Raw genomic sequence first — 72,089 nt, forward strand, 5'->3', positions numbered from 1 at the left:
ATATTTATATATAATAAATATATATATTTATTTATATATAATAAATATATATATTTATTTATATAATAAATAACTATATTTATTAGTTATATAAATAAATATATTTATTATACAATATATATTATTTATATATATTTATTTAAAGTGGCTCAAGTGATTCTCATGTGCAGGCCAGTTTAAAAACCCAGGAGCTATCTGCCTAATGGAGGAGTCAGAGATGAAAGGCAGGTGAGCATCAGAATGATCTCTCTTTAGTGAATGGCTAGGATGTCCAGTCTGCCAAAATCACCATATTGAATTTGGACATCAACATGAAAACGTATGCTGTGTACAAGAGACTGCACAGTGAGGCTGCCAAGGGATATTAATGAATTCAGTTCCTAAATTCTATTACTGTGCTGGGGAAAACAAAAACAAAAACCAAAAAAAAAAAAACAAAAACCTTCTTTACTATAAAAACAGAGTGTTGGCTTTTCAGTGCCTGAATAGCAAAAGTGGGAACTCTTCATGGCCCAGAATGTCTTTGACAGTATAAGAAGTGGGGAGAAGAAAGCTTTCCCACAGAGAACTGTGTCTGGGGCTGGATTAAAATGAGCACTCAGTCACAATTTATTTGTTGTAGGAAAGGGATTTGTAACCAAACCCATGCACATAAACTCTAATTATTTCCTCAGGATAAATTCATACAAGTAGAAGTGCTGTTAACTCACATGATCTCTGCACACGATTATCAAGATCTTTTAGTTGGGAATTCACTTGTTTTTTTGAGTAGAGGTTTTAAATTTTTTTTCTATTGGATTTTAGATGTACCCCAAGTAAAAAACAGCTGAGTCTCTTAACATTCTAAAGAATAATACTTCTAGCTACTTTAAGAAATCTGCTGATGGTAATCCTCTTCTCTGACAATATAGTTAGGCTTAATTCATCATCTCTATGCAACTGTTCCTCAGGGACATGGTTCCAGGAACCCCCAAGATACCAAAATCCGTGGATGCTCAAGTCCCCCATAGAAAATGGCATAGTATTTGCATACTATGCACATCCTTCTATCTACTTCAAGTAATCTCTAGGTTACCTATACTACTTAATAAAATGCTATGTAAATAGTTATTATATTGTACTTTTATTTGCATTAATTTTTTATTGTTTTCTTTCCTAAATATTTTTGATCTATGGTTGGACGAATCTGTGGATGTGGAGTGTGCAGATGCTGAGGGCTGACTGTATTTGGCCTTGCATGTAAATCTCTATTATGGCACTTACCATGCTAGTGTGTTTGTTTTCCTACTTGGCCACACCCGTAAGCCACCTCCTCCCCACCCCCAAGTGTTTTAAAAGACTATGAGCTCTTAAAGCAGTAGTGCCTAGAGAATTTCTGCAAAGTGCAGATTCTCCTGACCTGTTCTCTGAGATTCAGGAGGACTACGGTGGGACTGGGGCATCTGCAGCAGGCTTTCCCAAGTGATTCTGGGTGGTCAGTACACAGACTTCCCTACAAGAAACTAACAAGTGGAGACTGTCTTAGTCACCATTGCATAACTACCGCTAGATAAATGTGTGTTGAATCAATTGATTGAATGATCAGGAAAACATCTGGGGATTTCTCTGAGGAAATCATCACATACAGACCTAAAGCCAGTTAGATCAGACAGTACTTTCAGTATGTGCTGTAAGAATTACTCAACAGGTCCAAAACTGAAGGGGATTCAAGAGAATACTTGACTGTTAGGGATCTTGAGAAAACAAAACAGTCAAGCAGATGATTAGGCAATTTACAAATGCAAATCTTAGATAATCAGAATAGTTTGTGATCTTGCTTAAGCATTTTAGAACTTGTCCTATTCACACTTTTATCTGTTTCATTTTCTACTAGGCCTTTTAACCCTCACCTTTCCTAAACAGAAGCACTCTGGTGCCTTGTCAGAGGCAGAGAAAAAAGTGAGTTTCAAGAGGGAGGAAACTATAACTGAGAGATATTTTTAAAACTTGGAAATGGTCTGCAAGCTGCATGTTCCATCACCTTATGAAAATATGAATTTTAAGTTTACATTTATCAAAGCATGTTCATGACAGGCTCTAAACCAACCTACCTTTGAGGTTACCTTTAATTCATTAATTCACGTTTGTTAACTTCCCTACCTTGTTGCTTGACATATTCCCTAGGAGCATTTTCTAATCTTCTCTCGCCAACATCATATTTGAAGTAAATAAATTACACCCAAATCTTATCTTGTTCTAGAATCCCACGAGTGCAGAACTCCTTCTCAGGGAAATAGGAAATCTTCCTTTGGGTAAGTTCCAGGAGTTGGTTCATTATAACAACATCAAGACAGTATTTTTAATAATAAATTTTATAGGTTTAAAAACAGCAGTACTTCAGTTGCCTAGAGAATAATAGTTTCATTTTATTTATTTATTTATTTATTTATTTACTTATTTATTTAGACAGGGTCTTGCTCTGCTGCCCAGGCTGGATTGCAGTAATGAGACTGCTTATTTATTTATTTATTTATTGAGGCAAGGTCTTGCTCTGTTGCCCAGGCTAGATTGCAGTAATGTGGCCATGGCTCACCGCCACCTCCTTGGCTCATGTGATCCTCCTGCCTCAATTGCCTAGTAGCTGGGACTGTAGGTGCATGCCACCCTGCCTGGCAAATTTCTTTTTAAAAATTTTTGGTAGCCAGGCGCGGTGGCTCACGTCTGTAATCCCAGCACCCTGGGAGGCTGAGGTGGGCGGATCACGGGGTCAGGAGATCAAGACCATCCTGGCTAACACGGTGAAACCCCATCTCTACTAAAAAATACAAAAAATTCACTGGGTGTGGTGGCAGGCACCTGTAGTCCCAGATACTCAGGAGGCTGAGGCAGGAGAATGGCGTGACCCCGGGAGGCAGAGCTTGCAGTGAGCAGAGATCATGCCACTGCACTCCAGCCTGGGCAACAGAGCAAGACTCCGTCCCTGCAAAAAAAAAAAATTTGGTACAGATGGGGTCCCACTGTTTTCCAGGCTGGTCATAAACTCCTAGCCTCAAGCAATCCTCCTTCCTTGGCCTCCCAAAGCACTGGGATTATAGGTGTGAGCCACTGCATCCAGCCTCTTTCACTTTAGATATATGAGATTCATGCACATACGCAATTTTGAGTTAAAGAATAAATTACTCTTACATATACACTCATAGAAAATGTTATAGCTTGGACTTAGCTCTCTTAGATAAGGAGTTGTCAGTCTGCCATTTATGCAAGTTGGCTGTATTTCCCATATACAGCATGGGGAATACTGTCTTTTAGTACAGCAAAGCTACTAAAGCCTTTGTTTTCAAATCTCAGGTTTTTCATTCTGCTCTGAGTCATGTTATTCACAGTTTCCTTATGTGGTAACCAAAAATGATTATCTTTCCACAAGAAGGATGTTAGGAAATTAACTAACAATTATGAAAACAGAAAGCAATAGAATATTGGTATTTACATTTGATAGCACTTACTGTTAATGAAAATGAAAACCGGAGGCCTTGGGTCACTTGAAATTCAAGTAAGAAGGAATGGCTTTTATATTAATAAACTGTTCATTGTAAGTACTCTACTGATAACTGATCAGTCATGCTAAAGGGAAATCCAGCAGATAAGAATGACAGAAATTATCAATAAAAGGAATTGGAAATTAAAATATTTCCATTCTATAAGCATATTTAAAGATAATTTGGCCAGGCACAGTGGCTCATGCCTGTAGTCTAGCACTTTGGGAGGTCTAGGCAGGTGGATTGCTTGAAGCCAGGAGTTTGAGACCAGCCTGGCCAACATGGTGAAACCCTGTCTCTATTAAAAATACAAAAATCAGCTGAGCGCAGTGGCCCACACATGTAATCCAAGCTACTCAGGTGGCTGACGCAGGAGAATCACTTGAACCTGGAAGCAGAAGTTGCAGTCAAGATTACGCCACTGCACTCCAGCCTAGGGGACAGAGTGAGATCCTGTCTCAAAAAAAAGAAATTAAAAAAATAAAGATAATTAAATAGCTTATTAAATAGCTTAGAGTCACATATAAAAAGTATACACACACATACGCCATATATACATATATATTGCATGTACATGTGTCTTTTGTAGTTTTGAAGAGTGCTCAGGGAGGAGCCACATCTTATTCATCTATGTGTACTTATAATATTTAGTCCAGTTACTAGAATGTAGTAGATACGCAGTGAATAAGTTATGAAAAAAAGTGAACATGTGCAATTAGAATGAACTAAATAAGCAAAAAATACTATAATTACTTGGAATATTGAAGAGCTATTTGTTTAAAAGACAATATTAACATGGAAAGCTGTTTATGATATAATGTTAGGTAAAATAATATAGAAAAATACCTTGAATAAATAAGACAGATTATAACTATATCAAAGTGTTAAAATGAGATTTAGACAGGGTCCTGTTCTGTTGCCCAGGCTGGAGTGCAATAGTGTGACCATAGCTCACCGCAGCCTTGACCTCTTGGGCTCAAGCAATCCTCCTGCCTCAGCTTCCGAGTAGCAGGGACTAGAGATGCATGCCACCGTGCCCAGCTAATTAAAATTTTTTTTCCGTAGAGATAGGGGTCTCACCATGCTGGCCAGGCTGCTCTTAAACTCCTGCTCTCAACTGATCCTCCTGCCTTAGCCTCCCGAAGTGCTGGGATTACAGGCATGAGCCACTGCGTGGCCAAAATGAGACTTTAAAATGTTCAACTATGGGCATCGTTATTTCTTCTACTTCCTGTTTTTAATTAACATGTTTCTTAATCTTACAATGATTTGGTATATTTACAGAATTATCAGGAAATGTTATAGGAGTTGTATTGCTTTGTGACAGCTCTTGTATTTCTGACATACCAACTCACATTACTATCTAACTGGTAGAGCCTAGAAGACTAGTTAGGAGACATGATAGTTTATTAGCTAAGAATGTGTTCATATATACATAACAGATAACAGTTTAATAAAATTGGGATTTACTTTCTAAACATATTAAGTCTAGAGGCAGCCAGTCTAGGATGGCTGCAGCAGTTTCAAGATGTCATGAGTAACCCAGGTTCCATCTTTCTGCCCCAGCATCCTTAGCTTGTTGCTTCCATCTTTGTATTTTCCACATCATATTCACCTTCATTTTTGTCATGAAACTCCATCTCCATCCTGTTATTACTCTAGAAGAAAGAAAAAAAGGAAGAAATTCAAGGGGTGACTCTATTAGGAAAGGAAACGCTTTTCCAGAAATCTCAAGCATGTGTCTAGAAGTGTATCCCATGGCCATCCATAACCCCATGGGCTCTAGGGAAATGAATTTTTCAGCTAGGCACACTGTCATCCCTCCTTCAAAAAAAGATGGGCCACGTCCGAGGTAGAGATTGTAGAGGATACCTTTTCTGGAGCAGTAGAACTTCAACAGTCTGAGGGGCCTAAATCCAAGATTTTGAGTCCAGAATTTGGTGCCACTTTTCCCTTCGAGGCAATTAACATTCAGAAAGCAGTAATGGAGAGAGGCTGAGAAACTAGCCAGAGTTTTCAACTGCCTCAAGGGGAGTGGGTGTGGGATTGGGTGGGTAAAAATATTGAGTTCAGGACCTAAGGAGGAAAGATTTTAAGTTGGAACTGGGCTATACCCTGGAAGTAACTTTTAATTATTCTCTTGATTGGATTAAGGTGGTCTGTCCCTAGTCTAAATGACTACCAATATGTCACACCTCCCAATATTCACAATCTTGTGTAGTTCCTCCCCACACTGACGCTGAGCTTGGCCATGAGACTTGCTTTGGCCAGTGACACATTAGTAAGCATGATAAAAGTAAAGGCTTGCACATTGAGGCTTGTCTTTTTGGAATGTCCCCTCTTGCAATCCTAAGATTATGATGCTGTGAGGAAGCCTAAATTAGCCATATGGAGAAGCCATGTAGAGAAAAACCAAGGTATGTAGCTAACAGCCTTCTTTCTGTTCCAGCATCCTTAGCTCGTGGCTTCCATGTCCATATTTTCCACATCATGTTCACTTCATTTTTGTCATGAAACTCCATCTCCATCCTTAAGTCCCAAGACTTATGACCCTAGTTAAGCCATTCCAGCCAGGCCCCAGTATGCCCACGCTAATTGAAGCCCCAGACATCATGGAGCAGAAATGAGCCACCTGTACTATGCCCTGACTGAATTCCTGTGCCAGAGAATTCAGAATCATGAGTAAATAAAAGAGCCATTGTTTTAAGTCATTATATTTTGGGGGTGGTTTGAACACAGCAATAAATAACTGAAATACTACTAAAAGCATAAAGAATGTATAACAACCTAATTGTTACAAGGGAGTGGAATTAATAATCTACAAGAAGGCACAAAAGGACAGAAAAGAAACAGAACAAATGAGAAAAATAGAAAGCCAACAGTAATATGGTAAACTCAAATATTAGCTTCTAGGCAATTCTATGTATGAGTAGACACTGACCAAGATCTTGTCTCAATAAGATTTTAAATGTAAAGATTTTCATCTTTTACCTATTGTCCTCTGAATTCCGCCCATATCATTCTCACCTTAGTTTAATGGCCCTGCCTTGATGCAATTTGAAATAAGCTGCTAAGGAGATAACACCCTTAATCTATTCATTGCTGGTGCGCTTACCCAGTCTGGTTTAGAACCGTTTAACAAAGGCTTAGAATCATAATGTCTATGATTATTACCTCTTAGCTCCTAGTTTTACTGACTTCCATGTCTGGAATTACCAGCACTTCTTTTTCGTACATATGGATTATATGAACTAAATGTATTGTTTCTTCCCTCACTACTGAAAATCTATTCAATATATGGAGTTACAATTCAAAGTATTTTACAACCCAGAAAATATGGCCATTCCGTATGTGGTGTGTATTTCAGAGGTGCTCTGCAAGCTCCATGAGGACAGGCGTGAAGTTCAGGCTACATGCCTGGTACGTAATAGACGCTCTGACAGACATTTGCTGAATGAATAAGTTAGTCACTACGGCGTTTGTGGGCTTTAAAACACAAGTAAATGCGCTTCTATCGCCAAAACCTCACAGCTTCCCTTCTGCAAGGTGGCGTACAAGGCCCACGAAATAGTCGGCCGCCGCAGGTGCGCAGCCTGTCCAGCCTGTCCGGCTCGGGGCAGGCGACCTCGTCTGGTGGCAGTGGGGGAGGCAGCCGTTTGCTTCCTCACAGGGTGTGCCGGAATCAGAGGCTGGAGGCGTCTGGGGAGTAGGCAAATAAACAAAGCCAACCGCACCGAAACGGGTCGTTCCGTTTCACATCCTCCCTCGGGTGTCTGGGTCTTCTCGGAACAAAGTGACCCTCCATCTGTCCGCAGGCAGGTGGAGCCCGTCCCACGCGGCACGCGCCTTCCTTCCTCACAGCCGCGTGTAGACGCGGACCCTCAGGGACACTGCGGACGCGAGAAAGGACACGCCCCCTCGCGGGAGCATAAGTCCACCGCACAGAACTCGCGCGCCTCCCCTCGAACGAACGCGCACGCGCGCGCAGGGGGCGGGTCTTCTTCCCGACACCCACTGAGCGCCCGGCCTCCTCACCCCACCCCACCGAACTCCGGCCGCCCAGGCTCCGCCTCCGCGACGGGCCGTCGGGAGGAGGCGACCGGAAGCCACTTAAAGCAGAGATCGAGGTGACAGGCGAGCTGGCTGGACTCGGAGCGCGGTCGAGGCTTTCTGCGTTCGCGGCGGCGGAATGGCCCGTGCGCGGCTCGCCGCGTCGCGGCTCTGTGGTCCCTAGACGTCGGCTCCCGCCCTCGGCGCTGATCTCCGGCGCGGGCACTGCTTTCCACTCGGCTCCTGTCGTCCGTTCTCTCAGGCTCCCGTTCAGGTAAAGGGCTCCGGGAGGGCACTGAGGGGCTGAAGAACCCTAGCGGGGAGTGCGAGCGCCGGCCTCGCGGCTCCGGCCCCGGCCCCGGCCCCGCGCCGGCAGTGTGCGGGGCTCTCGCGGATCGGGGTGATTGATTTTGAGACTGCCCTTTGTACCGAATTCACTCGGGTCCCGTCAGCATGAAGATGGAATTGGTTTACACTTCTTAGGCACTTAGAGCCTGTGGCAGGTGTATACATCAGACCGAGGCGCCGAAGGATTTAGTTGGGGTCGCAGGCGCCTGCCCCTTCCCCGTTCGTCAGGGTGGGGGCGCGTCTATGCGGCCTCCCCCGCGGGCCGACCCCGGGTGCTCTGAGGCGCCTAGGAGCCCTTCCCAGACCCCGGGGGGGAGGGCACGGCAGCTACGGGAGCCTTCCGGCTACCCCGCGTTTCGGGCTGCAGCCCAGAAGTTTGGAAGATGTTTTCACATTAACTTTGAGAGCGCACAAGTCTTCGTCTTCCTCCCCGCCGCCGCGGGAAGCGCTCGCCGCCTTTCCCCCGCGCTTCGCGGCTCAGTTCTGCGAGCCCCCAAGACCCGTTGGACGCTCCTCGGGAGGTGAGCTGAGGGGGTAAAGAAGAATTAGAGAGAGAAGGCGCCGCGAGTAGTCTCTGGGATGCAGGGAGGCCGGGGCGGGTCGTTGGTCCGAAGGAGGCTGGACAGGAGTTGGGGGGCGCCCAGGCGCCTGCTGAGGGGAAGGCGGGGGCGGGGACGCCCGGGAACACCCGGAATTGCAGAGCCGGGCGGCGCCTCAGCTGCACTGCGCGGAGTTGGCGCGGCCCGGGACCAGGAGCTGAGCAAACCGCCGCGGCCAACAGGAGGCGTCACTCGGACCCGGGCTCGGCGCCGGGGTGTCGCGCGGCGGCGGGCGGGCAGGCTTTGGAGCGGCAGTTTTTTCGGAAAGTGCTTTTGGCCGGGAGTGCCGCAGAACCCCAGCGTCACGAGGTGAGGGGTGTCGCGGTGTGTCGCCTGCCGCTGGAGACCGGAGGATGTGTTCTTCTCATCTTTATTTTTCTGTTATGAAAACTAATTGAGGAGCTAGGTTCTAGTGGCTTTCCCCCTCCAGCCACTTCTCCAGTTCTCTGCTTCTTCCTCCCAGTTTTGTTTCCGAGTTTGATGAAAGGGCAATAATAGGAAAAGTTGCGCGCGCGCGCTTGCGTGTGTACGCGCAGACACACATATAAATAAAATCGATTTAGTGTCTATTTTACCTTGATTGGGTTTGATAGGAGTGGTTAGAGAGTGTGCGCGTGGGGAAAGCACAGGCCGGTTTGGTATGGTGGAGAGGGAATACCACAATCTGTGCCAATTGTGCCTTGAGGCAATAACACCAAATGATGAATAATAACGCCTGGCTTGGCTCCTTTCCAGTTGATTTATGTCTCATGTCAGATCCCTCCTTCTTCGTGAAGCTTTCCCTAACAATGCCAGCTTACAGTGAACTCTCCTTTTTCTGCCTTTTCCTTTTGTACTTATCATGTAAATTTAATACTTCGTTATAAACTGCTTTGTATTTTACTTTTCTGAATTTGATGGACTTCTTACACATAGATTTATGACTCTCCAATTAAATTTTTAATATTCACTTTTGGGGACACTCAGTTTTACCTTTTGTTGTTGACCCACAAACAACAAAGAACTAAGCATTTAATATGTGCTTTTCTTAACTAATTCAGCCAACAAAATATATATGGAACACCAGCTGTGTGCATTGTGGTAGCTAGGCACTTTATTGGGCACCTAGGATGCATATTTGATTAAGTCATGGGACCTTGCGTCACAGATCTCTTTCAGTTTATTGGACAAGAGAGAAGAGGATTAATTGCTCATCACCATTCCTTTCTCACCTGGCACAATCTCAGTAAATGTTTTCAAATTTCAGTTTTTTTCAAGGGGTCTGATTCTTGGAAGAAAGGACTTTTTCGTCTCTTTCAGTAGTTGATTAGGAATCTGAAATTTGGTGTGTGTTTTATATTTTTTTTTTATTTTTCTATAGTATGCCTTCATTTGCTCTTTAAAAATGTATGTATGTAACTTTTCTGAAGGCAAGAACTAGGAGGCTTTTTCTGTGTTACCAAGTTGTGCTTGTCTTCTGACACATCGTGCAGTGGTTGTTGCTAATGGGGCTTCTGTTACTAAACACACCCTTGTATTCCATCAGAAGCGGTAATGTTTTTGGGGGTTGTAAAAGTAGACTCTTAACATTCTTGGATAGTATATTAGAGCTTTCTGAATATAGAAATGCTTAACAGACTCCTGGCTTTCTCCCATAGAACATTTCAATTGAGAGCCCCTGTTACTTGTGTATGTTCTTATACCCTTAAATTGACTCACTGTTTTAAGTTTGAAGTTTATCTTTCATTTGATGAACTTTTAAAGAAACTTTTTGTCAACTCATGAGATAGGTGATACATAAACAACTATAAAGAGAACCGCAAAGCTGAGTGGAAATGTGGTTTCCCTGCTGTCATCATCTAGATACAGTTATTTCTACCTCCCATTTCCCACCCCACTCTAACCTTATAGTAGAAATTCTTAACCTAGCAGAATTGCAAACTCTTATGTATTCAGTCCACAAATGCATGCCAATGGCCTGTTGAAAGACTCTTCTACTTTTACCTGCTGTGTGCTTTTGAATAGCCTTGGGTGCTTTGGAGCCTTAATTTCTCGATAAAATTTAAAATTGACTTGTAAAAACTAAATATAGTATAAGAGGAATGGTTTCAGGGAATCAGTCAGGACAAAAACAAAACATTTTAATGAATGAATGAAATCCAGTTGCTGTCAGTTTGTAAATGATCATCTTCCTTCCTTTCCTCGTAGGATTTTTAGACTCTGAGGAGCAGTTGGAGCTAATCCACATTATGGAAATGGAAACCACCGAACCTGAGCCAGACTGTGTAGTGCAGCCTCCCTCTCCTCCTGATGACTTTTCATGCCAAATGAGACTCTCTGAGAAGATCACTCCATTGAAGACTTGTTTTAAGAAAAAGGATCAGAAAAGATTGGGAACTGGAACCCTGAGGTCTTTGAGGCCAATATTAAACACTCTTCTAGAATCTGGCTCACTTGATGGGGTTTTTAGATCTAGGAACCAGAGTACAGATGAGAACAGCTTACATGAACCTATGATGAAGAAAGCCATGGAAATCAATTCATCATGCCCACCAGCAGAAAATAATATGTCTGTTCTGATTCCTGATAGGACAAATGTTGGGGACCAGATACCGGAAGCCCATCCTTCCACTGAAGCTCCAGAACGAGTGGTTCCAATCCAAGATCACAGCTTTCCATCAGAAACCCTCAGTGGGACGGTGGCAGATTCCACACCAGCTCACTTCCAGACTGATCTTTTGCACCCAGTTTCAAGTGATGTTCCTACTAGTCCTGACTGCTTAGACAAAGTCATAGATTATGTTCCAGGCATTTTCCAAGAAAACAGTTTTACAATCCAATACATTCTGGACACCAGTGATAAGCTGAGTACTGAGCTCTTTCAGGACAAAAGTGAAGAGGCTTCCCTTGACCTCGTGTTTGAGCTGGTGAACCAGTTGCAGTACCACACTCACCAAGAGAACGGAATTGAAATTTGCATGGACTTTCTGCAAGGCACTTGTATTTATGGCAGGGATTGTTTGAAGCACCACACTGTCTTGCCATATCATTGGCAGATCAAAAGGACAACTACTCAAAAGTGGCAGAGTGTATTCAATGATTCTCAGGAGCACTTGGAAAGATTTTACTGTAACCCAGAAAATGATAGAATGAGAATGAAGTATGGGTATGTATTTATAACAACTTGTAGAACTGTTGTTAAATGCTATAGAGAAGGTAAAGAAGCTAAAAGCTTAGTAGGGTGGTTTCTTTCAGTAGTAACAGGTTTTCTTTTTTTCCACTATTATTCTTTTGACTGTGCTGTCCTGATTTTTCATGGTGGGTGAATGCAGGCTATTAACTCAACCGGACAATGAAAGTTTTACGATTTGAACAATTCATATGTCAGTTCAACGTGCGTGTGACTGAGAAGTTGCACATACATTAAATATTGTGAATCAAATACTGTTTTAATCACCCAAGGAAAGCTGGCTTTTGAAAGAAAGTCTGGCGAATCTTACTATAACATAAATAATGAATCTCCTAATTTATCTAATTTTAAAGCTCTGCACATTGAGCAGCTGTTATTTTTTAAAGAAAAATAGTATTGTCGAGAGATGTTTGTGACCCTCTTCATTTTGAATGGTATAAACATCTTTTCTGTGAATGATTCAGAAGTTCCTCCCATACTTCTGGATCTTTTATTAGTTTCCTTGGAACTTTTCACCATTAAGTTTATATTATAGATAAAATAAATTTTTCCAGAATTTAGGGTATTTTTTTTTTAACCTGGAAGAGTCCTTTAACAATCAGTGAAGGGATGAATTTATGGTAAGGTATGTTTAATACTCAAACAATTATCCTTGAGTTTTGGTACACAAGATGTGTGTATACACATAACTCAGTTCTTTTAGTATGGATGTCTAAGCAGCATTCACTGGCAGGCAACTGGTATTTCCACATCTGAATTCTTCTTTAAACTTTAAAATGAAGAAAATGATAGTTGCCTCATGTAAAGTTGCTAGTGCAAAAATGGCTATATAATAAGCATTAATGTTTACATCTGTAAGTTATTTCTCCTGTAGCATAGAAGGAGCTAAAGTGTGTGGTGTTAATAGCTATTTGTGTATGACCAAGAGTAAGGATTAAAATTAAAAGGGAGAGAAGAACACTTCTGTCCATGCTCCCTGATTGGGGAGGCCATGAAGGCAACCTAACAGCTTCATACTAATGAATGGCCTGGTATAGTACTGAGATGACCCATATTGGAGGGGAAAATACACTGAATATACCATCCCAGAAGTCCAAGAGAAAACAATTCCTTGAGTCATCTTTGTTCACAGATATGTTGATTTACACTACCTATGTGTCTAGAGAGTCAGCAAATGGTTGCAGTAAACCATTTCCAAGTTGTCTGATTCTGGTAGTCTTCATGTCAACCTTCTGAATTCTGACTGGTGCCCACAGAGCTTGTTCGCATTACAGAAACATGGTTTTTTTTGTTTGTTTGTTTTTTGTTTTTTCATTTATCTCGTTCCCATTCAGTAATGGGTAAATGGTTGTCTTTTAATAATTTTAATATTTCAGTTATATAGTACATAAATCCATGTGTCTTTTTAGCAACTTAATTATCATGAGACTAGAACTTTGCATCTTGTGTTTCAAAAGGGAAGTGCTGAACAAGAAGAGAAACAGTATAAAGCCCAAATTCAAAAGTATTACATAGAAGACCCTATGAGATAAAAGTAAGGTCATATCAAGAGTGTAGTTTTCCTGACTATAAATGTATTATCTTGATAATATATTACACTCAAGATTCCACCTTGCTTCAGTAGTGAAAATCTTATAATACAGCTAAGTACTTTTAACTTATTTTTTTAAGCCGGCATTGGAAGAGAAAAATGTTTTTCCATTTTATCTTAAAAATCTTTTTAATAAGGTATTTTCCAAAATCTCTGTTGCCCATGAGCTAGCAATTCTAATTGCTATGTCAAGGGTAATTAATTTTATATACTCTCAAAGCCACTCTAATCCTTCTATCTCCAGATTGCAAAACTTTGCAGAACAGCGGCTCCCACTTCACCTTCATGAAGCAAATTTCCAGTCTGCTGAGTACTTCAGCATCTTGGTACATTAAGTTTCTATCTGTTTGAATTGATCAGGAAGAAACTAGCAGGATTATTGGCCAACACATGACAGTCTGTTACCATGAGAACAAGGCAAGATAATCATTTTGATCCCAGAAAATCCAGGAATTCTTAGGTCAGGAGCATATGGCTGTTTTTTATCCTTTGGTAAGATTGTTTTGCTTAAGAATAGACATAGATATAGGCCCATAAGCCTGCATTGTTGTATTATGAGGTAGTTGCAGTGGGTGCTTGATTTCCAAATCAGTTTTAATGAAGTAAACTAATGTTTATCTGACACTTGGGAGAAGAAAAGTGTGAGTGAAGTATTATAATTACCATTGCTCCTACTACATTGTTAGTGGTAATAAGTGGTCCTGTCCTAGGAAAATAGCAAAAAGTATTAACTGTTAAATTACTAGTAAAGTGAAGTTCTCTGAAGATTACAGGAAGAAATGTTGTAATATAGTAGATAGCTAAGTGTCAAAAATTAGGCTTTTGGGAAGTTGACTTGTGGTCATTGCAACCTGGTTTTCCTTGTATTCCAAAGCGATGTTGTGTTTCCTGGCAACAAGATGCAGATAACGGCATGTTGAGCCTTGCTGAGAGATTCACAAACAAGCTGGAGCAGCCCAGGTTCACATGGTTACCACATTATTTGGCTAAAGCTATTAATCTCTGTGGTCAGGCCTGTAAAGCTGGTCTATCTGTGCAGATTGCGCATAACCAGGAAGTGTGTGTTCAGCTGTGTATATGTCGAAGTTGGAACCAGCAGTCTTTGGATTCAGAAATAATGAATGGCAGTTGTTTATCCCACTGTTTTCAGTAGTTTATATGGCTTGGTAAATCATTATCATATTCTGTATCCATAACATCTTCATTGTGTGATATACTTGGGGAAAGTTCATAGTTCTGGGTCTCTAGCAGAGATGAAAGTTCATAGTTTCAAACTGTACAGATAAAATCTTTTATTTAGCTTTGCAAATGTATTGGATTTAATACCTAAATCTAAATTATATGTATAGTGTTCATTTTGTTCTCAGGAATGAAATTGGAAAGGAAGTTGAACTAGATAAATTCACAGGACCTTTCCAACTTTTTAGTCAAGATGCTTAGATACTAAAAGCACATTAAAAAAGGATTTCAATAATACATGCTTATTTGTTCCTTGTAATGAAATTATGATGTAATCCCACTTTGCTTTCTCATTTTGCTTTTGTACATCTACAAACGTTCATTGCCAACATCAACTGCATACTAGTGTGTATGTACTTCCCAGATATAGATGCTGAGGCTTCTTTTTTGCACACGAGATGAGCCTTGGAGAATTTCCAAATTCCAAATATACAGTTGAGAAACAACATTGAGTGTTGTGTTTTCGATTAAGAAAACAGAGTCTGGAACAGTGTAGGCACTCATCCTTAGTAGACGATGACATTGGATGGCAGAATTAAGCAGTTTTAAAAGAGCCTTGCACACTGTGGAGTACTGTTGTGGATAATTGAAATTATGGAGGTTGTGCAAATCTCTCTTTAGCAAACAAGATCACCACTAGTTTCATATTACATTCATTTTAAATTGAGCCAGAACAATTTTCTATTTATTTCCACCTGTCAAGAAGGGACACACTGCAAACCTTATTTTGGAGGCTACCTGCAGGTGCACATGTGACCAATGATTATTTCTAATTCTGAATTTATTGAAAGAGAGTGGAGGTGAAGAGGAAGAGGAAAGTTGCAAACCCTGAATCCATTATTAATTTTTTTCAGAGGACAGGGTTTTTTTCTTTTGGGATTAATGCTCACTGATAAAAGAGGGAGCTTTAGTTGCTTTAAGGCTTAAGGCTAGAGTGTTGTCATAGTTTTAGTTGCTGAGTGATTTTGATTGCTAATTGCCCTTAGAAGTCTATTTTTAAACTCTGTCCAAGGGACAATACCATTAGATGACTTCACAGAAACTCTATATAAAAGAGAAATGTATATTAATGATCATAAAAAGCATATACTGTTACAGTCCCTATATGACTTGCATAGTGAATTAGCTAAACTAGAGCAAGCTCCTGACTGAACTCTACTGGAGTAGTTAAATTAGCCAAGTTAGCTCTGGCGTGCACAGCTGTGATGATGTATGAACTAACTCATTATGTGTTATTGATAACACTGGAGAGAGGAGAACAGCTGAAACTTACTATGCCTTGTGACTTTTTGGTAGTTCTTGAATATACACAGCTGGATGAGTTTAAATTTATTTTAAAAATTTCTGCCTAAGAGAAAGACAGCTCCATAAGCAAGAACTGTGTTTGAAGTGACTTTCAAAATGTGTGCCTTGTGCTTTAGGATAAAGCAATCCAATGAATTATTTTTTGTACTTCTTTATGCTACTATTTACATATGAAATAAAACTAATTGGCTTCTGTCTATACTAACCCAGAGAAGTTACTGGATCTGTGTAGAGCTGTCATGGCAATCAATAGCAATCATTTATTTATTCCCTTTTTGGTTTTTCATCAATAAGCAGATTAGACTTTTTGAAGCAGCTGCCACCTGGCTTCAGGTTGGGGTCATTCTTTTCCTGATGTATTTATGGTAATGAAAATGAACCTTGTCAAAATGATTTATAACTTTTAAATCAGACAGTTGGAGGAAATAGCTTGTAAGGTTATGTGGCATTCCCTAAAAATAATTGCATGATACATTATATATTTTATCATTGAGTTGAATCCAAAGCTCTTACTTTTTATTGTAAGTAAGAAAAAAAAGGAATACAAGTTGAATATCCCTTATCCAAAATTCTTGGAGACCAGAAGTGTTTCAGATTTTGGATTTTGGAATATTTGCATAGTACCCCAGTTAAGCATCTGAAATCCGAAATGCTCCAGTGAGCATTTGGGTATCATCTTGGTGCTCAGAAAGTTTTGGGTTTGAAGCACTTCCGATTTTCAGATTTGGGGTGCTCAATTTATAGTAGTAACTCCATTCAGCATTTAAAATTTCATTCTGCACATAGTGGGCATGCAAAAAAAAAAATGCTGACTTTTGACTGATAACTCTGTTGTGTCCCTGTAAATCTATTTCCTATTATACTAGAATTATCCTATTATACTAGAATTTCTAGATCATAGATTTACAATCTACCATAAAGTAAAGATAAACTTCATAAGTTCTTCTGTGTATTTCTAATCATGGTCAGTGATCCTTAGTTTTATTCTGGGTTTGGGTGCTATTCCTAAAGGATAAAGCAGTATGTAGTCTATGCAAACCTTGACTACTCAAGGAATGCTACAAAAATACAGCCATTTGAGATTATGACTTTTTTCCCATGGTCTCTTTTATTTTTATCTCCTGATTTGAGACCACCAGATTCTGCATCCTTTGTCTGATGGTGATGATTCTGGATTGCATTTAAATTAGGACCTTAAGTCCTCTTAACCTTAGCCAACAACCTTTAATAATTATCAGTCTCCAATTTGTGAGTTGCAATTGTCTTTTTGTGGAAGGAAAACTTAGTACATGTGTATATCATTTTTTGCAAAGGAAAAAACATATTTCAAATTGCAAGATAATTATTTTGGCACAACTTGTATGGCTAGTTCAAATTGGACACTGTAAAAGTTTTGAAAGAAACTCACTTTGTAAAAGTAGGAGAGTTTCTCTTTTATAATAAGATTGGGGTCTTAAGGTAAAGTGAGTTCGAGAGATTTTGTATCTTTGAAAAAGACCACAGTGCTGAAGGTTAAGCCATTTTCCCTTTGATTCTGGGTTTGAAATAGGTGATAGCCTGAGATCTTGATTTTACCGCTACTTTGCAACACCTTAAACAGAAACTGTACAAGGAATAAAATACTTCTGAAGTTCACCATTTCTAGGAGCAAACAAGCCACATTTTAGATGTGAAGGAATTCCTTTTTTTTGAGACCAAGTTTCAGGCTGGAGTGCAGTGGCATAATCTCGGCTCCTGCAACCTCCGCCTCCTGGGTTCAAGCAATTCTCCTGCCTCAGCCTTCCTGAGTAGCTGAGATTACAGGCATGCGCCACCATGCCCAGCTAATTTTGTATTTTAGTAGAGACAGGGTTTCTCTATGTTGGTCAGGCTCGTCTCGAACTCCCGACCTCAGATGATCCACCTGCCTCGGCCTCACAAAGTGCTAGGATTACAGGCGTGAGCCACTGCGCCCAGTGATGTGAAGGAATTTCTTTAACAAAACTAAATAGGGCTTATTTTTATATTTATAGATTGTTTATGACAGTGCTTTCTAGGGACTGAGAATTATACCGTATACAGACTCACCCCAATTTAAAATTTCTTCCTTCAAACGTTAAACCTAATCCACCTCAATCCCTGACACAGTAACTGAAAGCTTCAAATTTTTGAGATTAATTCACTTGTTAATAGTGAATTTGAAATTACAAGTGGTAGGTTCTGAAATACATTTTGAAATTTTTGAAAATTAAGGATTTTATGTACAATAAATTCTGTTTGTAAAGATTTATATTCAGTCTGTGAAGAGGACAGTATTGCAGACTTGAGCTAAATATAATCAATTCTGTGATTAGGAACTCAAATTTTAGAAGTTGATGACGTTAGTAAACTTCTAATTGTCATTTGTGAAACTTCCAATTTTCCTTGCTGACTTAGCTAGTTACTGTTACTAAGGCAAGCATTGAAGAGAGTTAACTAAGCATTCCTATTTGCCGTTTCCACACAACAAAATGTGTCTGTCTCCTGGATCTTTCTCTGCTCTATGCTGTTTACTTACTGGTAACACCCACTTGACAAGTAAAGAACCTTTGCATGGTCATCACAATGAAAGGATAAGTTCTTACAAGAGTGAGAATGCTAGAGCAACTATTCCTTTTCACCTTCTACAGAAACCAGTGACTTTCGAGTATGTGTACCACAAAAAGTTGTGTAAGGAGTGTATTGAGAATCTCCCATGACTAAGTTGTCTGAGGAAGAGTTCAGTAAATTTGTATTCTTCATGCAAATTGAAGTCCTCTGTTTTGGTGCTATTGCCTCTGAGTATAAGGAAGGATTTGTGAGTAATCTTATGTTGAAACATAGTACTTCTGGTAATGATTAGAAAATATGTTTAGACCACACTTACAAGAATTTCTCTTTATTACATTAGCTTTTCTTTTTGAATTAATTGAAGAATTCTTAAATTGTCCCACTTATACGACATAGCCAAAGAGTTTGGATGATCATCTTTGGTCTAAATTTTCACTAGCACTTGAACAGTCAGTGAAGAATGGCAAGGGTGAGGACCAAAGGGTGAACTTTGCTTGCAGTAGTGCATGTGCTTTCAGAATCTTGCATGCACCCTGTGATCTTCACAGTTCCTGCAGCTGATCAAGGTGTAGAGAGGGCAAATGGCACAAAATACTCTAAATAATTTCCTGCTGTGGTTGGTCTTTGGTTTCTGAGTGTCACCTGGCTTAGCTCTTTCATTACCAGGCATTTAGAGAGTAAAAATTAGCACAGGATAAACACTGGGTTTGCCTTCTAAGGTTTAATTACTCATCCTAATAAAAGAAAGACATCCTTGAATCTGTGCAGAGTATGTGAAACAGAGTCAGGGTAAAGTATGTGAAACAGAAGGAACTTTGCTTGCTTGCTTTCTGACATTTGGATTATCCAAATGCTGGCAGACATCAGAAGCATTATGTAAAGTGTTCTACAAATTTGTTACTCAGAAATAATTTCGACTCTCTTAACTAATTGATAAAATTGAATCTATCATAGAAACTTGGCTTTGTAGAATCCAACTCCCTCAGAAAAAGTTACCAATTTAAGACGATGTTTGAAAGGTTTTGTTATAGCTTATAAAACCTAGACAATAAAAAGACTCTCTGTCTTTTCTCTAGGAAGTCTTTTTCTCTAGCAATTTGTTTAAAGAACTATCAGAGTGATGAATTCTCTATATATAGGTTGCTTGTATGCATTCAAATCTCTAGTCTGCTGAAAGCTGTTTACTCTTCTCTGGGTTCTTAGCATCAAATACGTAATAAGTCACCAATGAGTATATTTCTGATTCTTTCATTGATCAGTTAGTTCATCTGGACTAATTGGGGAAAAAGCCAAAGCTAAATAATAGAAAATTCTGAGTAAAAACCTTTTTATGGGTATCATTTGTAATTTAAAAGTCAAAGCAGAAATAAATTAAGCTAATAGTTTATATCTTACTAGGCATTAGAAAATATTTTTATGATAACTATAACTAGTAGTTATGTGTAAATGAGTGCTGAATTGAGGTATTTGAAAGCAACTTATTTTTAAGTAATTTTATCATTTACATATAGTATTATATTTATGTAGAAAAAATTATAAAAACGTTTATTTTATCCCTTTTTAAGGGATGTCAAAGTCTATATTCAAAAAATTGAATTAACCACTATTTGTGCCTTGAATACATGGGAGGCATTTTTTATTGTTTACTTTGAGATAAGATAGAAACCTCTCAGTTTTAAAAATATTTTTCTTAACAGAGGGGATATCTACTCTTTATAAAAATCAGTGATTGCATAATTTAAGGTAGTATAAGGCATGCTACCAATTTATAAAAACTAACCTGTGCCTTCTATCCCAGCTGTTCTTACAGAAATTAAGTTTCACTTTCTCATCAGGCTATGGTTGAGAAGTATGTCTCATTTATAGTGCCTTCTGTGATCTTAGGACATGTGACTAAACTTGAATAAAAGTTAAGGCTGTATGACATTTCTGGTACCTTCATGATGCAAAATTTAATCCCACACTACCATAAATAGATGGCAGTGAGATCTTCTGATCTCATAAGTGTAATTTTTATTTATGAAAGATTTTAGACTTATCCACATTTTATTGGAAAGTGTTTTTGTGTTCTTTGCTTTGATCTGTAGTTGTGTAATAGAAAACAAACAACAAAAAAGCCAGCATAACAATATTTTAGTAGGTTCTTTTCCTTAAGTAGATACTGTAATTTGCTTTTAGTGGTTGCATTGGGGCCGGTGGACTTCATTGTATGGTATTATTTATTAGGGGTTTAGCAAACATCTAGATGTATTCAAATGGCTATGTCTTAGTATCAGTGTGTTTTGAGAATAAACTGTGTTATGTTTGTTTAGCTCCCCACATGCTTTTGGAGAATATACAATTAAAAAGCTTAAAAACAGATAATCTTTTTCATTTAGGAAACTTACCTGCCTCTCTTCATTTCACTGGGTTCACTTCTAGAATGACTTTTAAGACTACAGATGTCTAACGATTTATGAATCAGACATGAGGTTTGGCACACAGATAAATGTGATTTCAGACAGCATCCTTCTCACTAACTTGCTGCCTTCTTGGAATAAGAATTTCCAAGATGTCTCAGGAGGTACCAAGGGAGCAGCAACAAGGCCTAATGATCACTTCTTCAAGAATTTATCCCAAGAAATGCATTGTATCTTAAGTTGGGGAACACTTTTACCTACTCAAAAATCTTTTGAGGTATTCAGATAAATCCATGATCTGAGTTTTATGTTAATAGTTTTACAGTGTCATAGTGTGGTAATTAAGTGTAGAATTTTAACCTCTGAGGCTGGGCGCAGTGGCTCACGCCTGTAATCTTAGCTTTTTGGAAGGCTGAGGCAGAAGAATTGCTTGAGACCAGCCCAGGCAACATGGCGAAACCTTGTCTCTACAGAAAAATACAAAAATTAGCTGAGTGTGGTGGATCATGCCTATAGTCACAGCTACTGGGGATGCTGAGGTGGGAGGGTAGTTTAAGCAAGGGAGTTTGAGGTGGCAGTGAGCCTAGTTGGCACTATTGTACTCCAGCCTGGGTGACAGAAGACCCTATCTCAAAAAAAAAAAAAAAAAAAAAAAAACTGAAAGAAAAATAAATTTAATCTCTGGTGAGTATTAAAAGATGTTGCTTTGGATGTAAGCATTTATGAATAAGTTTTATTGCCGCCCCCCCCCGCAATAAGTAGCCCTGTGCTACTTATTTGAGGCAGTGTTAGCAAAAATCTTAAGTAGCAACAGAATAAACAATAGTTTTGCTTCTAAAGAAGAAAGTTACGAATACATAGTTTTCTGAAGTTTAATAACTACACTGTTTTCACAAAATGTGTTGGTATTGTGTATGCCATGGCTTTGATTCTCATCACCTTGTAACACATTTGAAGGGATATAAGCTGCCAGATATTCCAGCATTGCTAAATGAGTCCTGGAAATATCAAAGCCAGGTATCAAAAGCCAGCTATATTTTGTTCGCCAGTGAAATTTCTTTAGCAGCGGCAAACATATCCCATCTGCTGTGCCTGTCTCAAGCCAGTAGCGGAACCTCAAGTACTCTCCACATTGCATTTAATCTTTATCTTTCTATCATTATGACCCTCCGTGTTGGGAGATATTTTCACTTTACATCATAATAATAAAATAAAAGGACACTACTAATTGTGTATGGTGAGTCTAGCTGATTAGGGTGTGTGTTAATTAGTTTGAGGTCACAGGCTTATCCTTGGAGAAACCAGTTAGCTCTTACAGGCAGGAAGCCAAGGTTCTGAAGTCTAACCGATCTGGTTAAAACTGTACAGAGTAGGATTCAGAAAACTTTGTATTTAATCAACCTATGCCAAAGTCTGAGTTCTATGTTTTATTTCTATCACCTTCCCACTTAAACCTGCTGTACGTCTGGTAATTTGTCTTGTTAATAGCACCATTATCCAACCACCCAGACCAGAAACATGGGACACATCCTAGACTCTTTTCACTCTCTTCTGCCCCACGTGTAATTATCCTTCATGCAGTTAAATTCTAACTCTTAAATACTTCAGCTCATTCCTACATTGCCTCCTTAGTCCTCTTTCATCATATGTCTCTTGTGCAGTTCTAATAACTATACATGGCTGTTCATAGAATAATATTGATAAATATCCTAATATTTAGCAGTTGAATGGTTTTTCTCTACCTGTCCACTGCCAAAAATAAATAAGTAAATCATTCTTCTATACCACTACAACTGGAGTGACCTTTATAAAGGCAAGTCTGGACTTTGTTGTAAATTCACTGGTGTTTCCTACTGCCCATAGAATCAAGACCTAACTTCTTAACACAGTAAACAAAGCTCTTCATTATCTGGCCCAAGCCAACTTATCCAGTCCAGTTTTATCCCTTATCTCTCATAGATACATATACCCTAACCTCCCACATGAACTGGGTGTGCCTCTTGCACACTATTCTTGTGTGCCTTGTTTGGTTAGCTTCTACACATGGAGTCACTCCGCATGTGGTGTCCTGCCTCCCATTGTTTGCCTGGTAGCTGGACCTGGCTCACATTTTATCCACTCTGGAACAACTCCCTTGACCACCTTTCTTGACACCTTTTCCAGCAGAGGTAAGCCATCTGCTTCTGACCACCTTTGTGCCACACTTCACACTATGCTGCAAGGTTTCCTTTTCCCACTAGATTGGTGCTCTGTGTCATTTTGCCTTTTTCATTTTCTTATGGCCAAAGCAGAGCCCAGTACCAAATTAATGTGTCTACTTTAAATTACTTTGCTTTTTTTTTGGTCTCATTTTCTTCTTGGTTACAAACACTTTATAAACAGAGAAACTGCCTAAAATGGTTACACTCTTTACTGAGCTCCCAAATGTATAAACCCAAGAGCTATTTATCTGAGAAAGAAGTCGTGTTCTTACTATTTTCTGTTTCATTTAGCATCTTTTTCTTTTTTAGTTTTGGTTTGCATTCCAACTGTTTATTATTCATGTCATAGGTCCTTTTTACTTTCTTTTCAGGATCTTAAATACTAAGATATTAGTATACTTATTAAAGAAATATGTGCGGCATACTTTCTGACTTAATGTGGGTGTTGGTGCTCTATGCATTGGTAATGTATGTCGGAAAATGTTGGCTTAATTGGTATGTGCAGATATTTGTTGAATAAGAGGAGAACCATTGTTATAAAGCATCTAAATTATGAGAATGGGCGTCCTTTTCAGCATTTTAAATTAGTGTTGTATATGGATTCTTATAGTGGGATGTGTGGTGGTGAGATGTGGAAAAACAGAATTGTTAATATTTCAGCGGTTCAAGTTCATTCTTCCCTTAATAGCAAAAATCAGCAGTCTGTTCACAAGGTTTTGTTTTCTTCTGGTTCATGATAGGGCTGTATCTTAGATAAAACAATACTGATGGATTTAGCCATCTGATACAAATAGCAAGATATAAATCCTACTGTACAGTGGCTATTACCCATACTCTTTTTTGGCTGTCCCTCAGTAGAGATGCCTTTAGACCAGATGGGGTTTTCATCCACAAGGATTATTGCACCTTGCTTTTACAGAGACACCCCCAATCTCTAGCACTGTCTCTCTTGCTCAGTTTCCAACATCCTGTATTTACTGCTTTGACTCTAACTTCATCTGCTCAATACTGTAAATTCCTAACCTTATATCTTAAGGCTCTGACACCCTGGACTTAAACGTCCACAGTTTGTTGCCTGAAGTCTCTCACATTGCTTGTTTTACCCCCTTATAGGAATTTACAGGTTCCCATTTCCTCATCTCTCAGATACCCCTGTTTAGAAGGTCTCCTTTTCCAACTAGTACCAATCCTGTCTCCACCCGTCTTTCAAGAAGCAAAGTGCTTGGAGACCTCTTTTTCCTTGTTCTTACAGCTCTTTACTTACAGTGATATTTCCTGTTATTTAAACTGCTTCTAAGATTCTTCTTCTTGCAGAAAGCTATCTTGGATTGATAAAGTAAAACCTCTTAATTTTCCTGACCTTTATCCATTACTGGATGCCAATAACCACCTCCTCTCCCATATTGCTGCATGTTTATTCTTTGTCTCTTATTTCCTGAATGTACTTGCCACTGGTGAATTTAGATAGGCAGATGTACTGCTTCTTTGGCTTACATTTTGTTAGTTATTCCTTTCTTAACGCCCCTGGAAGACAGGGACTACATCTGTTTAATTCTTCGTGTATTGCCCAGTAGAGCCCACCATCACGATTATCATACATAGATGACTCATAATTGCTTTCTGATAATAGGAAGCAATAGTTTGATAAAGAAGAATGTGGTGGCTGTTGAACATTTGGCACCCATATTGCACACATTTATGCTGATGCAGATTGTGGAGAAAAAAACCTCTTGGCTTTAGATTTTTAAAGCATTCCCTGTTTAAGGGAGAGCAGGTGGTAAAATTAATCTTACAAAAAGATAATTTAATGTTTTTCAAATTTATGATTTTTGTCTCTGTCAAGTTTAGAAAAAGCATATTGAAAATCAAATAGAGCTAAAACAGTACTTTGATACATCAATCCAAAGAACAGTTGATTGTAGTAAATTAGGATTTGTCGTAGAAACTTCATAATGCCCAAAGGACTGACATGCACAGAGAATGTAGCAAAAGCTGCAGTTGTAGATGTCTTTCTCATGCAAATCATTATCTATGAAGTCTCAGTAATACAGGCTTAAACAGAAATTGCTAGAGTGATGTCCAGAATAAAATCTGACACTAAACAGCAAAAAGCATTGGCTGTTTATATTATAATGCATGTTAACATAATGACTGCTGTTCTAAGAACTCCTTAAAGGAAATACTGAGGATTTGTGACTCATAATTGGGAACAGTTGCTGGGCGATAAGCTTAAAGGGGGAAAAATATGTTTAGAAACTTGAAACAATCTTAACAGGGAGAAAGTTTTTTATCTCACTTCCCAATCATAACATCAGATTCTCCTAAAGTTAATGAAAATTGCTTAAGGCAACTTGATATGAAGTTTAATTTAGGCATAGGAGTTCCAGTTTACAGGACTTTTTTTGTTTTTTTGTTTTGTCGTGTTTGTTTCACTTTTTAGGATTTCCCAGAAACATTTTTCTATTTGAATTAAATATTCCTACTTACCATAAATCATTTTAAAACAGTGGCCAAATATTATTTTAAACTACATTATATTATCTTATTTCATACTTAATTAATATTATATGTTGTTTTTGAGACCATATCCAACTAGTTAGTACTCTTACTAAGCAAGAAGTTTGGGGTTTATTGGCAAGATCTTTAGGAATTTTAAAGGAGTATACTGCTTTTTTGTAAGTTCCATACTTTTTGGCTTCATCAGTTGGTTATATGGTTGTTTTTTCAGTGTAGAACCTGATTCATAAATTGTGAACATTGGGATAGAGGATGGCAAATATTTGTATAATCTGTTTTTCAAATATTTGTCTGCAGAATCTTTTGTGCACAGAATACCTGTTAATAGTTTTTGAAACAAGTATTCTAAGAGCAGATTTTGGAAAATGTGCTAGCTAGCAAAACCCGTAGATCAAATTTTTTTTTTTAGACAGTTTCACTCTTTTTGCCTAGGCTGGAGTGCAGTGGTGCAACCACAGATCAAATTTAATATCCTTTTCAAAATCCTAATTTACAGCAAGGAAATAAGTTAATTATTGGGAAAATCTGTCTCAACACCTAGACTTCACATGTACCAGTCTTTCTGAATGCCTGTAGATCTAGAGTATTTCCTGTGTTGTAGACATCCATTTAGAAATCTGTGGTACACTATGCTACAATATCTGTGCTGTTATCATATATTTAATTTTTTATATTTTCTTATAGTAACTTTCAAACATACACAAAAAAGAAAAGAGAGAAGAGTATAATGACCATTATGCCAGTTATTTGAAATAATGGTTCAAATGTTTCAAACTCTAGGTGAAGTTCCATAAAAGAGGAAACACAAATGTTTTTATTGGACTACCTTTTATAAATTATTAAATGAGTCTGATTCATATAGTGGGACTTCCCTCCAACAGTATGGAGACATTTGTAAAGGAATGATTCAGCAGCAGTCGACCAGATAATAAGATGACCAAAATATTCTCAAAGCTAAACCTCATAATAATCCAAACTTTTTTTTTCTTCATGTTTTGCCAACATTTTTCAACCCACAGGATAAAAGATAATATTGATGTTGGGTGGATTAATACTGGCTTTATCCGGATTCATTTTATTTTTCCCTTCTTTTATTCTGTCTTTGATCAGGCAATACTGTGTATTCCTGTATTGGCTCAAGTAAACTGATGGCCTCTGAAAAAAAGGTCAAGCTTGAAGAGAAATTTTCTGTCTATGTTTAGTTTCTACATATAGCATCATAGTAAAACTGACTCCCTGATTGGCTGAGGCCAGCCCACTGTAGAGTGGAGGGTGGGCTTATTTTGATTGGGTTAGGCCAGTGGTGCTGTGGGGTTAAATCAATCTTACTATAATTCCATGGCCTAGAAATTTTGGTCTTGATTAGAAAGGGCATGTAGGAAATGGATGCTGTGGAAACAACCGGCAATAAATATGCTTTTACTCCAAGTAAAGCAAGTTTTGAAAATTCTACAACAGGCTATGCTATGTATTTTTAATGTCCAATGATATTTTTAGATATTTCTGTTTTACAAATTTATTAACAGGTTTTTGGGTTTTTTTTGTTTTTGTTTTTTTTTAGAGGACAAGAATTTTGGGCAGATTTGAATGCCATGAACGTGTATGAAACAACTGAATTTGACCAACTACGAAGGCTGTCCACACCACCCTCTAGCAATGTCAACTCTATTTACCACACAGTCTGGAAATTCTTCTGTAGGGACCACTTTGGATGGAGAGAGTATCCCGAGGTATTTACAGATTCTTTGTTGACAAGTACATTTTTCAAATTTATTTTTTTCTTCCTGTATTCTTTTATTCTTTCTTTACAACAATGACTAGGCAGAACTATGCATATAATCAAACAGCTTATGAATATAAAATTGAGTCTCATTGATACAAGAAAACTTTTCTCTTTTTCTTAAAATTTATTTCTTTCCATTAATTTGAAATCCAAAGATAGCATACCACTATTATCAGATAAATAAAATGCTTTCCACAGAATCTTGCATTATAGAGATGAAATATTTTGACCTGTTGCCGCCTGTGGAGTAATTTTCACGACATGAGAATTGGTATAACTTTTGATTATATCTGGCTCTTGGGCTTATGGAGATTGGATCAAGTGTTACACTTAGCATTTTAGAAGCCCAATGGAAACAATCACTCATGTCTCTGGAAGAAGTACTTGAAAATGTTTATTGAGCTGTGGTCAGGGAAATCAGTTATTTACAATTTTCTCCTATGTGCACTTGCATCCTTAGTCTGAGACAGTGATAATAGCCCTTCAGTCTCAAAGCAAGGTTTTAAAATGATGATGGTTTACTTTGCTTCTGAATGACAATTCTGAGTCATTTAAACAACCTCAAATGGACTTTAGAGATTAATTTCACATTCCAAAGATCTGACTTTTTCAATTTAAGTTCATTTCCAGCATTACAAAAGGGGGGAACAACTTATCTACCTTACTTTTATTTTTAAAGACAATAGCAAAAGAAAAAAACCTAGTATGTTAATTATTGTTAAACACAATATTAAACTAAGTAAGTTTAAGTAATCACTAGTATCTACCTTCCAAAGAGAATACAAGGCTGTTTAAAATGTACTCTCAGAATACTTGGTAATCACTAGTTATCTACCTTCCAAATAGAATACAAGGCTGTTTAAAATGTACTCTCAGAATACTCAGACTGTTCCTGTGTTTTTCCTCTGAGAAGTTTTTTGGGTTTAGAGCTTGAACTTTATATACCACCACCTTTTCAAATTTTATTTATTTATTTATTTATTTATTTTGAGAGAGAGGTCTTGCTCTGTTGCCCAGGCTGGAGTACAGTGGCACAATCATAGCTCACTATAATCTTGAACTCCTGGGCTCAAGCAGTGCTCCTGCCTCAGCCTCCCAAATAGCTGGGACTACAGGTGCATGCCACCATACTCAACTAATTTTTATTTTTTATTTTTTGTGGAGACAGGATCTTGCGATGTTGCCCAGTCTAGTCTCGAACTCCTGGCCTCAAACAATCCTCCTTTCTCTGCCTCCCAAAGCGTGGGGAGTGGCTCACAGGCGTGAGCCACTGATACTGGCCAACATCACTATCTTTAATTCCTCTTTTGAAAACTCCCTTAAGAAATATGAACGAAAACTCTCTATGATATTATTAAGGCTCAAAATAGAATAAAATAGTTCCCTGGGCCCCACATGTTTTGTAAGGTGGAAATCCATGCCTTATGAACAGGGAGCATCTTTCCACCCTACATACTTGGAAGGGAAAAAAAATCTTAGCATATAAAGGGAGTTATTTAGACTCACTGTACTTTATTGAAATTCCTGTGAGGTTAACTTTTGCCTTTGGTTAATTTTCATTTTTAACCATGATTATTAACTTTCCTTTTTTTTTTTTTTTTTGTTCTGTTTTCTCCTCCATAGTCTGTCATTCGATTGATTGAAGAAGCCAACTCTCGGGGTCTGAAAGAGGTTCGATTTATGATGTGGAATAACCACTACATCCTCCACAATTCATTCTTCAGGAGAGAGATAAAAAGGAGACCCCTCTTCCGCTCCTGTTTTATACTGCTTCCATATTTACAGTAAGTGTCGAGTATGAAGTTGCAATATTTACTCTCATTTTATGTAAATGCATTCCTGAATACTAGAGATAAAAAATAAATAAGAGTCTACCTTGGTTAGTACTCCTAGAATGTGAAATTCCAAATTAGTCTTTGGATTTTAATTCCTCAACAAATTGAGTGTAAATAAGCTACAATAAATCCAGTTACACTAGAAGAATGAGTAACTTATTGGATTTTTTAGAGTTAACATTTTTCCACAACTAAATATAATTGTGTCTGGAATGAGTCACAGAACTTGCATTTACCTCCTTCATGGAAGATTTTTTCCTTCCATGAAACTACTTTCAAGATGAGACCCTTCTATGTTACAGGACAACTTAGCCAAACTGCCGGGGCAAGTGAGGAGAGTCCTACAAGGTGATTTCTTGTTTTCCTTTTACTTGAGGGAATTTGAATGGGGAAAGTTCACCTTTTCAAATAATTTACATTCTCATTTGCTAGGTAAGCCACCTCTTCTTGTGATACTCACTAAAATTACTTGTCATACTTACTAAGAATACAGTTTCTTAATGTAAGGTTAGGACTGAACTCACTCTTCTGAATTGTAGGTGAGCTTTTCTTCCATTTTGCCAAGAGTTGTTTCTTCCTTTGGTCTCCAGACAACCCAGTGGCACATCTTTATAGATACCAAAAGGTGGGGCACATTACCATTCACATGGCCACCTTTGAAAATTAGTATCTCTAGGGAAATCATTATCTACTCCAGTCAGATATGCTATTTTTAGAGACTGATTTTGAAAATGGTATAGGTTTACTTGGTTTTATGAACTTTAGAAGTCTAGCGTAATGGTTGGTTTTTTTGTGCTGATCTTTGAGGAAAAGATACCATTTTTATATTCCTACTGTTTTTATTTTAGCTCAAACTGTTTTCCCTAAGTTGTTATGAGAAAATCTTAGTGATTCTAATCCCATGTTTGGAAGGGGAACAGTAAAAACAAAATACAAATAAAAATCCCTGAAATGATCAGTATCCAAAAGAAATTTGTAGTAAGATTAATCTTAGAAATATATATTGGATTGGGTTAAGTGTGTTCTTTCTTCTAAGTGCCCGTTAGAAAAATTTTACCTTGTAGGGTTTCTTAAAAAATTAGAACTAGTAAAAATGCCATTTCTGTGATTTTACTAGCACAGCTGGAGATAGTGTCAGTGTCCAGTAGTTAGGAATATATTGTCCTCCTGGTGAGATAGTAGAACCCATTAGTGAGACCAGCAGCTTGGCATGCTGAGCCAATCAAGCAAGATAGAACTTCTGTGTGAGGGTAAGAATGCAAGTTCTGCATTGTTGGAAAGTTTCGGTGAATGGTGAAAATGCGTCTGTTTTTATCTCATGATAAGTAATTATGGAATATGCCCTCTTTTTTTTTTTTTTTTGAAGCTTAGGCTTGTTTTGTAAAAGTATGAACTATAAAGATAATATAAGCAGCAATACAATTAATGCCACAAATATGCCTTCATTATACAGGCATATCTTGTTTTATGGTGCTTTGCTTTATTGTACTTCACAGATAATTGTGTTTTTTACAAATTGAAGGTCTGTGGCAGCACTAGGTCAAGCCAAATCTATTAGTGCTGTATTTTCAACAGCATGCGCTCATTTTGTGTCTCTGAATCATATTTCGGGTATTCTTCGGATATTTCAGGTGTTTCATTATTATTGTATCTGTTATGGTGATCTGACCGGTGATCTTTATGTTACATTTGTTTTGGGGTGCCAAGAACAGCACCCACATAAGACGGCAGAGTGTTCAAGTGAAAGGAAGAGTTACACATCTCTAAGTCAAAAGCCAGAAATGATTAAGCTTAGTGGGGAAGGCATGTTGAAAGCTGAGATAAGCCAAAAGCTAGGCCTCTTGTGCCTTAACATTAGCCAAGTTGTGAATACAAAGGAAAAGTTCTTGAAGGAAATTAAAAGTGCTACTCTGGTAAGCACACGAATTATAAGAAAGTAAAACAGCCTTCTTGCTAATATAGAGAAAGTTTTAGTGATCTGGATAAAAGATCAAACCAGCTACAACATTCCCTTAAGCCAAAGCCTAATCCGGAGCAAGGCCCTAACTTTTTTCAGTTCTTTCAAGGCCGAGAGAGGTGAGGAAGCTGCAGAAGAAAGTTTAAACCTAACAGAGGTTGGTTCATGAGGTTTAAGAGCCCATCTCTCTTATAGAAGTGCAAGGTGAAGCAGGGAGTGTTGATGTAGAAGCTGTAGCAAGTTATCCAGAAATCTAGCTGAGATCATTGATGACAGTGGCTAAACTAAACAAGAGATTTTCAGTGTAGACAAAACAAACTTATATTAGAAGAAGATGCCATCTAGGACTTCATAGGTAGAGAGAAGTTGATGCTTGGCTTTAAAGGACAGGGCTATCTTGTCAAGGGCTAATGCAACTGGTGACTTTAAGTTGAAGCCTAGGGCCCTTGAAAATTGTGCTAAATCTACTCTGCCTGTGCTCTATAAATGGAAAAAGTGTGGATGACAGCACATCTGTTTATAGCATGGTTTACTGAATATTTTAAGCCCACTATTGAGACCTGCTCAAGAAAAAAAGACTTATTTCAAACTATTACTGCTCATTGACAATGCACCTGGTTACCCAAGAGCTCTAATGGAGATGTACAGATTAGTGTTTTCATGCCTGCTATACAACATCCATTCTGCAGCCCACTTATCAAGTAGTCATTCTGACTTTCAAGACCTCCTATTTTAACAGTATATTTTGTAAGGCTATAGCTGCCATACATAGTGGTTCCTTTAATGGATCTGGGCAAAGTAAATTGGAAAACTTTTGGGAAGGATTTACCATTTTAGATGCCATTAAGAACATCGTGATTCATGGGAGGGGGTTAACATACCAACATTAACAGAAATTTGGAAGAAGTTTATTTCAGCCCACATGGATGATTTTGAAGGGTTAAAGACTTCAGTGGAGGAAGTCACTGCAGATGTGGTGGCAATAGCAAGAGAGGTAGAAGTAGAAGTGTAGCCTGAAGATGTGACTGAATTGCTACTATCTCATGATAAAACTTGGATGCATGAGGAGTTGCTTCTTTTGGATGAGTAGAGAAAGTGGTTTCTTGAGATGGAATCTACTGGTGAAGATGCTGTAAAGATTTTTGAAATAATAAAGGGTTTGGAATATTACATCAACTTAGTTGATAAAGCAACAGCAAGGTTTGGGAGGATTGACTGCAACTTTGAAAGAAGTTCTGCGGGTAAAATGCTTTCAGATGGTACTGCATGCAACAGAAATCTTTCATGAAAGGAAGGGTCAATTAATGTGGCAAATTTCATTGTCTTATTTTAATAAATTGCCACTGCCACCTCAACCTTCAGCAATCACCACCCTGATCAGTCAGGCCATCATCAAGGCAAAACCCTCCCACCAGTAAAATTACTATGACTCACCAAAGGCTCAGATGATTGTTAGTGTTTTTTAGCAATGAAGTATTTTTAAATTAAGGTATAAATATTGTTTTTTTAAAGAATGAATGCTATTATGTACTGAATAGACTATGGTATAGTATAAACATAACTTTTATATGCACTGGGATACTAAAAAATTGTATTACTCACTTTATTGTGATATTTGCTTTATTGCAGTGGTCTGGAATAGAATGCTCAATATCTACTAGGTAGTCATATATTGATAATATGGGCTTACAAGAGAACAAAAATAGTTACTCTTTATTTTCCTTTTTCTTTTAAAAATTTTCTATTTTAATCTTTCTGTCTAAAACTGATAATCAGGTATAAAGTAAGAGATCAGCAAATCAAAGAAATATTAAACTTCAGTGAGAAAAGAGCAGAGAAATAGCCAGTCCACCAGGGTGGGATGGGTAAATGCAGTGATCCTATCTACCCTAGAGTGTGGGGCTGAAGGACCTAGTAGGGAGAAAGATGAGGGGAATTGGTTCCAAAAAGCATATTTTAGAAGTAGATTCCAGAGGCTATGATCTTAGCCAGGGAAAATGTTTCTTTTTAAGTGGTTTTTGTTTTGTTAAATTTTTAAAACTTTTTTATTTTTTTATTTTTTATTTTTTATATTTTTTAAAACTTTTTTAGAGACAGAATTTCCTCTGTCGCCCAGGGTGGAGTGCAGTGGTATGATCATCATAGCTCACTGTAACCTCGCACTCCTGGGTTCAAGTGATCCTCCTGCTTTAGCCTCCCAAGTAGCTGGGACTTACAGGTGGATGCTGCCATCCCCAGCTAATGTTTTCTTTTTTTTTCTTTGGTGTAGAGACAAGGTCTCACTATGTTGCTGGGGCTGGTCTTGAACTCCTGTCCTCAAGCAGTCCTCCTGCCTCAGCCTCCCAAGTAGCTGGGATTACAGGCATGATGTTTTGTTTTTAAGTGTTATTAAATGCAAAGGATAAAAAAAAAATAGGTGTTAAAGAGGCCACAATTCTCAGGGAATCAGATGCCTAAGAGTAGAAGGGGTGGGGTAGGAAGTTGACTTAATTAATGAATTTTCTACAAATTCAGCTGTTTTTAAAAGGTTTCTCCTGCTTTTTAATGGGGCTGATCTTAGAATACTTGAACTGAGACTGCATAAGCAAACAAAGCTTAGGGGTTTGGTGGTTCAGTGCTTTCAGCTGAAAGAACATTTATCCCATGCAGTCACCTCATGGTCATGGGAATGCCTGGCACAGTTTCTTTAATCCCCCCTGAAAAGGATAAAATGAATTAATTTGTATTTCATCGCTGAAACTGATTTAGTAAACATCTTTCAAAATGGTAAGGGGAAGGAGGGAAAGTAATAAAAGGTGAGTTTGGATTCTGAAATTTCATTCTTCAGAGATCCTTGTGTAGAAGCTCAATTCCCTTTGACTCCCTCTCTAGAGAAGGCTGGTGTCCGTCTGTGAAACATGCAGTATATCTTTGGAATACCCATGCAGTGAATACAAACTCATTCTCAGAAAATAAAGGCACATTTGTAACTGCGCTTGAAACATATTTTTTTAACCCATGGCTATTAGAGTGTTGAAGCCCATCAGACAGATGTGTATATGCATTTTTATGTTTTAGGCAAGTTAGGATGTTGGCTTGTTAAAAGTAAGCATCTATGGGTTGGAATGGATGTTAACCATATACATAGTCCAGTTTAATATCTTAGAATGGATAGGATTTATTTATCTCGGCTCATCTTCAAGCATATGTTAGTAATAATGGACCTCCATCCCCTGCAAAAAAGGAAAAGCTATATTTGAAGTTTGCATTTTATGGAACGGGTCCATAGTAGTGATATCAGAAAGAAAAGGGGCAGAATCTCTTCTGTTGTCACGGCTAGGTTTGCTGTACAGGCTGACAGTCTAAAACCTCTAGAGGAGAGTGTTTGCAGAGAATCTTACCTTTTTCTTTCAAACCAGAAGCCTGTGTTGGTAACTTCAAGCCCTGATAATAATAGAAAACCTGGTGGGCTGGGGACTTACCCTTTTCTTTGCAAAGCTGGATAGAGGGAGGAGCTATTAAATAAAAATAAGGGGCTTATATTCTTTGCTTCCCCGCCATTCCTCCAGATTAGTGATGGCTTTTTAAGGAGTTATAGATATTTGAGAATCTGATTAAAGCAGTCAGACCTCTCTTCAGGAAAGTGTACCAGTGAAAAATGTACCATTGTACCAGAAAAATGTATCAGTACTGAGGATCCAAAGGAATCTGTGTGGGCTCTGAGAAAATGCTACAGAGGACAAGGACTGTTGTGCCTTTTGTTGTGAAGGTTGGAGAAACCAGCAGCACTTTAAATCTCCCCCTGTACTTAAAAGCACCTCGGAGATTCAGTAAGCCCTGGATCCACCCATCCATCCAGGACTCTGTCTCACAAAGAGACTTTGAGGCACATTGAATTGAAGGCACAGTCACTTGTAGAAGGTGGGGGTTAGAGACGGCAGTCATGCTTCCATTGTTTTAGCTTCTTGAAAGTCATCTCCTAAAAGACTGTGTGTTGATGATAATGCGGTGGTGGTGGTGGTGGTGGTGGTGGTGGTGGTGGTGGTGGTGGTGGTGGTGGTTGTGGTGGTGGTGGTGGTGGTGATGGTGGTGTCAGGCAAAACTAGGTTGGAATCCTAGTATCCTGTCGATCACTTTCTAGCCTTGTTTTAAAAAATATATATATAAATTGTGAAACATATGGAACTGAAAAGAGTATGAAATTAGAAACTATCTAGATGGGCCTGGCCTAGATTCAAATTCTGTCTTCGCTCTTTGCTAGCTATACTCGGGCAAATTATTTAATCTCTCTAAACCTCAGTTTCTTCATTTGAAAAGTGGGAATAACCAAGTCATCTTACAGGGTTATTGTGACAATTAGTGATATTGTATGTAAAATGGCTGGCACATAGTATTAATTGGTTATGATTATGATGAGAGAGATGGTCAGCTATGCTCTTTGGAGATGAGACACACAAAGTTGTAGTCTCTGTGTCACAAAGCTCTTATGAAAATTTCAGTTTCCTAATACATTTTGGCACACATTATTACTTCCTTGTGACCAGTATGTGCCAATGAGTGTTATAGCACCTGGCCCTGAACTAGGTCTCAGGGTCAGGATTTCCTTGCTCTCTTCCACTTCTCTTTTTCTCCATTTCGAAATGGCCAAGGAATATGATTTAAATTTAAGCATTTAACTAGGCAGGAATAAGTAACTTACCAAAGCTGCTGCTTATCTAAAATCATTGTTCAAAGTAACAGACATGAATTTAAAGGCTCACGGATATGCATTCTGGTATCTAGAGTTTATAGTAATTAGCTCCATCTTAAGCACACTCAAAGCTATAAAAGTTGAATAGTATTGGTGGTTTTGTTTCTATGTGTGATCTTAGAAAACGAAGCAAATGTCAAATATTAGCATTCAGGTCCTGCTCCATGATTTTTGTTTGTTTTTATACAGAAATTAAAGTAGCTTTTTTTCTCCCTATAAGCTCCCTCCTTGCTGCATGCCTTACTTTGTCTCCCACCCACACATCCTTTAGTAATGAAATCTTTTCTGCTTAGTATCAGCACATTTGGAAGAAAACATATAACAAAGTTTCTTTAGCTATAGGTAATAAAGAGGAGTCTAGGATTCAAACGTAAAGGTATTTGTGAATTGGCTCTTGCTTGTTTGCCTTGTAGCTATACATTCCAGAGTTTTCTTCACAGGAAGGAGGCCCACAGAAGGCTAATAATAGGTTATTCATGTACAGGCGATGTTTGCTCCAAGCCTTTTTTTTTAATTAAATAGATAGCATTTTTTACTTTTAAAATAAGCACTTAAGCTATACAGATTATAATATTAAGTAGACACTGATATAGATCACTATAATGTGAGGTGTACTTATTTCTTAATGTTTTACATTGATGTTTCTTCCTCTCCATTTTAGGACACTTGGTGGGGTTCCCACACAAGCTCCTCCACCTCTTGAAGCAACTTCATCATCACAAATTATCTGCCCAGATGGGGTCACTTCAGCAAACTTTTACCCTGAAACTTGGGTTTATATGCATCCATCTCAGGACTTCATCCAAGTCCCTGTTTCTGCAGAGGATAAAAGTTATCGGATCATTTACAATCTTTTTCATAAGACTGTGCCTGAGTTTAAATACAGAATTTTGCAGATATTGAGAGTCCAAAACCAGTTTCTTTGGGAGAAATATAAAAGGTGAGTCAGATGTATGAAAAGTTCAAGACGGCCGGGCGCAGTGGCTCAAGCCTGTAATCCCAGCACTTTGGGAGGCCGAGGCGGGCAGATTACGAGGTCAGGAGATCGAGACCATCCTAGCTAACACGGTGAAACCCCGTCTCTACTAAAAATAGAAAAAATTAGCTGGGCGTGGTGGCGGGCACCTGTAGTCCCAGCTACTCGGGAGGCTGAGGCAGGAGAATGGTGTGAACCTGGGAGGCGGAGCTTGCAGTGAGCCGAGATTGCGCCACTGCACTCCAGCCTGGGCGACAGAGCCAGACTCCGTCTCAAAAAAAAAAAAAAAAAAGTTCAAGAATCAAGAGAGCTTTATTGTAGCCAGTGTCAAATGAGGAACATAATAGTAAACATTTGCACAGAATTTATGTTCATATTTTCTGTGTATTGACTGACATATAATCCTCATAACAGACATAAGTAGGATTATTACAATTTATATCCTACAGAGAAGAAGAAACTGAGTCACAGAAAGCTTACTTTGCTGCAGGTCATGCGGCTATTATGATATGGTGCTGGAATTTGAACCCAGGCCGTCTGGCACCAGAGGCCTTGCTCTTAATCCCTTTACTGTGGTGCCTCTCAAGTCAACAAACTAATGAAGGACAAATGGAGGGAATACATTTAGATTTCAGGAATCTCAGAATCTAAGAGACCCTCAGATTGGAGGAATTAGGCAAGGAGGGCATCCTGAGGAAAAACATAGGAGAACTCTTAATAGATTTAAGATGAAAGAGAAAGCAAGTGAATGATTGGTGGAGAAAGAAGGAAAAGGCCTTTTCTACAGTGGAAAGATAAGTTTCAACTTTTAATAGGATCTTTGATGGCATTTTGCCCTTGATAACTCCTCATTAAAACCATAAAGAGAAGTTTATGACTACATCATGCCTGTTAAATTGACCTGTATTTCATCCTTCTGAATTCTCTGTCTGTTCTTTCCATTAGGAAAAAGGAATATATGAACAGGAAAATGTTTGGCCGTGACAGGATAATAAATGAGAGACATTTATTTCATGGAACATCCCAGGATGTGGTAGATGGAATCTGCAAACACAACTTTGACCCTCGAGTCTGTGGAAAGCATGCTACAATGTTTGGACAAGGCAGTTATTTTGCAAAGAAGGCAAGCTACTCTCATAACTTTTCTAAGAAGTCCTCCAAAGGAGTCCACTTCATGTTTCTGGCCAAAGTGCTGACGGGCAGATACACAATGGGCAGTCATGGCATGAGAAGGCCCCCGCCAGTCAATCCTGGCAGTGTCACCAGTGACCTTTATGACTCTTGTGTGGATAATTTCTTTGAGCCTCAGATTTTTGTCATTTTTAATGATGACCAGAGTTACCCTTATTTTGTTATCCAATATGAAGAAGTCAGTAACACTGTTTCCATTTGAAAAATCTTGGTACTGCTAAATTATTTGATATGAACTCAATCCAGCATTTGTAGCAGGTTTTGAATGGGTGGGACTGGGTGGGGAACAGCATTGGACATTAATAGGGCACTTTTCAGACCCATTTTTTAAAGTGCTAGAAAATGCTTTTTTTAAAAAAAAAATACAAGTTTTAAAATGACCACTTACTCTTTAATTATTTACTAATTGCTAGTGTACTCAGTGTGGAAAAGACTACAGATTACACACTCTTTTCATTCACACTTGTACATATAGACAGCAATGTTATTAGGAGCATTAAATTAAAAAACTGAACAGCCTAATTTAAATGTGGCTTGGGCCTGGTAGAAGTTTGACCAAATGGAATGGAGGCTGTGAGCAATGTGAGGATTCTATTTATTTATTTACGTTTGATAAAACTTACTGGAACTAGTACTACCATGCGTATTCCCTGTCCAAAGCATCACTGCTTTGGTATAGTATAAGTTCATGAAATTCTGGTGGGTAGAAAGAAATTTTTATTTCTATCAGCAGTACTAAAATGTATCAGCCAACCAGAGAACATCAGTGACTTTAACTTCTGCAGAGTTTGCCCCAGAATTCAGAGTTCTATTTAGAGGAAGTTAAAACAACAACAAAAAACAACCATTTGAAAAATTTTTGTCACCAGCAAAACTTTTCACTAATTAGTGATATGAAATGTGATTTTTGTGTTGTTAAACTTCAGCTTTGGAAAACTCAGTCTCTTTCATTATCATCCATTCCAATTTGAAGGAGTTGGGCAGCTAATTTGGTTAAAGGCAGTCTTGAGGGTTAGAAGTATTACTTCCTTTTCGGGTTCCAGACCTAGCTTGTGACTGAAAGTTTTAGAAAAAGGAAGTACATCTATAGCCAAATTGATAAGGTTATTACTGTGTTTTGCACAAAGTATATTAGCAAAAGTATTTGCTGGAATTATTGGTAGATGGCAGTCCCACTCCTACACCTGCTTTGTCAGATACAGCTGGGTTCCCTGGCTGACTCTGTACCTTACTTACACTACTTACTTAATAGAAACACAAACTTGGAAATTGTGCCAGTGGTCCAGCTGGAGCACAACGTTTGGTGAATATGCTGTTTCCTCAGTTCAGAGAGGTAGCAACTAGGTAAACTCCTTATAAAAAGCAAATACCTGGATTTACAAAAGTGAAAGTAGTTGTTCACAAAAGAATTCGCCATGGAATTCTTTCAGTTACCAAGCTCTCCTGGTAATGTTTGTGGTTATATCATTTACACAAAACTTTTCAGGAACTTCTGTGTTGTTTAAGCAAGATGTATCTGTACTGATGTCTCAGTGAATCAGTCTGTTTATTAAGCACTTATCAGGGCTTCCACACACTTATTTATTTTGCCCTAGTTAATCCTGTTGTTTGCTGCCATTGGCATGAAATGGCCAACTGTGGCTGTTACAGTTCTTTCATTCAATTATAACTTGTAAACCAGTGACTCCTAATCTTTTTCAAGTTAAGACACCTTACCATTGCTTATTTGGTTTTATGAGACTTGTTCCTTTTTTTCTCCCTAAGGAAAAAGAAAGCTTTATGACATATTTATTTTTTTAATAAAACTAAGCAAAAATAAAACTTATGGTAATTCTTTAAAATTTGTTGTTGTTTTGGTTCCATTTAAGATCACTGGATTAATACATAGTTGGTGATCTGTAAATGTTGATTGGTTGGTTAAATGTATGATTGAGTGACTGAATGAACAGACCTAACCAGAACTTGCTGCTTAAACTTTTCTGCAGTGTGAATCTACAGAAAGTACATTATCTAGCAGCCCATTATCATTTACAAGAGAAGAATCAATATTTTATTTTGCAGGTAATACTTGGAGGAAATGGAAAAGTTTTTTTTTTTTTTTTTTTTGAGGCGGAGTCTTGCTTTGTCGCCAGGCTGGAGTGCAGTGGTGCGATCTTGGCTCACTGCAACCTCCACCTCCCAGGTTCAGGCGATTCTCCTGCCTCAGCCTCCTGAGTAGCTGGGATTAAGGCAACCGCCTCTATGCCCGGCTGATTTTTTTTTAATTATTACTTTTAATACAGACAGGGTTTCATCGTGTTGGCCAGGCTGGTCTCAAACTCCTGACCTCAGGTGATCTTCCCACCTTGGCCTCCCAGAGTGCTGGGATTACAGGTGTGAGCCACTGCACCTGGCCTCCAAAACTTTTTGAGCATCAACATGATACTGAAAGAAAATGCTCATTGGAACATACCAGATTCTGGATTTTCAGATTAGGAATGTTCAACTGGGAAATACACAAATACTTAAAAACCTGAAATCCGAAACACTTCTAGTCCCAGGTGTTTCCCATAAGGGAAACTCAATCTGTATCAGCAGACAGCTGCAGAGAAAAACATAAGCAGGTTGTCCCTTTCACTGGGTGTGAAGGAAATATAAAAAGGATTTGTATGGCCAGGCATGGTGGTTCATGCCTATAATCCCATCACTTTCGGAGGCTAAGGCAGGCGGATTGCTTGAGCTCAGGAGTTTGAGACCAGCCTAGGCAGCATGGCGAAACCCCGTCTCTACAAAAATAGAGAAATTAGCCGGGTGCGGTTATGTGTGCCTGTGGTCCCAGCTACTCAGGGGGCTGAGGCTTAAGCCCAGGATGCAGAGGTACAGTGAGCCGAGATTGTGCCACTGACTTCCAGCCTGGGCAACAGAGTGAAACTGTCTCAAGAAAAAAAAAGTGGGGGAATGGAATTGTAGAAGTCTCATCAGCTCTCAAAGCCCCTTAGATTTCAGCCAGCTAGCAAAGTCATCTGATTAGTATACATAAGCATTTCTAACAGTGCTTTTAGCCCCAGTGTAATGATTTTTATATCCCTGTAATAGCATCGTATGTTGTTTTAACTAAGTAATAACTACCAAGTCAGTCTAAATTTTGTAATGGTTCTATGGATTTAAAACATACTAAAAGGCATTCAGTAACTTCTACCAGCACAGCTGTAATTTACACCATTTCAAGAAGCTGGAACTTGCTCTTAAACTATGGTTAAGATTTCCAGGAAAAGAGAGTCTACAAACTCCCTGAGATTCCAGTCATACAATCCTATAGACAGGAAGATTTTGTATGTGTCCAAAGTTTATAAATATTGGATCCTTGGTATTATGAATCTAATACCCATCTCTGCACCTTGTTACAAACCTGTTTGTTTTAGTAAACAATTAGTTGGTTATAAAAAGTCACTAGGGCCTGATATACTTGTAAAGAAATTTTATTATATAAGGTCTGAAAATGACTAAATAGGAATCCAATACCATACTGTCAGTTTAAAGAGAGGTTTTTTCCTCCTTCATTTAAGGAAAGTAAGATTACTGCAAGATGTTTCTAGATTTCCTTAGTTTGAATCTAACAGTCAAAACACATTTTAGAAAATCCTACATAGTACTTTTCTGGAATCTAATCCATACCACGTATGTTGTTGCTATTACCATGCGGTTTTAAAAAAATAACTTAAGCTCTTCTATTGTAACTAAACTATACAGCCTTGAACAAATCACTTAACCTTACCACATGGTTAGTTTTCTCATCTTTCTCATCTTTGACTTTTTTAAATGACTATAAATGATGAGACTATCTAACTTTAAAACACTACAATGCAAAAATTTTTTGTAAAGTGCTATACAAACAACTTATAGCATGTACTTACAAATTAAAAGCCAGATACATTTTCCATTAAAAGATAGTTTTAAAAACAGTCCCATCTAGTTTGTTGATTTAAGTACTCTTATTATGGCCAAGTTAAAGAAATTAAACAGTGCTTTTTACCTTCTTTAACTTTCTAATCTTACTTGTAAGCCATCATTATAGAAAGAAAAAGATGCTATTGAAAGATTTCATCAGCATTAATTAGTTGGTCTTATTTTATTGCTTAACTCATTTCTTCACGTATCTTTTGGAAGACAACTCCTGCATAGAACTGTCAGATGGCAGCTCTTTTGAAGCTTTAATCTTACGTGAATGGAAGTGTTTGTGTGGTAGAAGTGTTTCATGAACACTTGCCAAATTCTTCAAGCTAGAGGAGCAGTGCCCAGCCATTTTAAATATGTCAATTTCATCGATTATCATAGTAATTCTTAATTACCTAATGATTTCTAAAATGCAGAATGACCAAAAGCTACCAGGAATTCAATGATTTTTTTTTAATCAAACTTGGATTACTCGTCACAAATATATATATCTACATTTGATATGTGTGATATACTTAGTCTATAGACATATATGATGCTTAAATGGATTAATGGTTCCTTATGATAATTCCAATATGCTGCTGGTGTTCATAGTTAACAGGCTAGAACCACTGGGCTAGACTATTTCTATATTCATGTTTAAATAATTTCCTTTTTTAACTAGGTGCATGTCCTTAATTATATCCAATCTTAAAATAGCCTTAAATCAGATAGCTAATAGGTTCAACCCAGTTCAAGAGCCTCTAACCCTTCTAATGCTTAGCAAGTCTTAGGTGCCGAATTGTCCATTTGGTGGGCCTCATGTTAGATACATCACGCTGCTCTTCAAAGTGTATCACAGTATATTAAGGATCTTATTTAACAGATTTGAGTGGCAAGAGTACACTCAACAGGTGCTACACAACTACATGATAATATAGTACTCGTCAATAAGAATAAGAAATTCTTGTGCAACCATCAGTTTATAAATTGTTTTTTGAACAGCAGTGATAGATTTGGGGCATTAACCTACACTTTTTTTGTCAAAGGTCTCACTTGAAGGTCATGCATTTTATAGTATTTTGGATAAGGGTTTAAGTCATAGTTTCTAAACTGGGTGTAATTAACTATTCCCTATAGAAGTAGCAATCATGAATCTAATTAGCATTAGTCTCAGTGGTCTAAGCTAATTGAATCCAGTATCTATAAGCATTAGTTCCAACCACTCATAAATGTAGCTGGATTTCTAAATGCCAGTTTATATCCATTACTATAGATTTATGACTATATTTTTCTAAGCTACAAGTTTGCAGTCTTATTTATAATTATTAATAACATAGGCACATACAAGTCAGTGCTAGACAGGAGTGGGAATGCAGATTTTGTGGGTCATTGTTAGGGGAATTCAATTTTGTGATAAATTAGTGTCATTTACTTATCAGAAAGCAATGGCTTAGTTACAAGCCTGCCCAAGAAAGTTATTTGCACAATTTGAATATGTGGCTTGTTGGCTGAGATAAAGAATGTAAAGCAGAAGAGTGCCTGGCTCTTGATATACAATCAAATTTTAATGAGTGGTAGTAAGAATAGCAGTAGTAGCAGCAGAAGGAATAGTAAGTACTGTGGTAGGCTGAATAATGGCCCACAAAAGTGTCCAAGTCCTAATCCCAAGAACCTGTCAATATGTAACCTTATATGGCAAAAAAAGCACTATTGATTAGGAATCCCGACTCCTGAGATAGGTTATCTTCTAGTGGGCCTAGTGTAATCACAAGGGTCCTTATAAGGAGACAAGTCAGAGATGGAAAGATGCTCTGCACTGCTGGCTTTGAAGATGGAGGCTGAGACCATGAGCCAATGAATGCAGATGGCCTTTAGGAGCTACAAAACATAAGAAAACACCTTCTCCCCCAGAGCTTCCAGAATGAATGCAGCTCTGCCAACACCTTGATTTTGGGACTCTGACCTCCAGAACTGTAAGTATAAATTTGTGTTGTTTAAAGTTGCTAAGTTGTAATTTGTAATAGCTGCAATAGAAAACTAATACAAATAGTAAAAATAATAGTAATGATATTGGAGAATCATCAGAGAACTGTTCCAATATAAATTAATAATTAAAACGAGCTCTACAAATGTGAAAAATTCAAAAGCCTGTTGAAAGTGTTAAAATTTGTGTGAAATTCCAAGAGTAGACTACCAGTGGCTTTCCGAAAGTGGTATATCTACATGCTAAAGATAAACCCATTTAAAGTAAGGTTTCTTCAAAGGAGCAGTTAAATACTGAATAATGGCAAGCACTACAGTTAGTCAGATAGCCCAGTAAAACAGATCTCTTGTGGAAGATGGGGGAGAATGGAAATTGGTTAGTGAAAAAGATGTAGGATGGAAAATCTTAGCATTGAGATTGTCTAATAGTAAATTTACTTTGCAGATTCAAGCGTCCTTTAAGTGTTCTTCTTATGTGGGGAAGAGAACCAAGCTAGTTAGAAATTACTTATTAACTAGCTCAGAGCCCAGGAAATTCCTTTCTCCAGGATATAAAGTAGCTTTCTTTTTTTTTTATTACAGAAAAGTTAATTTATTTTTACATGAAAACATTTTGAAACCAATTTTGTGTTTATTGAAGGATTTTTCTCATGCATATTATCCAAGATTTTTTTCTGTCAGAGTATTAGCTTCCTAGGATTGCTGTAACAAATTACCATGAACTGGGTACCTTAAAACAGCAGAAATACGTTCTCACTGTTCTGGATGCTAGATGTGCAAAACCATGTTAGCAGGGTTGGCAACTACTGGAACTCTGAGGGAGAATCTATTCCATGCTTTTTTCCTATCTTCTGAGGGTTCCCACAATGTATCACTCCAATCTCTGCCTCCAGCTTCATGTGGCATTCTCCCCTGTGTCTCTATCTTCTCTTTCTTCCTTTTTTTTTTTTTTTTTTTTTTTTGAGACAGAGTCTCGTTCTGTTGCTCACACTGGAGTGCAGTGGTGTGATCTCGCAACCTCCACCTCCCGGGTTCGAGTGATTCTTGTGCCTCAGACTCCTGGGTAGCTGACATTACAAGCACCACGCCTGGCTAATTTTATTTTTAGTAGAGATGGGTTTTCGCCATGTTGGCCAGGCTGGTCTTGAACTCCTGAGCCTCAAGCGATTTGCCTGGCTTGGCCTCCCACAGTGCTGGGATTACAGGCGTGAGCCACCATGCCCGCCCTATCTTCTCTTATAAGGAACACCAGTCATATTGGATTAAGGGCCTGCCCTGCTCCAGTATGACCTCATCTTAGCTACTTACAACCACAACCACAGTATTTCCAAATAAGGTCACATTCTGAGGCTCCAGGAAGTACATGAATTTTGGAGAGGACACCATTCAACCCAGTACATTCAGTTTCTATTTAACATAAAAAATAATTCCCATACTATACAGGATGAAAAAATGACTTATGAAATAGGTGAAAGATTGTTGAATATACAAATGTGATCTTTTCTTTTCCAATCACATACAGAGATAAGAATTTTTTGGGAATATGTCTCATTCACAAATATGTATTATATGCAAAGAGAAATTTATACATTGTTCAAGTAGGATTCAGGGAATTAACCTAGGTGCGTTCTCTTGTTTCTATTTCAACCATATTGTTCTCCAGATTTTTTTCCTAATTCTGATTTCCCTGTGGGATTGTTCAGATTTAAATAAAGCCTGTAAAGCAGAAGTAGTGAACAAGCCTGGGTACTAAAGTTAAATATTACAGAGGCAGATAAAATAAGTCTGAGAAAAATTCATGCATTTAATTCTATCTATTTTGCCCACATAGTTATGCTGATATTTCATTCACTTGGATTCACCAACTTAAAATTTGTAACTATAATGGAGAATCTTTTTTCTGTATTTGAAAAAAGTGCACTGAGCAAATTAATAGTATAAATATGATTTCAAGGATAACTAAGAGAATATTTATTTCTATGTATGGTTAATCAACATGCCCCCTTCCATACTCCATGTGCCCTTTGACTAATTATCTCCAATTCATCTTTCAGGTCACAATTCAAGTATAAATAATAAATTAGAAGTACATATTACTATAAAAAATTGACATGTGAATTATGAATCAATCTCCTCAATTTGTTAAGGAATCTTCTACCAAGTACTCTTTTCTTGAATAAACTTTTACCCATATTACAGTTACCATATCTTTGTAACAACATTAAGGGAGCATTGATTTTACTATATTAAATAGACAGTTTTCTATTTCAAATAGACTTGGCTGAATTATTTTGATTAGCTCAATTAAAAAATACAAGATTCTAATAAGAGACTTTATTACTTACTAAAGGCATTGTGAGCTATTATTAAAATAAATACAATTGACATGAAATATAAGTTTTGTGAAACAATTCTCTGTAACGACTTTACATTTTTACTTTGCGATAGATGAACAAAATGGCCCATATCATACTGAAAAATCCCTTTAAAATAATAGACTATAATTTGAAAGATGAAATTTTATCAGTATAACACACATTTAAACTAATATTTTAAAATTTAAAATTTGTAAAAAGCCTACATTTGAGAAAGCTAATTATTCACAAGTAGGGACATTAAAATTCATTCCATAATCATCATTATTTGAGCCACAGAAAGACTGATGCAAATTGGAATATCTAAATTCAAAATTTAGGACATGCAGATGTGATTACAACATCTTTCTCTTTGGTAGCTTGAGTTTACGTATTTAGATAAACACAACACAGTATTATTTTTTAAAAAATTTCCTGGCCAGAGGAAGGATTGCCTTCAAGAGTCCAATATGATGCAAAGATTAACACATTTTTCCAGTCTGGAGGTGCTGCTGCTCCCTGAGTGTAACTTTCTCTGTCATGTATTTCCTACAGTTTCTTTTTGAGAAAAAAGAAATGCTAAATGCTATCAATTTTCAGACTGTCCCACACTTAAACCTATACCAAGACATTCAGGGACATAACATGAGTAAAGATTAGAGAAATTGTGAGAAAAAATTTGAAGAATAAGATGATGGTAACTTATAATTTGATAGCTGCTCTAAGCTTGGCTGAGCGCCCTCTGGGGTTATCTTGTACATCCTGATCTTGTGGACTAAATACCTTCTTGTGTATCAGTTCCCACATTAAAGGAGCTCTTCTCATAGAGACTTCTTCCGTGTTTTCATGATCTGAACCCAATTGAGATGTTTTCATCACTTGTTGTCTAACACTTAGGTTAAATCTTTCTGTCATGCTTATTCCAAGCAAAAATCTTTTGACGATGCGATCCTCTAGTGAATGGAAGGAGAGGGCAACAAGACGACCACCAAGTCTCAGAAACTTCTGAGCTGTCTTCAGTCCCGTGTAGAGTTCATTGAGCTCATTGTTCACAAATATGCGAAGAGCCTGGAAAGTCTTGGTGGCAATATAGGTAGATTGCTGTAGTAAGTCTTTCCGTGTATAAATAGCAGAGGGAGGAAATGTTCCTGCCACCATCCATTCTTATGTCCAAAGGGCCATCTTTCCGAAGGGAAGAACCTCTTTCAGGAGTATCAAGTTGCATGGAGGAACACCCAAGATCCATAAGAACTCCATCAAAAGTTCCTGGCTGCACTCCAGCTTTCATTAATAAGGCTTCTGCCTGGCTGAACTGGCCCAGCATAGCTCGGATTTGTTTAGGATACAACTCTGAAAGATGTTCAGCTAATGCATAAGCTGTTGGGTCTCTGTCCAAGGCATAGAGAACAATATCTGACTCCTTCTGCAGAATGGCTTTTGTGTGCCCTCCCGAACCAAATGTCATATCTAGAAAAATCTGTCCTTTTTGTGGTGACAAACAATGAACAACTTCATCCACCATTACTGGAATATGTAATTTAGCCATAGTTTCAAAATCTCTATCTTGAGATCTGTGTAACTCCTGGACTTGAGTTTGATCTGTTTGCTCCCGGGCTTCATATTCTCTATATTTTTCTGCTGTAGTATGTATTCTTTTTGGCCAGACACCTAAATTAGGTATGCCAGATTCCAACCAACATGAAAGGCATTCTTTATACATTCTACAAAAATATGGATACCGAAGCATTTTGTAGGTAAACAAATCTGAAGCACGAAGACTTCTCAGCTGGCCTCTAACTCGGGCCAGCGACTACCACTATGGTCCAGGAGAACCTGAATGCGCCACGCCTAAAGTAGCTTTCTTAAGCTTAGCAAGGTACAGAGTTTTCTTTAACCCCTTGTTCATAAAGAATATTATCTTTCATAAAGACGTTGTTAAGGTCTCAAACCTTATTAAGAATAATCCCAGCTCTAATCAGCTTTTTATTGTTCATAATCAGGAGCTTCTTACCAGAGGACCTCATTTGAAGCTTTGCTTTGAAGGATGGGACATCCACTTAACTTTGTTCTCTATTGTACCTTTCTCCAAAGAGTCATGTGGAGAGGGTCAAGGTGATCAGATTGTTTCAGTAAAGACACATAAAAGTATCTTAAATTATAATATAATGAATTCCATATGTCTCCTAACAGAAATCTAGAACAGATTAATTCAAGATTGATTAATTCAAAGGTGCAACATTTCTAAGGAATCTGTGTGATTCTCTTGGCTCTTCCCTCATGACTGCAAGGACTGCTCTGGCTTCAAATACCACATCTCATTTGCAACATCCAAATGTAGAAAGGGTTGATCCTCATGAAGTGCCTTTGTGTGTGTGTGTGTGTGTGTGTGTGTGTGTGTGTGTGTGTGTGTGTGTCTTATAAGAGTTAGAAAAACCTTACAGTAACACTCTAGTGGACTTTCAGTTATGTCTTACTATTCCGGGTTGCATCACAAGACCATGCCTAAACCAATCCCTGGCAAGGAGGACAGATTGACTATGAATGCTTTGAAATAACCAACATTCACTCCCTGGGGAATAGGAGTTATCCATTAAGCAAGTGGTCACCCATACCTGAACAAGATTGGGCTTCTGTTTGTAAGGGAAAAAGAAAATATAGTTTGGCCTACAAGCCATAATTTGCCAACTCCTATGCTAGCGCAACATTTTACAACTTCCCTGAGCCTTCTTATCACCACCTGGGAGTGTGAAAACTAGATTCTGGACCCTTTCTCAAACCTCCTGAATTTTGATAAGCATATTGGATGATGCTTAGACAAGGCAAGTTAAGAACCCTGTGCTCTGTGAGGCCTTCTCCCTCAGATTGTGTGATGGAAAAGATAGAGGAGCCCTCCACACTAAAGTAGATGCATCGGCTCTTTCTTATCCAGACGTGGGCTCACAAGAACATTAATGCTATGATTGTGTCTGAAAAAGCCAAGTGACATATAACTGAAACAACTTTTGGGATAATAGAACTCATAGGTGCCAGACACTATTCTAAGCACTGTTCATTCATTAGCCATTTTAAGCCTCATAACTTTGTGAGATAGGTACTGTTATTATTCCCATTTTACTGATGGACAAATTAAGGCCTCAAGAGGTTAAGTAACTTAACCAAGGTCACATAACAAGTAAGCAGAGGAACTAAGTTTAAACTCAAGCAGTTTGGTTCTGGAATTTGTGCTTATAGTCACTGTAGCCTGCTTCCACCTATACTATATACCACTTTCATTCAATCCGGATAATCAAACCAAAAGTTAGTTTTTGATTTGTTACTTGAGATGTTCAGGTACTGTTTCAACTTTTTGCTTCTAGCTCCTACTATAGAAGTGCTTCTAACTACAGGGAAAGCATTATTATTTTTTTATTTTGTTTTTGAGACAATCTTTTTCTATTGCCCAGTCTGGAGTGCAGTGGCGCAATCATGGCTCACTGCAGCCTTGACCTCCCGAGTCAAGCACGCCTCCTACTTCACCCTCTTGAGTAGCTAGGACTACAGATGTATGCCACCACACCAGGCTAATTTTTAAATTTTATTTTGTAAAGATGAGGTCTCACTATGTTGCCCAGGCTGGTCTCCAACTCCTGGGCTCAAGCGATCCTCCTATCTTGGCCTCTTAAAGTGTTGGGATTACAAGCATGAGCCACCATGCCCAGTCTACTTTTTAAAATCTGATTCCCATTCCCTCTCTGTTCTGTATTAGACCATATTCAGTTTAAAAAGAAAATGGAAAGCCTTTAGGAAGGCTGTGCCTTCATGGCCAATGTTGTTTGTGAAGGCATATGCCACAATGCTTATATCTTCCACTCAGGGATCAGTGATGGATCCTGAAGCTATTGCAAGAAGGCTTCCACCGTTGCACTGACACATCCTCCAAGTGAAGGCATTCCCAACCCTGCTGTTCTTGTTCAACAGAAATCTCCCATTTCTGGAGGGTGAGAAACCAACTGGCTCCAAGAGTGGCAGATGTTCAATCTCTTACTGGGGTGCCAAGTGGATTGAAAATTTTTCTGACTTTAGAGTTTTCTGTCACAGGATAACCAAGGACCTGAGGGAGCCGATAAAGGCAAGGGGTCACTTGTAATTACCATTACCCCTTTTCACGAGTTAGAGTTGTCTGGATGGCACTAGGTCCAGGAAATAGAACAGGGAGTTTTCTCTAGAGACAGAAGGAAACAATAGGATGAAAAGGGTAGAAACAATAATACGGAAGCTTGGTTACGTGCTTAACAAAGCTCAGGATCAATCCCAAACCTGAAGATGCCAATGTCAGAGCCTACAGTTGGGCTGGGTGGAAGCAAGAGATCAGGACTTGGACATGAGTTTTGTTCTATCCTTTTCTCTAGAAATGGAGGGAAAGGGTATCTGGCTAGTACACAAAGTCAGAAGCAGACGGCTGGCAGACATGCCTATAGAATTCCCAGGATAAAGAACTTTAGAGAGCTTTGGCAGCTTTTCAGACAATTGCCACAGGGCCTCAGAAAAGCCAAGTAGGTAGTGATGGCTGTAGTGATAGTGATCATTATTGTTGGGGTGATGATAGTGGGCCTTCATGTTGATGGTGATTGTGATGTTCATGATAGTAGTGATGGTGATACAGTTGACTCTTGAAAAACATGGGAGTTACGGACACCCCCCACCCAGTAGAAAATCCACATATAACTTTTGACTCCCCCAAAATTTAACTACTAATAGCCTACTGTTCACCAGAAGTCTTACTGATAGTGTAAAGTTGATTAACATATATTTTGTATATGTATTATATACTGTATTCTTAGAATAAGCCATAGAAAAAATGTTATGAAGAAAATTATAAGAGGAGAAAATATATTCACTATTTATTAACTGGAACTGGATCATCATTCAGTAAATGTCCATCAGTAAAATGGGAATAATAACAGTACCTACCTCACAAAGTTATGAGGCTCATCATCTTCACGTTGAGTAGGCTGAGGAGGAGGAGGAAGGGGGGGTTGGTCTTGCTGTTTCAGGGGTGGCAGAAGCATAAGAAATCTATACGTAAGTGAACCTGCACAATTCAAACCTGTGTCTTTCAAGAGTCAGCTGTATAGTGGTGATTGAGATGGTTATGGTGGTAGCGGAGGTGGTGATGTTCATGGTCAAGGCGATCATGCAGGTCATGATGATGGTGATGGTAATCATAGTATTGTTGCTATTGGCAGCGGTGGTGGTGAAAAGGGGAGGAAATCTAGACACACAGGAGTTGATTGAGAAAGGGGTTTAATAAATGTTTTATTGACCCAGTTCCAGCACAGAGACTTGTAGAAGGGAAGTACAAAAATGTTGACCTTGATCTCTGCCTAATAATTCAATCTAATAACTTTGGAGTCAAAAGCTTTTATTTATTGTTTGTTTGGGGAGAGATAGCGACCTATAGTGAATGGCATTTTTATTTAATATACTCTTAGCTAATGGGCTTCTTGATTTTGAAAGTGGAGTTTTCGCATTCACCCCATTCTTGATGGAAAGAGGCAGGGCTATCTTACTGTACAACTCCAGGGAGCATTCATTATTCAGTTGTCAGTGTGAATGGCACCCCCGGAGAAGTTTAGTGCCCAGACTGCAGCTGTACTCATGGCCTTGGCATAACAGAGTAGCCTGCAGTAGTCTGAGAAACTGGGGGCTGGGCTCTGAATTCAGGAAACATTTAGAAAGGCAGAAAGTTTTCTGAAAGGAAAAGAATAGTACCAACAACAGGGAAACAGGCCAGGCTCAACACTGGACAGAATTATTAAGACATTCCCAGCAATGGGCAGCAGTGCATGAACTTAGGAAGGGCATTGTTTTGATGCCTAGATTGTAAATTCTTTCCAGTTCTTAACTGTATTTACCCTGTGTTATCCACAAGTCTTAAGGAAAGTCTTACAATAGTTACTCTTGGAGTCATATAGATTAGGAATAGATAAGCCTGCAGGTGATAGAGAACTGAGCCAAGAGAGGGACATTAGGCAACCAGAAAAAATCTAACATAGCAGAAGAATTCAAGTACTGCTCTAGGCTGAATGTTTGTGTCTTCCCAAAATTCGTATGTTGAAATCAATCCCCAGTATGATGGTATTTGGAGGTGGGGCCTTGGGGAGGTGATTAGGTCATGATAGAGCACTCAGTGGGATTAGTGTCTTTATAAAAGAGACCCCAAAGAGCTCCCTCTTCCCTTCTGCCATGTGAAAACACAGCGAGATGATACCTGTCTTATGAACTAAGAAGTGGGCCCTCACCAAATCTGCCAGCACCTCAATCTTGGACTTTCCAGACTTCAAACTGTGAGAAATAAATTTCTGTTGTTTATAATTTCCCAGTTTATGGTAACTTGTTATAGCACTCTCAATGTACTCAGACAGGACTTTCTACAAAAAAATCAGGGGCATATAGTAGCTTTCCCATAAGTGGGATGGGAGGAGTTGAATTATTTTATTGAAATATTAAAGAAAAGGGTGACCCTGGAAAGCTGGAGAACTTGGAGATATATAGGTACAATAATTATATTTACTGATATTTATTGAACATTTACTATGTGCTAGGCTTTGTATTAAGTGCCTTATGTGCCTTATCTCAATTTACCATTAAGAAAATAAAACATACAATAAATTATTTTAATCAAGAGAATGTAGCCAATATGTGACAGAGCCCTATTTAAACCTAAATCTACTAAATTTCAAGTTCACACTACAAATTATTGATCACTAAATATTTTGACTATAAATTTCTATCACTGAAAACTTTGGGAGCATCCACTCCAATCTATGTATATTTATATATTCATAAATTAGATATGTATTTTTTCCATTAATAAATACATTATAAAACAAATACAAAAATAGAAATAAATTAAGAAATAGATTAATAAGTAATATAAAATAAAAGATAAGATTTTTTAAAAAGAAATGTATTTTTATATTTATTAAATATACACAAAATGCTTTTTTGTTCTCACTAAAAAATATTAATAGTAGCTGGAAAAAGAATATCCCAAAGACACATCTGAATGGAAGAAGCCCATCACTGGCTGAGCTTACTAAATCATAATACCACTTTTTCATTCTTAATCTCCTTAAGCAAAAATTTCTGTTGAAAATCAGCTAGGAAATATTCATAGTTCTAGATGTCAATCAGTTGTTCTTGCAAACTAATAGAAAAACGTATTTTTATATTTTTAACATATCTCTTCAAATTTTACTGAAAGTCTTCATTTAGATAGCATTTAAATGAAAATTCTGCTTCCAAGTGTTTCTAAGAATGCAGATGTGGACATTTTTATGTGATAATACTTTTTAAGAAACAATTACATAAAATGGAAACATATCAAAATTTTATTTTTCAGAATTTTTCATAGTAGGTTTCTTGTGAAATTACATATGTTTTTCTCACTATTTAAAAATGTCCTTTTACCTTGAAAAGACAGTTTAAATTTTGAGTCTTTTTTTATTTTTCCCCAAAATATCTTCTAGGTCACTAGAATCAGCTGCTTGTCGTCAGGGGAAAAAAAAAAGGTCAGCAACTTTGAGATATGTGTTCTCATAAAATAAAAATATCGTGAGATAACCTGGGTGTAATGTAAAGATTTTCATGGGTACAATTCTCCTTCCCACTCTCATCACCCCCCCCCCCCGCCCCCACAGTCTTATAACATTTTGCAAAAGTGGAACTATTTAGGACAAGGTTTGCCAAATGTTTTCTGTAATGGGTTTGATAGTAAATCTTTTAGGTGTTGTGGGACATATGGTCTCTGTCACAACTACTAAACTCTGCCATTGTCTGAAAGCAGCCATAGACAATATGCAAAAGAATGAGCATGCTGTGCTCCAGTAAAACTTCATTTGCAAAGATAGGCAGCAGGCCAGATTTGGCTCAGGGAACATAGTTGGCCGACCCCTAATTTAAATTATATAATCCTAAACCCACTTAACCAAGAACCAACAAAATGCAATATGTTACAACACCTTGAAAGGGAAAAAAGGGTGGATACTTCCCTCTGCTCCAGGAACCTCTCATTCTTTCTGGAGGGTACTATGCCTACTGTACATGATATGTGCTCATTCAACAGACAGCCCCAATGAGAGTGTTAAAATATGAGGAAACAGCATTTTTTCATTTTTTAAAGATAAAAATAAATATAAACATGTTATAATATTTGTCTTTCATCTCAATTGATCATTATATGCACCCCACTTTCAAGATACTGGCTTAAAGCTACTGCACATTTGCCTGCAAAAGCAGGTCATTGAGGTAAAAATGGTAAAGGTACACAGGACCTTTACTGTCTTTTATCCAACTTTCAGATGTGAGGCACCAATGTGATAGCTTGGTGCCTTCAAGGATGAAGTTCAAGTGTTTCAGAGATGAAACAATGGACGAAGAAACAGAACAGGGCTGTGGCTCTTGGTCAAACTTGTTAATCACCATCCAGACAAGGTCTATCTAGACAAGGTCTAGAAACCAGATGTGTCAAACAGTGAATAAATAATTTTTCCTTAGTGAATGACTGCAGAGACCACAGCGAGGTGCAGAAAATTTGGGACCCATTCTTAAGGAATAAGTTTAACTTTAGATGAACTAAGACAGACACATCAAAATATAGTCTATGTCTGCCAGAGTGTCACTGTGCATCACAGACCCACTCCCAAGTAAAGGAGGGAGGAAATCACTCTGACTCAGCAGAATGGTGTATTTCACCATCTCTAGGAGATGTGTTACCTGAGTATAAGATAAGGCACCAGATTTTTTTAATTGTGTTCTTTCACAGATAGCCACAGTGGCAATAATTTAGTTGATTTGATCAAGATAGACTGCCAAACTGGAAAATTCTGGTAAAACATGATCTACTTGATGTAAAGTGATGTGGTTTGTTTAGACTTATTGAACTGGAAAATGCCAAATTTCTTTTTCCTTGGCACCACATGAGTATTGTCTGCAATTACTAAGTGCAGAATCCCAGACCAAATCAAGACATCACCGAGCTGACAGTGCATTGTCCTTAAGCAGCCATGGCTTCCCCTGAAGACAAAGGGGAACTCTATCTTCTCTATTTCATAAGTTTGAGCTGGAGTCAGTTTCTATGTGTCAAGTATTTGTAAATCTGGACATTATTTGTCAATGAAGATTCCTCTGATCACATTAAGTTTTGTAGGCCCTTGTAGGTCCCCACCCCTAACCCCCTCTGGAAATTCCTGCTGAATCAACATATTCTGTTCTCTTTGGGACAGAGAAATGGACCACACAATTTGACACAAAATGAATAGAAATGTGAATAGAATGTGAAAGCAGGAAAGTAGTGTTACTTTTCAAGTAGCAAAGGACTCTGCCTAGAGAAAGCTTGAATTCTAGTCTCAGCTTTTCTGAGAGCTTTGACCAAATAACTTAACCCCTCTAGGTCTCAGTTTCCTTATCTTTAAAATAGTGGGGCAGATCTTTACTGTCCTTTCCAACTCAATTTCTCTTACAAGAAATTGTAAATCTGTAGCTTAAATCATTAGTAGTAAAGACTTTGACCTTAGAGACATAATAAGCTTCATAGGGAATGTCATCTGATTTCAACTGAGTGACTCCAAAGAGGGATGTCAAAAATAGAAGGTGGAAAATACAAGTCAAAATTCAAGATTATTCGTAATTGTCACGCAGATCTCCACAGGACTCTCAAGGCATATTTGCTGCCTGTATTAGAGCAGTCCCTCCTTGGGATGGAGCTCCTTTCAGAGTCTTGAGTTGTAGAATTCTTTCTGAATTATTGTTTCTCTGTCTCTCTCAGGTTTTTCTCTCTCCACCTCTGCTATCTAGTGCCCACATGGCATCACTTTCCCTCCCTCCCACAAGAATACTAGAGGATGTGTGTTGTTAAGAGCCACAAAAATAAAAGCCTTCCCTGAAACCTGATCATGAGGACAAGGAACCCTGATGTGGAGCTAGCCCAGCCTTCTCTAGTGACCCACTTTTTGATAACTTCCTCCCCTACGACCAGGTTCTGTCAGCACACATAAGAGGCCTGAGTTTGGAAAGGCCTGCACTGGGAAAGGCCTACACTTGGAAAGACCTCTTGCAATACTGACTCTGGCTTTCTCCCCTGGGGCTTGTGACGCAGTGGAAGACCAATGGCCAATAAGCTGGTGTTCAGAAAGACCTTTCATCTGCACCCTACTTCACAGAGTGGGTAGACTCTGCCACCAACTGATAGCATTCATTTCTTGAATGGAGTATTCAAAGATTCTGCCAACAAGATGATGAGCAGTTTCTGTCCTCTTTTCCCCTTCTTGGTCAGGTTGTGCTCTCTGACTCAGCTCCAAATGCAGCTGCTCTCTGGGGTGTTACCATAGCTTTTTGTAATGAGCCATTTCTCTTTCCTGCAGCCCCAATGGGACTCAAACTGTAGGCCACTCTGCCAATTCTCCAAGCTCTGCCCCTGTGCAAATTCTCACATCCAGCTTGTAGTAGATGGAAATTTTTACAAGTGACTTAATTTCTCACAATTCCACTAGATACATATTTAATGCATTTTTAAAATAGATAATGTCATTTCCATGGCTCTTTCAGATTATCGATGGGACATTTTCAAATAAAACTTGTGTGTGCTTAAGTGCTTTATTTAATAGGAGACAGATTTTATTTCCACAAGAAGCAGAGATTGTAAGTATTATTTGGTGTCCTTCCCTGGCATAGCACTGTAGGAAGCAACAGAGATTGTGCTCAAAATACAGACAGCTAAAAAACATTTGATTTCCATCGTGTTTCTTAAAATTTTACTGGTAGCTAAAGGCTCTTATCAATCCGTAATTTTAAGTGGTCCAGAACATAAATTAGCTGTGAGAACTGAGAAAAACATTTCTGCTGGAGCAAGTTCATTCTTAGAAACCAAGGCCTACCCTACCTTAGAAGAGGAAAAATTATATATGCGTTGGAAAGTTTTTCAGAAAAAAATCAACTTTTTCCAATTCTCTATCAGAATATTGGTCAAGTTAGTTATTCAAATCTTTCAATGGATCAGAAATGAGTGCACTATCTTCCAAAGAGGATATCTATCCCACAAGAAAATGCCTTTCCTGAAATGTTTCCTAAGCTCAATCTTACAAAGACCATCATACTCAAGCCCGGGCTGAGAAATGCCTATATATTGGGCCAGCCAAGAAGGTAACTACACAACTGATTTTAGGAGCTTTTCCCCTTTTAACATTTAAAATTTATTCCAGCTGAAAATGTGATGTGTAAATACACATGGAAAGAACTTTGGATAAAATATATCTGTAATTATTTATACTGCAATGCTTTATTTTGCAAAACATCTGTTTATTTAAATAGCTAATATATGCACCAGTAAAAACAATGTGAAAGTTACAGAAGGACATACAGAGGTTATAAGTATTGTTTGATGTCCTTCTAATTCTAATTCTCCCCTAACCCCTGCTGAGGCAAAAACTGTTATCAGTTTTTTTTAATATATCCTCCCAAAGATTATAGCATATTAAACAAAACACATAGTTCTTGCACCTTGCTCTTTTTCACTTAACAATTTATCTTGGACCCCAACCTCATTCTGTTTAATGGCTGAAAAGTGTTCTCTCATATGGATGTTCCATAATTTACTTAACCAGCCCCTGACTTGCATATGTACCATTCTTTCTATAGATTTAATTCCTAGAAGTGGGATTGTTGGATCAAAGGATAATGCATTTTAATTTTGGATAGATACCACAGTGTTGCCCACCTTAGAGACTGAACCAATTTACCAGCATTCCCTGAATACGTCTGTCCACCAAAAAAAAAAAAGAAAAAAAAAATAGTATGAGAGGACAATGGTCTCCTAATCAGTCTCTTTGTTCATTTGACTTTATATCCTTGTGGATTTGCTTTAAAAACAGAAAAGTAAATGTAACAGAATGTGATACAATTAGCATAATATTATCATTCAGGTCTCAAAATGCTACACCCTCAGCAAAGCTTCCCGGACCACCTCAACACTCACATCCTCACTCTCTAGGCCATTATCCTTTGTGCTGTCTTAATATTGCTTGCCACTATCAGCAATTACTTTGCTTCTTTGTTGATTTGCTTATTTTTCCCCCTACCAGCCACCCACCACTAGAAGTCTTGGGAAAGCAGGAAGCATTCATATTGTTTGCCCAGCATTTTGAACAGTACCCTGGCACTAATCAACACTCAATAAATGTATATTGAATGAAACGCTGGGTCCAAAGATAATGGTACCAAAAGATGTAAGTTTGCTCTGGAATGATTTTCCAGAGCCCTCCAAGAAAGACACAGGCTTCAGGCTCAGAAGAGTTTCTAATACATTCTGAGTATATTCTACAGGGTTTGGGGGAGGAAAAAGAGGTTCCCATCAATTTCAAGGAAAACAAATGGTGCTGGTAGAAACTATCCAGTCCTTTGATTAGGACCTGAAGAAAAATAAACTGCATTATTCTTGGTTCTGAGCAAACTATGAGTGAAAATGAAATATACATTAATATTTGTAAAGTGGTTTGAAGAACAACATTTTAAAATGAAAAAGCAGAGGTCTTTGACTTTTAGTCTATGAAGCACTGTGTTTTGAGGAAGTTCCGTCAGGCAGTATCTGCAGCAGAGTGATTCACAGAATACAGGTAGTAATAAATGAGTGTTTGTCGAAGGGGTGTTTCTAAATCCTGGAAAGGTTATTCGGCTGGGTCCTGGGTGTGGCTGACAGGTTTAGCTAGGCCTAATTAATTGGATTCAGCCCTGTGGGAAACTTTAGTAATGACTGTTGGTATAAACATTTCACACCACCCATTCACTGGCTTGGCACCAGGAAGACATGAAAATGTCATTTGAGTTTTTTAGACGTTATATATCCTGAAAGATAGAGGAGACTCCATGTGAATTTTCCCGCTGGAAAATATTTCTCAGTTTTGATTAATTAAATACCTGAAGCAGGTTCCTCTTAATTGCCGAAAAATGTGAATTTCTCAGAATAGTGAGAGAGTCTGCTGCTCAGTTTCTTATGTAAAAATTGCATCTAGGCTTTTAGGCATCAGTCCCGTGCCAAGGGGTGGCTTTGGGACTTTAGGCCCACTTTATCACCATTGGGCCCCCTTCCCCAATTCTTTATATGAACAATTGGTGTTTTCTTAAGCTTATATGAAGTGCTACGAAAGCATGGCTTCAAGGTCCAGCTGGCACCCACTTCCATCTGAAATGCTGCTCCTAATCATCCCTATAGAGAAGACACTCCTGGGCATGGTCATCCAGACTTGAAGACAGAGGAGAAAGCAGCCATCCCTGCACTGTCTAAAGACAGCCTCCTTTGTCAGGTTCTTCTGACAAATGAGGTTCTTCTTCTAGTCAGACGTACCACCTCCAGGAAATTTATTCTTAGTAGCCTTTCATAGAGTTTTCTGCTATAATCTCAGTGAGCCCAGCCATCTAAGTGAACTTCTGACTTTGTGGAAGAATGTGGTGGGACTGGGTGATCCTGTGTAGGACAAACCAGCAGCACTTGGTTTAGGAGAACTCCAAGTCTGCCAAGTGGTTTCTTCTCAGGCTCAGGCTCTACAAGTAGAAACTTCCAAATATTAATATTTAACACTTAGCAAAAGGGCCTGATTGTCACACAGGACCCTCACTCTAAGGGCTGTACCAAGTTCTGACCCCTCTAGACCTGGGCACTTGAACAGCTGCCCTCTCCAAAGCTTGGAAGAAAAGACAATGTAGAATTGGGAGTGACCAGAGGCATTTTGGGGTTTGTTTGAATCACCTGATTTCTAAGATATAAGGACCAAAGTTGATCCAAAGGGTTGATACTTTTTCACTTAGTATATTTTCCCTAGCTCTTTTGTAAAATACCCTTCACAGAAAAATGAGCTACACATTTGGATTTAAGAAATGTACAAGACTCTGAAAAGAGGTAATGCTAGAATTCTGCCATAAGTAAGATTCCCCAATATATTTCCATGGAAGTTGTCAAATATCTATCTGCCTGCCTTGGATTTTCTATCCAGAAAATAAGAATTTTCCTACAATTAAGTTTCCTGAAGAAAGAGGAGGAGAGAAACACATACTTCCTAGCATGTGAAATGGGGAGCACTGTTAGATTCCCACTCATATGAACCACCAAGATTGTTTCTGAAACAAAATACCCTCTAATTGAGTTGCCCCTTACAAATGCTCATTTTGCCAAGACTGGCTTAGTCTTCACAATGTCTGCCCTTCAAATGATATCTCATAGCAACCTGTGTGTCGACTCAGTTTTCCAGGGCTGAGGGCACAATGGTAAGGATAGGGCTTTCTCTGTAGTTTCTAAATCTTCTGCATAACTGTTCAGTCCAGGACCTGTGGACAGCCAGCGTGGCTATAGCTATAGCCTAACCCTGAGGCAAAACTGTATTTTAAAACCCAGTGTGGGGTATCAAGTCAGGAGATCTGAGATTTTGTCCTAGCTGAGGGAGTGTGAACAAATCATCTGACCTCTATATATTTGTACTTTGTCTGTGGCATAGAGGCCATTCTATGAATGGCTATAAATAGGCTTGTGACTGACTGTCTCTGAAGAAATCACAGATGATCAGATCTTCTGTGATTTCTTCAGAGACAGTCAGTCACAAGCCTTTTTAAATGTCCTTTCTCACTGAGGTGGGTAAGAGGAGTGCAGGGTTCTCAGGGGTACCAACAAGGCAAGGCCCAGCTGTTATCCCCAGTGGCTAACATAATGTAGTCAAGGTTCATTCATCACTCATCTAGTACTTATTGAGTCCCTACTGACCTGAGCCATGCATGGGTCTAGGCCCTGGGGATAGAGCAGCCAAGAAAACATCATCATTTCCTGCCTTCAAGAAGCTTCATTTGCATATGGCACGAAAGGCTGGCCCACAGTCGTTCTGATACAGAGCTAGAGCCTTTAGAGAGCTAAGGGGCTAGCCCTCAACCAGTGCTTCATTTTTCATATGTATATTAATGTTTTCTCCCTGTCAAGCTTGCAAGATACCCCAAGAGTATGTGTTGTCCAGAGGCAGTAGAGCCACCCAGGGTGGGAGCAGATGAATGTGAGCCTAGCCTCAAGAGTAGCACTTGACCCTGTTGCTGAGACACTTGTTGTGCACCCCTGGACCAGCAGCTCCCACTTTGGCCCATTTCTTTGTTGACAAAGTAGGGATGATGCTATGTGCTTGTCTCCTAGGGATGCCTGTGAATCATTCACCAGTCACTATTGGAAAAGTCCATTTCAGACGTAAGGGCAAGTCAATGAAATGAGCTTTGCAACTTGCCTCCGCACAGCTAACTTGCTGCTAGCCTTTCAGGAGACCCACGTGTAAACACAGGACCGTGTAATTAACCTGATGTCAACACCAGCTGTACAAAGGCACAAGGCTAAGGGGAGTCAGGTGGCCCAGGAGAGAGACAATCAGCAAACTTTGGGAGAGAAAGAGCCCTTTTCTCTGGCTTTTTATTCACATCCCTTTAAGGGAGGAATGACCTACCAAATGTGTGTAAACAGTTTCCGGGACTGGTGAGTTTCATTCACACAGAAAGAACAGAAAGTTACCCTGGAAGGCATTTATTTTCTGAGAGGCCATGGGCAGCCAGCGGCTGTGGGCACTTATCCAGGTTCTTCAGGTGGAAGCCTGAATTGCCCCCAGCAAATAATTTGAGATGGTGGTGTCTGTTGTGCTAAGTAGGGCATGGAAGATGCACTGTGTTTGGTCCTGGCGGCTGCTGACAGAGTTGGGGGAGAGGTGGAATTTAATGGTTAAATTTCTATCCCCCATTTTTCCCAATGTTTTTCTTCACATGGGAAAAACCTAGATATTTTGATGAGATGATTTATAGTGAATAAAGCAACTTGAAAATTGAAGGAGTGAAAGAAAGCCATGTTGTTATTATAGCAACAAAAATTGTAAAAGTGAATTCAACATGAGGCTAAAACATAAAGAGCTTTGAAGAATGTCAGGGCAAGACGTGGCATTGCTAAGGACTTCTTGTTTCCACAGTTTAAAGGAAAACTTTTTAAATCAACTTGTTATCCCTCCTCCCCTCAGAAATAATGTAAAGCTTATCTTAAGAAAGGTAGAGCATCCTAGCAAAGGAGGAAATGTTTTGGGTTTAAGCTAATATAAATTAGGAGCCAGACCTCTTGCTTATCTGTGACTAGTAGCCAACTGTCCACCAACCCTTCCTGCCTTCATTCCTTTTCTTCTTTTTCTTCTTGTCCTTACTCCCTTCTCTCCCCCTCTTCTAATCAGGATTAACAGGTTTTAGTAGTTGAAGTAAAAATGGACACCTTTTTGACCTCTCTGTCCTCTAAGATGTTCAAAGTGCATCACATGCCTAGAGTGACTGAAAAGTAACAAGACAGAGTTCCAGATCTGGCTCTGGGAGATCAGTCCCATCACTTTGTGGTCACAGGGCACTGTTTGGGGGATTATCAGCGTCCAGAGAGGGAGTTGGGCAGGCAGGCAAGTGACCCGGCAGGAATGTGAGTATGTGGCAAGCAGTGCTCTGAGTTAGTTTCACAGTAAGCTGCCCTCATTGCCTTCACTATGGGAAAGCCATCCCTTTAGAGCACCTGGAAGGCACAGGGACATGGCAGAGGGACCAGGTGCTGCACAGCCTTCTCAGGACAAGGTGTCTGGCTGCAAGGTTTCCTGGCAAATTCCACACAGTAAGAACAAGACAACAAAACCAATCACTGCTGCCATGGACTTGAGCCCTTGTGCCTTCTTTCTCTCAATCCCAGACTTCCTGAGACTTCAGTGGGTGCCTCAGAACCTGCTGCAACATGCCATTCCTAACAGCACACTCCCCTCCAGAGGAGCCATCTTTTGCCCTGGATTCATAGAATAAGAACTAGATGATGATGAATCCTGACTTCAATTCTGAACAGTCAGCAGAGATGAACTCTGAACTACATTGGTGGTTGTGTGTTTTTTCCCTTCCTTTTCAAATTTTGTTTGTATGGGCTCTGGTCATTCTTTGTGAAACTGATCCATTTTTTATTCAACAGTTAACTTATGAACAAACAAACATTGGGAGCTGTAAGTTCTCACTGGGGTTGTTAGTATATTAGAGTGATGATTTAAGAGCAACGAGCCTTAGAAACGGCCAAACACAAGGACCACATGTCAGCTTGTCAACATGCTAACACCTGCGAGGTCTTTTGGGAATGGAGAAGTCACAAATGAATGTGCTTCATACTCTCAAATGGCAAACTTTTGACCCAGCACACCAGGCCCAGGATTTCAGCCTCACAGTGCTTTCTTCACTCCGACAGGAGCTTCTTGGACACGTAGGTTTCTGCACACGATGTGCAATGGCTAGAAGGACATGTTGGATGTGACTCTGCTGTGTGGTTTTTCCAGTATCACACTGTTCCTGTGCTCAGACCAGCAAGGTTCCTTTGCTTTTCGTGAAAACACATCTGTTGGACTTAACCTTCCAATACCACTGATAGCATGTTACCACAGCTGTTAGGAACTATCTGGCCCAGGCAGTGGACTTGTTTGTAGATACACCACACAGACCTATGGGACTGCATTGGGATGAATTTTGTACAGTTAGAACTTTGGGAAAAAGTCATTACTGCTTATCCATTTGTCAGGGATAAGTGCTGACTTACACGGGGTTTTCCTAGTGTATTTTTTTCCTTCCCCAAAAAGGTGGTATTATCTTTTAGAAGGTTTAAAAAATACTAAGCATAGGTTACCATAGAAATTATTATATTTCTTACCACTTAAAAAAATTAAACAGAATTACAAGAAGGCAGAGCAATGTGTTGATAATTGTAGGAGCTAGGGAATAACTATGAGAAGGGCTATTATGCTATTTTCTATATTTTTATGTATGTTTGAAAGCATTTAAATAAAAATTTTTTAAAGACTCTGAACACCCAATTGAAGTGATATAAAGACAATTTTTTTCTTTATTCAACTCAACTACTATTAAGAATTATCAGGCCGGGCACAATAGCCTGTACCTCTAGTCCTAACTTTTCAGGAGGCTGAGGTAGGGAGACCATTTGAGGCCAGGAGTTTAAGACTGTATTTTGCTATGATTGTGCCTGTGAAGAGCCACTGCACTCCAACCTGGGCAATATAGAAAGACCACATCTCTTTAAAAAAGAAAATTAAAGGATTATTAACTGAACGTTTGGAGGATATTCTATGTGCCAGGCTTTTATATGCATGATTTCTAAGCCTCACAACAACCCTGCAAAAACTGGATAATTGATCCAATTTACAGGTGACATTCATGGGAGCTAAATGATTAGCTCAAGCCACTTGTCTAGTAACAGAGTCAAGAATTAAACTCAGATCTTTCCATAAGAAGAACAACTTTCCACAACTCCATTCTGCCTTTAGCTTTGTGTGAATGCAGAGTAGGTGATCACCTAGACCAGTGATTTCCAAGCTCAGCTGGTCACAAGAATGGTGCAGAACACAGACTTTTAGGTCCCGCTCTTAAAGAGCAAAGGTCAAGAGTAAGGCTGGGGAAAGTCGAGTTTTACCCTCAGGTGATTCTCATGGGGAGAATTTAGGAAATGACTATACTATACAGTTCTTCTTGATTGCTGAGTCTTGTATTCCTCCCTCCCCTACAGCCAAAAAAGAAACTTGCTCCCTTCAAAGTGTCTTTAGAAGTTGTCTTTTAAAATGTATTGCTTCTGGGCAGCATAGACCATTACAACACAGTCTACTTCATTTCCTTTGAATTAATTCATTACATAGCTGCTTTTCCCCTGTTGGGAGAGGATGTAACATCCTAAGAGCATGGAACATCTCCTGCAGGGGAATTATTAAAAGATGATAAAAGGTTGCAAAACAGAGGGTGTGGAAAATCCAAGGTCCTTTCCTTTGCAATTTCATCTAAGACCAGCCAGCACCACATGCTTATGGGTGTACATTTGATCACTGTACATTGTAAAGTCTGAAAATAAAAGAAATCTCATTGAAAGAGAGCATCATGCCCCCAATTTCTATGGAATATTTGAATCCAGTAATCAGTTCTGTTTTGCAAAGGCCAATTTTGATATCTGAATTTTCTTCCTCATTGCCTATTCTTGACTAGTGTAGTATTTGCTGAACGGATGCAAGGGTCAGTCCCAGGCCAGAAAGAAAGTGGATGTATTAGAATTGCCAAGGGTCAGAAAGAGAAGCATTTCACATAATAGGTCTGAGTTCCAGAAAACCATGAAATTCCTGAGCTCTTTGGAGACACTGGCATTCAAAGAGGGATGGATTATCGCAGCTTCTTTTCATGTCTCAGGGGACTGCACTGGGTTGTGAAAATCTGCAAGAACGAACACACGCACACACACACACACACACCACCTAAGAAAACCACGTAATCTCAGTGACTCCTGACAGTCTTTGACAAAGGTTTATCCCTCTCAATACCATATTCACCCCCAGTGAGAGCGATCCAGAGGGCTTTTTAACACACCACTGTGAGAGATGAAAACACACACAGGCTTTTTTTCCCATTTGTTTGCTTCTCAAGGCTAAGAAAACATTCAAGCTGATGGTTTCTTCTCTCAGCCAGCTGAATCAAGGGCAGAGGGATAGTGAATAAGGTCTGCACTGACCTCAAGTCCAAAGATGGCAGACTTCTTCAAAGAAAGACTTCCTTGAATGTGTCTGTGTAATCTTGAAACAGGGGATGAGGGTGGTTTAGGTCTGTGGGCACCCAGAGTAGGAATGGATCTTGTATCCTTCCAACCAGCATGCTAGGTTGGCTGGGGAAATGACTCAGACACATCACAGAGATGCTGGGGTTCACTATCAGCGATCACTCTGAGAAGAGACTGTATGGCCAACTGCTGTCAGAGTCTTCTCCTCTTGGGCCCTGTAGGCATCCAACGGGGACAGTGGCTGTTCCAATAGACAATCTCCTCAGAACCATTTATATCATTATATGACCTTAGAGGCCCAGGCCTCCATGCATATAAAATCTTCGGCCTGGAAAGCCCCCTGGAGCCACCTCACTGTTGTGCCTGCTCATAGGAAAAGACAGATTTCGTAAGTGAACTTTCCACTTATCCCTTTAAGCTCTAAAATGTCTCTGGTAAGCTATTTTGAAGGAAACATTTCTAATCTAGGTTATCTACTATCCTGTTTGATTAAATAGATGTTAAACATAACTCAACAGTTTCTTAATAACTTGATGTCACCCTTAAGCTTGAGTTTTCCCATCTGTAAAAATGGATAAAACAATAGCCCTGACTTTATAGAGTTATTGTCAGGATTGAGTGAGACATGACATATAAAGTGCTCAGTCCAGAGCTGTACCCACCATCAGTGTTAAATAAATAGCAGCAAGAATCAGGACACCAGAAGTCCTAGCCAGAACAATCAGAAAAGATAAATAAAGAAAAGGCATCCAGGTAGGAAAAGAAGTAAAACTCTGTTTGCTGACAATCTGCTTCTATACCTAGAAAACTCCAAAGACTCCACCAAAAGGCTGCTGGAATTGATGAATGACTTCAGTAAAGTTTAAGGATACAAAATCACTGTACAAAAATCAATAGCATTTCTATATATCAATAACATTCAAGCTGAGAGCCATATCAAGAATGTAATCTCATTTACAATAGCAACACATACAAAAAATAAAATACCTAGGAATATATCTAACCAAGAAGGTGAAAGATCTGTACAAGAACTGCAAAACACTGCTGAAAAAAAATTATAGATAACACAAACAAATGGAAAAACGTTACTGCTCATGGATTGGAAGAATCAATATTGTTGAAATGACCATACTGCCCAAAGCAATCTACAGATTCAATGTTATTCCTATCAAACTACCAATATCATTTTGCACGGAATTAGAAAAGAACTATTCTAAAATTCATATGGAACCAAAAAAAGTGAATAACCAAAGCAATTCTAAGCAAAAAGAACAAAGCCAGAGGCATCACATGACCTGACTTCAAACTATACTACAGTTATAGCTACAATAACTAAAACAGCATGGTGGTACTGGTACAAAAAGACACATAGACCAATGGAACAGAAAAGAGAACCCAGAAATAAAGCTGCACACTTAACCATCTGATCTTTGACAAAGTCAACAGAAATAAGCAAGGTGGAAAGGATGCCCTATTCAATACCTTTTCCATATACAAAAGTTAACTAAGTCATTGAATAAAGATTTCAATGCAAGACCTCAAACTATAAGAATCCTAGGAAAAAATCTAGGAAATACCCTTCTGCACCTTAGCCTTGGGAAAGAATTTATGGCTAAGTCCTCAAAAGCAACTGCAACAAAAGCAAAAATTGACAAGTGGGCCTGATTAAACTAAAGAGCTTCTGCATAGCAAAAGAAACTATCAATGGAGCAAACAGACAATCTAAAGAATGGAAGAAAATATTCACAAACTATCTATCTGACTAAGGTCTAATATTCAGAATCTATAACGAACTTAATTCAACAAGAAAAAAAACAACCCCATTAGAAAGTGGGCAAAAGACATGAAGAGACACTTCTCAAAAGAAGACGTACAACAAGCCAACAAACATATGAAAAAATGCTCCACATCACTAATCATCAGAGAAATACAAATCAAAACCACAATGAGATACCATCTCACACCAGTCAGAAGGGCTACTATTAAAAAGTCAAAAATAACAGATGCCGGCTGGGCTGCAGAGAAAAAGGAATGCTTATACACTGTTGGTGGGAATGTAAATTAGTTCAGCCACTGTTGAAAGCAGCTTGGAGATTTCTCAAAAAACTTAAAACAGAACAACCATTCAACCTAGTGGCTCTATTACTGGGTATATATCCAAAAGAAAATAAATCATTCTACCAAAAAGACACGTTCACTCATGTTAATTACAGCATTATTCACAATAGAAAAGACATTAAATCAACTTAGGTACCCATCAATAGTGGACTGGATAAAGAAATATGGTACATATACACCATGGAATACCGTGCAGCCATAAAAAGGAATGAAATCACATCCTTTGCAGCAACATGGATGCAGCTGAAGGCCATTATCCTAAACAACTTAATACAGGAACAGAAAACCAAATACCGCATGTTCTCACTTATAAGTGGGAGCTAAACATTGAGTACTCATGGATATAAAGATGGCAACAATAGACACTGGGGACTACTAGAGGGGGGAGGGAGGGCAGCAAGGGTTGCAAAATGAACTATTGGGTACCATGCTCCTATCTGGGTGACAGGATCATTTGTATCCCAAACCTCAGCATTACTCAATATACCCATATAACAAACCTGCAGGTACCCCCTGAATCTAAAATAAAAGCTGAAATTATGTATATGTAAATTTTATATGTATACATATATACATTATACACACACACACACACACACACACACACACACATATATATGTGAACCAGGATACCATCACAGTCATGGCAAACCAAACTATCAGATATCATCTCGGTTGGCAACACAGTGACTGTCTCTAACAGCTCCCGGCCACATTCTCATTCAGATTGTTGTTTCTTATTTGCTGCATACTGGGGAACCAGAAAAATCAAACACGTCCAGACCTATCTGTTTATATGATCAATTAGAATCAATGCAAGTCAAAGTGAATGCTTCGATATGTAGCTGTGTGTGTTATATTTGATCTGGAGAGACTTCCCCCAACCCAGGGATAGAGTCTGCATTTTGAAGGGTGGAATATATCATAAATTAGTTATCCATGGTCTAGTTATCCATGAGCTATTACTGTACTTATTACTCCCTGCATATACAAGGCCATATTTCTCTTTAATAAAGTAGTTTTAATCACATATCTTTGAGATCTTGTTTGAAGTTTGTGTTTTCACCTTCTGGCAGAGACATGCTAGAGGACACTGGAAGTGATGTCATCAATATAAAACAAAGCCATGGCTCCTTGGAGGACCATCCAGACATAGAGATACTAGATGAATATCAAGCCAGGAGAAATCTCTAGTCTTAACTGTGCAAAAACAAATCTCACAGAGGAATAAATTTACCTCTGACCCTGTAAGAAGGGTAATGGAAAATAATGATATGTTTCTGGGTTGGAAGTTTGGCATTGGCTGCATTCATCATAAGGGGGTCAGTGTAATATCATGTAAGTGTCCATTATGAAGCCAGATAGATACAGATGTGCTTTTGCAGTCAACTGTGGTTGATTATGCTAGCTTAGCACCATTCACTCTTCTTTTGCTAACAGCACTCCAGTCCAGAAGTGGGTAAGTGACTGAAGCCTGGCCAATCAGAATAACCTATCTTAAAGGGCTCACAGTGATTGTTTCAGATATAAATATTCTAACCAGTGAAAGCTTACTGGGATTTTATTGGTGCTAACAGAAAAGTCTCCTTTTAAACTGGAGATGCAAGCCTAAAGCTGCTTGTGGCCATCTTGCTGATCTGAGCATCAAACAGAACCCCATGTAAGCCCTTTTATCCAGCAATATCAACACTTTTCAATTATATATGCAAGTTCTCTTTTGATTTTTTTTTTTGAGCTAGTTTGAGTTGGGTTTTGGTCACTTGCAACTGAGAGATTTCTAATAATACAGTCTGAACACTTCTCAAAAGAAGACATTTATGCAGCCAACAACAACAACAAAAAAGCCCATCGTCACTGCTCGATAGAATGCACATCAAAACCACAATGAGATACCATCTCACGCCAGTTAGAATGGCGATCATTAAAAAGTCAGGAAACAACAGATGCTGGAGAAGATGTGGAGAAATAGGAATGCTTTTACACTGTTGGTGGGAGTGTAAATTAATTCAACCATTGTGGAAGACAGTGTGGCGATTCCCCAAGGATCTAGAACCAGAAATACCATTTGACCCAGCAATCCCATTACTGGGTATATACCCAAAGGATTATAATTATTCTACTATAAAGACACATGCACACATATGTTTATTGTGGCACTGCTCACAATAGCAAAGACTTGGAACCAACCAAAATGCCCATCAATGATAGACTGGATAAAGAAAATGTGGCACATATACACCATGGAATACTATGCAGCCATAAAAAAGGATGAGTTCATGTCCTTTGCAGGGACATGGATGAAGATGGAAACCATCATTCTCAGCAAACTAACACAGGAACAGAAAACCAAACACCACGTTCTCACTCATAAGTGGGAGTTGAACAATGAGAACACATGGACACAGGGAGGGAAACATCACACACCGGGGCCTGTTGGGGGTTGGGGGGCTAGGGGAAGGATAGCATTAGGAGAAATACCTAATGTATATGACGGGTTAATGGGTGCAGCAAACCACCATGGCACATGTATACCTACGTAACAAACCTGCAAGTTCTGCACACGTATCCCAGAACTTAAAGTATAATAAATTTTTTTAAAAGGCGTTCTTATAGTACATTTAAGATGAAAAAAATACAGTCTGAAAATTTACAGCTCTTATCTCTGTGTGTCCTCATGGTAGCCAGCCTCCAAGATGGCCCCCAAATGAACTTTGCTTACTACCATTCAAATGCCTGAGTAGTCCCCTCCCACACTGACTTATGGCTGGGCTGTGTTACAATTGAAGACAGCAGAAGTAATACTGTGTGACTTCCAAATGTAGGTTAAAAAAAAATGCACTGCAACTTCTCCCTTGACTATTTGAATTGCTCATCCTGGGGGAAGTTAGCCACAGTACTGGAAGAACACACACACACACACACACACACACACACACACACACACACACCATGTGAAGAAGTTCATGTTGAAGAAATTAAGACCTCCTACTAATAGCCAATATCAGTTAGCCAGCCATATCAGTGAGCCACATTGGAAGCGGATCCTTCAGCCCCAGTCAACCTTTGCAAACAACCTTGCAGTCGTGACCGTATCCTCATGAGAGATCCTGAACTAGAACCCCCGCCTACCAATTAGAGTCCAAATTCTTAACCCACCACTGTGAGAGATAATAAGTAGTTGTTGTTGTTTTAGGTCACTATATTTTGGAGGGATTTGTTACACAGCATTAGATAACACAGACTTCTGCTACTTCTCATCCCCTACCCCTGATGGGAAAAACAAGACTCTGTCGTAATGTGTACTTCCCAGGCTTTTGTCCTTCCAAGTCTCACTCCGTTTCTGAGAGTTCCCAGAAGGGAGGCGACTGCCACAGTGAAATCCCTCCCACCATGTGCCATCACCTTCTCTGAGGATCACCATCCTCTGTCTGGGCACTGCCATCGCTTCCGCAGGGATCTGTACCCAGTGACTGGACTATCCTCTGGCTCCAAAGCCTCCTCCATAGCAGCTCTCAAGTTTCCAAAGCAGAGTTCAGGCCTCATGGACTTTTGTGAGCCTAGGGCTCACTGTGTCCCCTGCAGTAATGGGGCTTCTTCTCTTCCTCTTTCTGTTCTATCACTTTAAACTTTGACTTGCCCATGAAGTTTGGAATGTGAAATTTTGTACATTCTAAATGATATCTTGGCAGTCCGTCTTGGTCATGATCTCTTTAATCATTGGAACTAATAGCATTTTCTTTCACACAGAGCTGCTTAACAGAATTTTTTGTGAAGATGGAAATATTCTGCGTCTTTCAATATACAGATTCAATACAGTAGCCACTAGGCACATGTGATTACTAAGCATTTGAAATGTGACTAGTGTAATATAAGAATTGAATTTTCAATGATATTTAGGTAGCCACATGTGACTAGTGGCTTCTGCATTAAACAGCGCAGCTTTAGATGCAGTGGTTGGCAAGTAAAAAACTTCCTCTTGACCGGAGTTTGCAATAAGATAAATGTGACTTGAGAGCAATGCTTTAACACCAATGTTTTATCCAATTTTAATAAAAGTGGCTCTTTCACTTATTTCGGTACCTCCTCCCATCTTCTTTGCAGG

At 38.7% G+C, this 72,089-nt stretch overlaps 1 protein-coding gene, 1 long non-coding RNA gene and 1 pseudogene across 7 annotated transcripts, besides 4 other annotated features; 1 reads left to right on the forward strand and 2 right to left on the reverse strand.

Moving 5' to 3' along the window:
• Positions 1 to 6,213: 6,213 nt before the first annotated feature.
• Positions 6,214 to 8,756, reverse strand: TIPARP-AS1 (TIPARP antisense RNA 1). Its single transcript, NR_027954.1, has one exon. It is a non-coding gene; the product is annotated as a TIPARP antisense RNA 1 (long non-coding RNA).
• Positions 7,129 to 7,428: an enhancer, noted in NCBI's record as "active region_20731". NCBI's record gives its function as "activates an Ori minimal core promoter by ATAC-STARR-seq in GM12878 lymphoblastoid cells {active_cell/tissue: GM12878}" and the evidence as "EXISTENCE:reporter gene assay evidence [ECO:0000049][PMID:35858748]".
• Positions 7,633 to 39,813, forward strand: TIPARP (TCDD inducible poly(ADP-ribose) polymerase). 6 transcript variants are annotated; one of them, NM_015508.5, is made up of 6 exons: positions 7,633 to 7,839; positions 10,700 to 11,657; positions 27,063 to 27,231; positions 28,908 to 29,068; positions 36,467 to 36,745; positions 37,727 to 39,813. In NM_015508.5, exons 2-6 carry the CDS (start codon positions 10,741 to 10,743, stop codon positions 38,172 to 38,174), a joined length of 1,974 nt encoding a protein of 657 aa, NP_056323.2. In that variant the 5' UTR covers positions 7,633 to 7,839; positions 10,700 to 10,740; the 3' UTR covers positions 38,175 to 39,813. The 6 variants fall into 6 exon arrangements, with proteins under 6 accessions (NP_056323.2, XP_047303892.1, NP_001171646.1 ...); NM_001184717.1 differs by lacking the exon at positions 7,633 to 7,839 and adding an exon at positions 7,969 to 8,434; XM_047447935.1 differs by lacking the exon at positions 7,633 to 7,839 and adding an exon at positions 8,610 to 8,821.
• Positions 7,839 to 7,888: a silencer, noted in NCBI's record as "silent region_14836". NCBI's record gives its function as "represses an Ori minimal core promoter by ATAC-STARR-seq in GM12878 lymphoblastoid cells {active_cell/tissue: GM12878}" and the evidence as "EXISTENCE:reporter gene assay evidence [ECO:0000049][PMID:35858748]".
• Positions 7,919 to 7,988: a silencer, noted in NCBI's record as "silent region_14837". NCBI's record gives its function as "represses an Ori minimal core promoter by ATAC-STARR-seq in GM12878 lymphoblastoid cells {active_cell/tissue: GM12878}" and the evidence as "EXISTENCE:reporter gene assay evidence [ECO:0000049][PMID:35858748]".
• Positions 8,359 to 8,718: a silencer, noted in NCBI's record as "silent region_14838". NCBI's record gives its function as "represses an Ori minimal core promoter by ATAC-STARR-seq in GM12878 lymphoblastoid cells {active_cell/tissue: GM12878}" and the evidence as "EXISTENCE:reporter gene assay evidence [ECO:0000049][PMID:35858748]".
• On the reverse strand, positions 44,446 to 48,072 carry METTL15P1 (methyltransferase like 15 pseudogene 1; annotated as a pseudogene).

The sequence above is a fragment of the Homo sapiens genome, chromosome 3 (genome assembly GCF_000001405.40).
Source record: "Homo sapiens chromosome 3, GRCh38.p14 Primary Assembly".
Lineage (NCBI taxonomy): Eukaryota > Metazoa > Chordata > Mammalia > Primates > Hominidae > Homo > Homo sapiens.

Excerpts from the sequence above, each read along its gene's own strand:
- TIPARP (NM_015508.5), top strand. The coding sequence starts at position 10,741 with ATGGAAATGGAAACCACCGAACCTGAGCCAGACTGTGTAGTGCAGCCT. Across the intron at positions 11,658-27,062 it reads AGAATGAGAATGAAGTATGG|AGGACAAGAATTTTGGGCAG; the intron begins GTATGTATTTAT and ends GTTTTTTTTTAG. Across the intron at positions 29,069-36,466 it reads ATACTGCTTCCATATTTACA|GACACTTGGTGGGGTTCCCA; the intron begins GTAAGTGTCGAG and ends TCTCCATTTTAG.